Here is a 72,089-nt window from a genome sequence, read left to right as displayed (position 1 = left end):
TGTTTTCTGCTGATTTTGTGGTGGTCGGTGCACATGCACACTTGCTCATGAACTGGCACAGGAGAGGGAGACATCAAAGGGGGCCTCGGTCCAGACTGGTTAGCCAGTAGACATAAATTCAGTTTTCCCCCGGAGAATCGGATCTTTGTACGAAGCGGCGGCTCATCAAATTATTACTTGACTGTGTTGAATTCATGAGAACTTAACTAGATTTTCAACCCAGACGTGGGCCAAGCCTCTGAAGTACAGCGAGACAAGACTCTCGCTTGTTCTTCATGTACTTTAACAGCAATAGTTGATGATTTAAAGTTCATTTTTGACCTGTGAGACAGCAGTTAACGCAATTATCTCACCACCAGATCCATTCAGTGGCCGTTTTTGAACCTCAAGATCGTGTTACACAGTTCTTCCTCAGCAGGTGTAGTTTGCCAAAACGGGGGCACAAACAAAGTGCAGCAAGAAAAATAAGTTAGTTTTACAACCAAATTAGCAAACATCTGCACCAGTTAATATTATCTTTTAGGATAATTCAAAGGTTTAAGGTTCCACATGAGCCAAAATCAAAACTATGCGAGTCATATTCTCTGTATTTGCACACACTCGGCCAAATAAAATTCATTCTGAGAGTCTGCTAACTTAGAATATTTCTCGCCAAGCTTTAAAGTGGCTTTAATACAATTTATTTCACACTAAAAATGTCAGTGACAGTGAGACAATGTGCTCACTATATCACTCCAATTCATAGCTCTGCTCATTTTTTTTTTTTTTACTGAGCTTTATGATGAGTTATAGCTCACTACTATTTAGCTGCCCAGTTTCTACATTTGCTGTTTTGGTTCACTCTCACTACTCGCATTAAATCACAAATGTCAGAAACAAAAAGCTACTGGCAAGTAGTAGACAGCTAACAGTTAGCAATAGCCAGTGAACACAGTGGAGCATTTAGCAGCTAAATAGCCAGGTAGAGTTGTTGGAGAGACGACAGTGAGGAGTTTTAAGAGAGTGAATACAGGACAGAGATTTGCCATGTGACCAGAAATAACTCAGTGTCTCCAGCTTGTTGTGTAATTAACTATTCTTTAACTTAAAACGTGACGATACCTCAGTGGTCTTCACAACTTGTTTCTGCTGCCCTCAAGTGGTGAAGTTTATATCTGCTGTGTGAATCTGATCATTACTTATTTAGCTCTGGTTATTTAAATACTTCAGAACTCAAACTACATTTTCAGAGGTTTTTTAAACATTGCTTTGTGGTGTGCTCATTTTGAGATAACCCAGTTGGAAAAATAAGGACTCAACTGAACTGAACTAAAAGTTTGCAGAAGTTTGGAGGAGGAAAAAAAGAGTTTGCACTGAATGGCTGTTAGCTCACCACTTTCCAACCCACTTTTTTTGGGGGGGAACATCCTTTTAAAGAACACAAAAGGATGAACACTTCCCCCTCATCTTTTCAGCAACAGAAACTAATGATCATCATCTAAAGTGTTTTTATACTCTCTCTTGATATGTGTTGATCTGTGAACTGCAGCTGTGTGCTGCTTGAAGAGAAAAATGTTTAATCTGACATTTATTTCTGTGGGGGTAGTTTCAGGGCATCAGCATCAGTTGCATCATAAGCGCTGCCCAGTTCAGTACTTCAGCTTCAAGCCATTAAGAGTTTTGGGTGAATTTACTCTTTGAGAAGTGATGACTGAATGAACTACTTTAAAGTTGTGAATTTCCCCAGGAGATTTATCTGTGAAGAAGCAGTGCTATCTCTAAGATACTAGTCCCACATTAAGGTAAAAGGAAAGCCACATTAATCTATATAATTCAATGTGATCATGTAGATTAGAATAAAGCAGCCCAATTTATAAGACGCAGGAAAGTTTGTCTATAGCTCCTCTACATCAGTGGTTCTCAACTGGTGGGTCGGGACCCAAAAGTGGGTCGCAGATCCGTTCTGGATGGGTCGTGGACAGCTGGTCAAAAAAGTAAATAATATTTAATGCACATCTGATGTTGGACATGTCTCTTATTTTGAAAGGCACACGAGACACGTGAACACATGCAGTTGTAATGGTCCTCCTCAGTTTCTTATTATTTGCTCCATTTGCTCTGAATGCAAAGATATCAGTTTCTCATTAATGTGGCCTGACTGCAGTGAAAATACCTTGTGGGTCTTTATTTTGTGCAATTTGATATTTATTCACTTTGTGAATATGCTCGGATTAGAAGTCAAATATATCATTTTGTTGGTCTCCATTTTGTGAAGCTTGATATTTTTGTATTCACTTCCGTACATGCAGTTGTCATGGTCCTCCTCAGTTTCATTCATGTGCCCTGAAATCAAATGCACTTTGCTCAATAAAGAGCAAAATTAGTTTTTAAAGGCTTTAAAAAAATTATTGGTTTGAATTCTATAAAAGTGGGTCGCGACTTAAAGCAGATATCAGCTTCACGGCCGTTTCGGCTAATGCTGCGTTCAAGGCAGGCTTTTGAAACCGTAAGTTACAGCTTCAAGTCACAACTACGACTTGGTAGCGTTCCAGGTAACCCGTAGCTCGTGTTTTTACCATCCTGTTGTCTGTGAAAGTTCCCTATAACGGCCACTCGTAACTTCCGACCCGTGAACTCGTACCAGATCGAACTGGTATGACTTCACAGGAAGGAACAACACAAAGTACGAGTTTCTTTGAACGCACCATGAGTTAGCAGCCCCCGCCCTTGTCAGGCATCAATTGGTCCTCGTGCTACGTCACCACATTCACGCGCATCCCTTGGCTGCACACACAGCCCTTCATGCCGTTCTCTCTCCTCATTGGATAACACTTGTATCCCACAAGGAAAATTTTCTCCTCGGGTTACAGCAGAGCAGAGTGACGGAGAGACTCGTGTTTAGGCTGAAATACTTCATGTAAGTGATTGCTGACGGAAAATAGGACTATTTAGGACTTATATTAACAAAAACATTCCACTGATATCTGCTTTAATGACCATGGGAAAATGTGGGGTAAGACTAGTTGAGAACCCCTGCTCTACATAACAGAAAGATATGAGCTTTTGATGAAAAACCTTCATGAACAAAAAGACTGTTTCTGTTCTTCCATTAAAAAAAACAGTTCAGCTCAAGACAGGTTTGTTTAGTTTTTCTGGGTGTAATGTGTCGTTACAGACACCAGGGGGCAGTATGACACACGTAACGTTCTGCATCGACAGTTCATGCCACACTTTGAACCAGGAAAAATCCTAAGTAGGACAAGTCAGGTAAAAGGTCACTATCAAACCTTATGGCGGTCATATATCTACTACAGTAACAGGAAGTGACAGTCATTAAGAAAGTTGTACATTTTTTTTATGAACAGACGATTATCTCTGCCTCCTTGGCTATGTGTTGCATCAGATCAATGTTGCATCATTGTGCGAAGAAACTCTTTTCCTGTATTTTAACTGATATCAAATCTATTTCCTTTGGTCACATATTTTACTTAAATACTGTCACTCAAAAATCACCTTCTTACAACAGTTGGCAAATAAAGTTAGACTAATGTGAGATTTATCATCTTTACCTCCTTAAACTGCCGTGGATGTCAGTCAGTCCCGTGTATGTGAGTGTAGAGTAGGCCGTCGCATCACTTACTCTATCTCACGTATAGGCAAATGTCAAATATACATACTCTCTGCAGATAAAGTGTCAGACAAACTATGTGGGAACTCCACAGCGACCATTCAGTGAACGCTACAGGTTGTTATGAGGCTGATACATCATCTCGCCCTCCTGTATCTGAACATTACAGTGTTGTTGCTGGCAAATAGTGTTGTTGTTGTTGTTGTTATTGGTGTACCAGTACAGTGAGAGCAGAGTAAATGTGGCCCGGCAAACAAAAAGAGCGCTATGTCAGCTCTCTGTACTAACAAAGCCCGGCTTATCCCGGGCGGACAAAGTGCTTGCAGAGACCCTAAGACAATTACGGGGGAGGACAGACAACAAGCACTGTTCCACTGGGTGGATTTAGGTCAATTTAAACTGGAAGATGTATTTGGCTTGATTGTTTTGTGTCCTATGATGTGTCTTAATTAATGATAGATGTGCCATTTGCTGCAAAGGCTGCATAATGGATGGATTAATTAAAATTTAGTGAAGCATCAAAGACAAGAATGATTTCTTTAATCCACGAGCAGGGACGTCTCTGTGCTGCTGAGGACCGTTGGTGTCTTTCTAATCTGTTTTATTGCTGCTTACATTGGAAAAAAAAAAAAAGTATATGCAAAGTGGTTCCTTATCTCAAGACTGGCTGACACACAGGTACATGCCCTAACACACACTCGCATAAAGAGCCAAGTGGTTGCAGGCAAGCTGGCATCGAGAATTCAGAATGAAGCTACCGAGCGAGTTACTGCGACATCATCATCATGCTTCAGGGTTAAGAAGAAATGACACTGCAGCAACTCCACAGTGCTGCTTCTGCAGAGCTGCAGAGGCTCTTCACTTCTGCACAGCACTGAGGTGCAAAGTGGAAATGATAGAGCATAAACAACATGAGTAGGAAACCAGAACAAGAATGCATTTTGTGATAGTGCTGAAAACAGAAGCAGTGGTATTACAGTAAAAGAGGAGAAACTGGCAACGCTAATGAGAGAACAATAAGAGGCAGAGCAGGAGATAGAGGTGGAGGGTGTGGGAATGCTCCAGGCCGAGCAAACACCCCAGTGGATCGTGGGTAGGCAGTGAGATGTGCAATAGAGAGGAGGCATAGGCAAACACATCGACCCACCGCCCCCCTGCAGCTGGCTGCTGTCCCAGGGTGTGACCCCACTCACCTCTATTATCCGGCCAGGCTTTGGCCTATAACACCACCGTTTACACCAGTGCCCGCCCCGGTGAGCACACATGGGCGTTTTCTGTTTACCCAGCATGCCATGCCTTCACTGTAGAAACCAAGAATCTTAGAAGAAGATTAAACAAAAAAAAAAGAAAGAAAAAAAAGCCATGGTTGGGTTGACAGCAGCCTCTAATTAAACAGACGGTACACATAGTATTTAGCTTTTAATTCAAGCGCTGGAGCTGAGACACAATGTACTGTAGTTATACTGTTTCTACATCAAGGTGACCATTTACACAAGAGTAAGATGTGACTAGTGATACAACTGCAAAGTTAGTATTCATGCAAATATATTTAATTGGACTTTAATTTGCCTAATTACCAGGACTCCATTCACACATCAAAACTTGCTAATGTACTTACACTTGCGGGTTTTTGGTGGTTGATTTTATGAAACTGTTACCAAGGAAATGTTTGTAAAAGACTGATGAGCATCACACTCATGATAAGATGTTGATTGACACAATGAAAACACACTGAATTATTGTTATTTTTGCAGACGGTGTAGCTTAATCATTGTCATATGACAGGATAGAGATTGCAAACATAGATTGAAATGTACTTGTTCAATTATATTAGTTCAAACCAAGTGTGACCTAGTATTTAGCTCATAGACCTAGATTCCTGTTTCCAGAAGAAGAGGGTAATGAGACCAAACATATAAGCTGCCGACAGATGACATAGCGACAAATGACAAACCACTTAGACGATAAAGTAAGAACGCCCTCATTTGACACTGCAATCTGAATACCACAGGGTGCAGTTTTAATCTGGAAGGCCTAGTTAAATCTTTGCACTGCAGCTATGTCACCATCTGGAAGAAATAAGGGCAATTTAAACGCCCTGAGATGTTTTCTGGTGCTTTTGGGATTGGTCCATTTTGGGAGGATCCACCCACCTTATAATCACAGTCTCCAGGGAGGATTTCCACCTCTGCATTTGTAAATGTATCTGTATTTTACTCTATGTGTGTGTGTGTGTGTGTTTTAAGTGCTGGTTGAGCTTAGACTATAGCAGCCAGAGCAGACTATGCATAGATTTAGCTGTGCACAGTCCTACTCAGGGCCTCCAAGGGAGATTAAGAGAATCCAGGATGTGTAACCAATGATTTAAGGCTGACACTGTAAATACAGTTTATTAGTCAGTCTTAAGTAAACACAGAAAATATAATGTCTATTAAAAATAAACCGACACCTCTTGCAAAGGTTTCTACATCTTGTTTGTTTCTACTTCCAATATGTGAATATCTCGAGTCTAATAGTTGGCAAATGTGGTGGCAGCACAATTAAACATCCAGCTAAAGTTAGTTTAGCTAAAACTAGCCATAACGGTACTAAGCTTTTAAGTAAAGCTGAATGTTATGACCTGAGGGATGCAGTCTACTGCTTATGAATCTGGCATTTCTTCTTTCAAGATTTACATAGAGACACTTTAATGGTGTCTTACTTCTTATGCTAATGTAATATAAACACTTCATATGCATAATATGGCTTGGTCTGCTGACTCAAATTATGCTGTGTTCAACCTTTTTAGCAGACCAGCTGGAGTTCACTTTAAAACCAGGTGCAAACATTAAACTTTTTTCTTCATACTAGCGGGGCTTTCATTGAACTAATTAGCTGTGCTGCTGATACTTTACAACTATAAAAACCACACGAATACAAGTGAGTTTGCTAAAAGTTCTTGAATCCATCCCAAACCAATCAAATTTCAAATGCTAACTGAGAAACACACATTGTAGTGTTTTGTTTCCTGGATATCATCAGAAAATGTATGTATCAAGCAGATACACGGAGCAAATTTTGTATTCTGGGAAATATTTGCTTTCGGCTTGGGTGATGATAAACAAGAAGACCACTTATATTTATGCTAAATATGAACAGCTAGCAAGTGGTTACCTTAGCTAGCTTGTTGCTGCTGTTAAACCCATCCACTTCTTGAACACAATTACTTGATTTACTCGTTATCATCATTGTAGGATACTTGAGAAACATGAGTTATTGAGCTTTGAGAATTTTAGGTTATTCGCCAATTTGTGTATGGTCTATAAAATTTTAAATGGTTTGGCCCATCAGCCATTATGTGTTTTTGTCCACGCTCGCTCGTCAAATTCCATCAGATCCACTAGAATATCCTCCATACGAGATTGTACCATACCATTTCGCCGCACTGTAGTGGGGCAATCTGCTTTTTCTGTAAGAGCCACAAACCAGTGGAATACCTTACCTGACGCCGTAAGGAGCAGTAGCTCTCTCAGAGTCTTCAAATCTAACCTAAAAAATCTGTTAAAAGCTGCTCAGCTCTGCAACCACTAATTTGGTCCTTAGACTTCTTTTTGTGTGTGTGGGTGTGGGCGTGGGTGGGATGAGGGAGGTGGGGGGAGTTGCACGCAGACGTGTGTAGCCATGTTGTTGTGGTGTTTTATCCCTGTATACTGTTTAATCTGTCTTGTTACTGTGTTGTATTTTTGTGACCTGCCAAGGGACTACAGATGCAAATTAGCTTAAAGCTACAATCTGGTATAGTGCATCAAATGGCAACATTTATGTTTTAACTGTACATTGTCCCTTTTAAATAAATTAAAATTGAATGAATTGACTATTTTATGGGGTAAAATAACACCCTATTTACTTTTTCTGAAGAGAATTTTACAAAAACGTTTTATAAAAATGCATATTAATTAATGCTTTAGAGGCTAGCTGTAGCTTCTTTAACTCTTTCGCGACCACACTAATTCCTCAGCACATCCGCTCAGGACCACATGTTTTTGGCTATTTGTTTACCTTTTATCTCACGTCGAACCGAACTCTGTACGTCACCTAGAAACAAACGGTCTTCACGTGCTTGAAGAGTGACTTTACAACGTGCTCCACGAAAAAACGGCGAGTTTTTCCGCCGTTTCGTTCGTGAGGACGAAGTAGAAGAAGAGAGCTGGGTTTCTCCAAAAACGGAGCTCCCGCTCTAGTTTCAGAGAAAAACGCACTTTTGTGTCAAGTGGCAATCTGCTCATTTTACCGCTACTCTGCAGTGTGGCATGTCTCCCAAATCATTTCTACGGCTAAATAAATATATTTGTAGGTAAATCTGGGGGGTGTGGCAGCCTGGAGAGCAGCGGTGCAGCGGTGTGGGTCTCTGGCCGCAGCGCAGCAGCTCCGGGACACTGCTGTGTGACTGGCCGGCGATGAGTGCTCTGGGGCGGGGGGCGGCCGGTCACAGCCCCCGCTGCTCAGCGCCCGCTCCGCTGCGCCGTGAAAACAGCCGTGATAACGGGCTTTCAGATCCGAGTCTCCAAACCATAAACGTTTGTAACAGCACCGGTAAAAGTCGCCACATTTGTCGTCGGTCGCTTTTGTCAAAAGAGGGTTTGGAAAGTCGCCAGATTCAGCGAGAAAGTTGCAACACTGTAGCCGACAGCCGCACAGCGCTGCACGCTGTCCCCAGAGCAGCATTCAAGGAGAACGATTACTCAAACAAAACCAAGATCACACAGTTTATAAAAAATATTATGTTTTGATTTTAGTTTAAAACAGTTTTACATATCAGAGGACTACCATATTCACACACAGGGTACCTCAGAGTGTCTATTATCGTAATCTGTAAAAAAACGGTTTTGACGAGTTTGCTCGTCAATGGTCGTGAACGTTCGGCAGGCTGTGACGAGTTTACTCGTCAATGGTCGCGAAAGAGTTAAAGCATACAAAGAACTTTCATTTTGCGTTGATTTTGGTGACCCCTGTGGACAAAATCTGTAGTGTTTTGCTGGAATGAAGACCTCATTTCTCATGAGCTCTAGCGCATACTGTCGTAAAGATGCTTATCTGGCTTGTAAATTGTTTCTGACCCAACCACGGTATAGGGTTACACTATCAAGGAATAGCTGATCTTCTCACCAATGGCTTCATTTGCTGTTGTAGGTCATACAGCAGGCATCAGCAGAAACAAGATACTTTTGCATATCCAGTAAAAAGTTATTTGTAGTTGCTTTAAAGGACAACTAATGGAATAGAGTGGATCTGCTGCATTTCTATGTGTCCTCGGGTGTTTCTGATGACTAAGAAGTTTCGAGAGGCTCCCCTCTTCAAGCAGGAGCCGTTTCACAGCGTAGTTTAAGGCCTAGCTCAAGTATTCTCCAAATGCACCCCAGCCTCTCTTAAACCAGTCAGGCAGCAAATACCTTCAAAGTTTAAGAGAGCCTCACAGTTCTTTGTCTAGCACTCATATTCTGTGAGTTTTAATTGTTTGTTCTTACACTGTGTTACACCCGTGTAAGTACATCATGTATTAAGAGGATTTTCATTAAGCACTCACAGACCATTACCTTGTGGTCACTCGAAACACTCTGCTCTGTTGTGAGTCCAGTGGGAAATTTTACCTTGGGTTCCTGGTAAAAAAAAAAAAAAAAAAAGCGGACACACGATTTGCATTTTAAATGTACAGCACTTTCCGAAAAAAAGTGACTATTCGGAAAGTGCTTTGACTATTAACTGCCACTGTGCACAGTCCCACACTGGTGACAGACGCCCACCGGCTATGAACAACACAAGGCAGAATTTAGAAACACTTAAGTATGACACATTAAAAAAAAAATCCCCCTGGCTACTCTGCACAAAGTTTTGAATTCTCACCTTCATCCCACTCTGGGTTTAACATAACTCGAGGGACTCACAAATATAGGAGGTCACTTCACTGATGGCAAATGTGATACTTGTGTCACCATGACGGGGCAAGCCCCCTGAAGACTTTCCAGGTCAGAAATAACTAGTGTGTTTCATCTTATGGCAAAAGGGTAGTGTATACTAGTGTGAATTATTATTTCTTTCAAGTGACATAATGAAACTTGTAAATAGGAAATGGACAAGAGGAAGTTCAAAGTCACATCTACAGTATATCCGCATTTACTTTGAGGTTTGTGGCATGGTAGTATCAGCTTTCATTGCGCTGGTAACAGGAGTTTGACACAGCTGCAAATACATGGCATCCTGTATTGAAATCCTGTTTTCTTTCTTCAATACTACACTACGCTATGACGCACACACACTCAGTCACACACACACACACACACCGCATCATAAACCCTTGCTCTCACTTTCTCAGATGTTGATTCTGCAGTGCTGGTAAAGCTCTGCAAACAGGCCGGTGTTTGTTCTAGCTGCAGTGGTTACTCCTCCTGAGGTGACAGACGAAAAGGGGGCAAAGGACTACGAGCTGTAAACAATAACGGTGGCCAGATACCGTAAAAATGTGAATTCCTGTTTGAGGGCAAATACGACTTTCAGGCAGAGGCCGGACTTGTGAACTTGTGATCTGGCTGATCGTTTACTTTGCGGGGGCAGACACTTTTTTAGTGGGAACACCTTTATCTGAAACGAGGGGATGACTGTTTGTTGACAAAAAGCTTAAAGCCCCCTGTGGAGCTTTTATACGTGTGTGTGATGACATGAAGAGGTTATTATCATATTGATTCTTATCTATCACTACGAGGCTGTCGAATCAATACATATGGGGAGCTGAACAATTCTCCTGGTTTTTGCTCTACATTTGTAGCGTTGTGGTTGCTGAGCCATCTCTTTGTGCTGTTGCCACATCCGGTTGTTTGCGTTGAACTCGAAGAGCTGCTTTTGTTATGTCAGTCTTTTTATCAAGGAAATAAACTACAGATAGGTTTTAGATAAACTTTGTTACGTTTAAATCTTAACTGTAGTGTAATAAATTGTAATTTGATCAAAATGGGACTAATCAAAAAGTGAACTTCTAATCATATTTGCATAAATGACTCATCCAAGGTTTCATTTGGTCACAATGTTGTGACTAATCAAAATGTAAATTGTGACCATGAATCATCCACAGTCTGATGCCCCACTTTAATCTAAACTATCATCAAGTTCAAACCAATGTGTGCTGGTTAGAACATAATGCTACTAAAATTGATTTCTAAAAAAACAAGAAAATGTCCTTTAGATAGGAATCATTTGTCAAGACAAAAACCTTTCAAACATTTCTTTGCAGGAAAAAGGAAATGAGGGTTTCAGGGAAAGCTGCTGAGGTGGTAAATCTTGTTTGTGTGTGTGTGTGTGTGTCACACTATTGACCCCTTGCAGCTACGTCACAATTAGAACGTGACGCGAGAGGCGACACCATGACGGACGGCAGAAAGCGCTCAGTGATAATGTACTGTCTATGGGTGCCGTCCAACAATGTGGCTCGATCACTTCACACTACAACCTCACAGCATTATCACTTATTTAAAATAGAATATCTACTCATCCGTTGCAATATATGTTTGTTTTTTTGTTATTCGCCGTAGAATATCTCAGTTTTCTGTGCTTTTTCCACTGCTAAGGAGTTAACGTCAAGTCAGAGCCACACTCCCCATACAGCAGCTGCTGCTGTCTTTGCTGCTGCTAACTACAGTTAACGGACCTGGAAATTAAAACCTGGTCCGACCCGTGGGCGTTGAAGACCTGACGTCTGTATAATTAGTGATCATTCTCTGATTGAACCCGGCTGAAAAATAAAAGAAAACAGGAAGCCGTCTTCGTTGTAATCGCCGCGATCCGCCGGCGGCAACTACGTTGTGACGGTGCTATGTTTAATACGAGCGTTAGCTGTTGTTAGCCACAGCATGTAGCTCAGCTAGTTAGCTTCAACTGTGTTTACATCGACTATACACTGTAGATAACTTATAATGGCATCGATAACGTGTCTGTATATCTTCGCACTGGTCCTGTTGCTCCTGTAACCCCGCCGCCAGTGGCCAGCCCCCGGTTCTTAGCTCTAGACCAGCAAGGAGTTGGTGCTTCAGACCAGTTTTAAGGACCAATAACCGGTTTTTAAGCGGTGGAAAAGCAAAGAACCGGTGCTAGTCAGGCTCTGGCTCCGAACCAGCACTCGAACCAGCTCAGTGGAAAAGGAGGGGAAACCCTACAACCCCGGTATGTCACAAAACTAAAACGCGCCCATTCAATTACATTGACGTTCACTGTTCTTTTGCCGTCCATCATGGCGTCCGGAGCTATCGCGAGTGGAACGTGACGTCACGTGCAAGGGGTCAATAGCCTACTACTACAAAGGTAAGAATGAGGAAACTACACAGTAGACGTCAAAGAGACGGGAACATGGCATACCCACTGACGCCAGCTGTACAGTAGCTTTAATCCATGACTTAGACTCTGTGTATTATTGACAGGGTGCACCTTTTATATTTTGAATATCGGGGGTTATATTCTTACTCTTACTTTTATTATATTTATGTAGTTGGAATGGAGAATGGCAATATAACAATTTGTTGTAGGGTATTTCTGATTATGAAAAAAAAAGTATGAATGTCCGCTATTATGCCAAATCTAGGAGTTAGTAGCGTTTATGTCCTTTGGTGCCATTGATCTGAAGATCTGAACCCTCACTGTGACCATAGGCATGTAAAAACACACATAAAGTAATAAGTGCTGTTTGTCCTTCCTGGGTAGAGAGGTTGTAAATACCACACACACAGACCTTCAACTACACTGGAACAGGGACACTGACTGCAGGATCCAGGAAACTCCACCACTATCAACACATGGGAAAGTACAACAGGCTCATCATATTGTATTGATGTAAACTGAGGACGGAGTCACCATGTGTGTGTGTGTGTGTGTGTGTGTGTGTGTGTGAGGGGGGAGATCTGATGCAAGAACTGGTGTTTGAGTGTACACTGAAATCCCTGTTTAGTCTAGTAAAGGGTCATTCTGAAGAAAGGAGAAGAAAAAATAAGGAAGAAGAGGAGAAGGGGGAAAGAAGAGAAGAGAAGAAATTAGAAAACGGAGATGAAGATAAAAGGACATATTGTTGACTTGAAACAGAAAAATCTTAATGGGAAAATTACAATTACTAAGAAGAACCTGTGGTAATTTCACTCTACAAAAATACACGCAAAACTGTGAAACTTCAACGCCGACCCAATCACGGGCTGCGCCCCCATTGCGTCATAGCCGCCGGCAGCCAATCACGTACCACCACGATAGTAGAAAAAGGACGCAGCCGCAGCCCTTCTTGTTCAACAGTTGAGACTTGCCTGCGACCGGACAACCTACCAACCAACCGGGGTTGAAAAAAAAGGGGGTTTCTACCCACTTTTTGAACGAGGATACCCGGTTATTTCCGATTTCAACTCAAGGATATCCCAACATGGTGGTGGTAGCAGCGGCAGCAGGGACCGGGGGAGCCCACAAAGTGCTCCTGATATCCGGGAAGCAGAGCAGCTCCTCCGGCGGCTCTCCGGCAGGCTTCGGCCGGCCCATCTCGGTCGTCCTCCCGTCGTCGGCGAGCAGCAACCAGGTGTCGTCGGACTCAGACTCCAACTCGTCTGCGGGGCCGCCGGTACGGAAACGACAGAGGCTCACACACTTGAGTCCGGAAGAGAAAGCGCTTCGCAGGTTAGTTGTTTTTACACAAAATTATTATACGCCCCATTTCTAAGCCTGATTTTACGCCGTGACGCCGGCCATTGTTCCCTGAACTATCCCAGGGACACGCCCAAGAGATATTGATCTGATCAGCCGAACAACAGCAATCAGCAATCCTAATGTTTAAAAAAAAATCGATGCATAGACACAGCTGCTCCGGCCAAATGTTGCATCATCTAATCCTGCACATATGTTACATAAGAGGTGGAAGAAAAAAAGAAAAACAATATAAGGAGTGTTTACGTTGCTATAAGGTGGTAATTTATCCATGTTTGGACTTTGGACCAGCTTGTCAAGCCGCTATCTGAGTGTTTGACAGAGAGCGGCTGTTACAGAGCAGGACACTGATATCCTGGTATGCCTGCCTGCGTGGCATGAACATGGCCGGTGATTGCGCAGTACTGTGAACCCAAGTCCTGTCAGAGGGGGGAGGGATCTTAGTCAGCATCGTGGAAAGAATGTGTGTTTAAATTCCTGTTTTTTTTTTTTTTTTTTTTTTTTAACCCTTCATCTATTTACTTTTTCCTTCCAGGAAACTCAAGAACAGAGTCGCAGCTCAGACAGCCAGAGACAGGAAAAAGGCCAAAATGGGAGAGCTGGAACAGCAAGTCCTTGAGTTGGAGCTGGAGGTAAATGTTGTTATTGTTTTATATATAAATACACACATGCATATGCAGGGAATGCAAGCCCCCCCTTCACAAGACCTATGATTCATCCCCATGTTATCTATTCTCCACTCATCTCCCTCCTGACTCCTGAGTCTGTCTGATGTATAAATAAAAAATGACTAGAATATTTATTTTTTTTTAATTAAAGTTTCGGTCTCTTCATGATTAGAATTGTAGTTTCTTTTCTCGTTTTAATTTGTTTAACTCGAGCTTCTTCAAGCATCACTTCCTGACGAACGGTTTCAAGTCTTAAACATCTGGGGTTTTTTTCTCTCTTTCTTGCAGAATCAGAAACTTCACATTGAAAACAGGCTGCTTCGGGAAAAGACGAGCGGCCTGCTGACAGAAAACGAGGAACTGAGACAGAGGCTTGGGTTGGACACCCTCGACTCAAAAGAGAAGGTACGAACGAAGACGTGGTGGATTGTGGCCTGCGGTGATCTGTTGCATCTTTTTTCTTTGTTGCTGGAATAACTTAAACTCACTAAGTCTCTTTTCTTCTTTTTCCCCTCCTAGGTGCAGGTTCTGTTGTCCACAGGGAACGACGCAGGTTTGGGGATCGGGTCTTCTGAGTCCGCAGCACTCAGGCTATGTGTGCCTCCGCAGCAGGTGCAGGCCCAGCAGTCCCTAAATCTGAAGACTTCTCAATGGATACAGATGGTCCTGACAGTACAGACAATGAGGTGAGTCGGACAAAAGATTTGTGCTCTGTGAGATTTAAATCCTGTTTCCAGGAAAAGCTCCATAATAACACCAGAGTCAGGTCATGGGGTTACCAGGCTAATCTCTCTCCCTCTTCTTCTTGTTCTTCTCTAGTCTGATTTGCTCCTGGGCATTCTGGACATCCTTGACCCAGAGCTGTTCCTCAAGTCTTGTGAACAGGAGTGCCAGGAGCCGCAGGTGCTGCTGGTCGGAGGGGCCGACGCAGTACCTGCCGCCACACCTGCGCCTCTGGGGGCCCCATCAGTTAAGCTGGAGGCCCTTAATGAACTGATTCACTTTGACCACATCTACACCAAGCCCGTGGAGGAGGTGAGCGACGACGGGCAGTGCAACGACGACTCGGAGAGCGAAACAGATGAGAAGATAGACGAAGACGACGATGACGATGAAGAAGACGAGGAAGAGGCTTCCTTCCCCGTCACCGAGGTGGTGGTGGTGGAGGAGGAGACGGTCTGCATCAAAGACGAGCCGGAGGAAGTGGTCATCCCCAGCTGTGACACCCACAGTCCGGTGGACGACTTCCTCTCGGCGGACTGCTCCCCCGCCCTCAGCGGCCTGGATAAGGAAGCCTGCCTGGCGGACACCTACAGTGACTCCGGATACGAAGGCTCCCCTTCCCCTTTCAGCGACATGTGCTCCGAGACGACGTCTTGGGACGACATGTTCGCTAACGAACTCTTCCCCCAGCTGATCAGTGTCTGAATACAAACCCCTCTCAATCCAATAAGTTATAATATATATATCTCGCTAATATGTAGTGGTCAATAACTACAGTTAAGCACACAATGCTTTATAGTTCCATATAACACCACTGAACCCACTTATGTATGGGCTAAAGCTTAAGCACATAATCTCCTTTTTATTACAGCAGGTCTGTACCACTGGCAATGTTGCATTGACTTGTGGGAGATGGAGTTTGTGATGGCTTAGTTTTAGCTTCACCCTAATAAAAGCAGAGGATCTAAAAATTGAAAGATTTCACCCACTGTCCCAAGATGAAATGTGGGCGGAGTCCAGTATTTCTGTAAAATTTTTATAAAGGGGGAACGGGGGCCGATCATTTAAATATATAACGATTTATTTATTTGTGTAGCTTCGGAGTCACAGTATGTTTCGCATGTAAAAACGCTATCTTCTAATCTGTTTGCGCTCTCCTTGTAGTCTAATTACTGCATTAAAAAAACTTTTTGCATTGCATTTTGTCTCCTTGTTGCTGGTGTTTTTATATAGATTAACAAAGTGTTGATATGTTCTTTAAATATGCAGTGTCAAATGGATCATCTTCACTCAATAGGCATATGAACAAAGGATGTTTCAGGTTATGGGAACAATTGACATTAAAGGTACACAGTGCAAACTGTGTACTGCTGAATGATCTAGTTGATAATTAACAGAAAATACTACAAAATTGGAGGTTAATCTAAACAGCTTTTCAAATCCAAGAGATTTCTGCATTATCTGCGTAATTTGAATATCTTGGATTGTTCGGCAAACTCCTATTCACATCTAAGGAAAACTGATTACAGGTATTTTCCACTATTTTCAGACACAGACTAAACCAAGCCCTGATCAAGAGTGTCAGGACTTTCCACAGGATAAATCTGAGGCACCAGACGGGGGGGAAAAAATATTTATCGTGCCAGACATTCCTTTACAAGGCTGCAACGTTCAAACTTCAATGTTGAACTGTCAACAACTAATCACTAAGGCCTGAACCATTAACACGCCAAAAAAAAAGCACAATTTGAAGATGTCCCAGGGCAAAGATGTTTCCAGTGGTAATGGGTAGATTAGTTGCAGCCATAATGGAAACATGTTCACACCAGTTACTTTGTTTTGCCTACTCATACGTTCCATTAAAAACGAGGAGCTGATTAACACTGTTTTCGTGAACGCCCTCGGTGTCAATCAGCGTTTGTTATCTTGCAAGTTAAATCACATCAGCAATGGCATTTGTTTTTCGGCCCTGACATGATAGTGACACCAGGAGCTTTAATTATGCAAATGATGATTAATTAGCCTCATGCATGTTCAGTGTGCTCTTGGATCAGTACGAAGGGGGCAAAGGTTTAGGGGGGGGGGGGTGTACTTTCTAAAACAGGTTCATCGTGTTATTTTAAGAAAAGTTATTACATTTTATCTTTTTATATCCATGGTCACATTGTTTTACAGTGAAGTCGTGATAAAATGTGTTGTTTTCCACTTATATCTGGCCAACGCTCCGACCCTCACAATCTCTCACATGTGCAGACTCAGTGTTTATATTCCCTATCTGTCCTGTGCCAGCACAGCTTTGCTGTTCTGAGAAGGGGCGGAGGGGCTCCTTGTATTACATAACACTTGTTGCAATGTAACCGGGAGTTTCCTGGGAATCTAACCCGAGACTGTTATATTCTTTACTTCCCCAAAAGAAGCAGGTCACTTTAGGTATCGTTGGTGTTTTGGCCCGGTGTGAAGAGAATAGTCAGGGGAGGTGTGGATACACCTTTCCCCCCAGAGGCCTTTACTCTCATCACAATGAGGTGTCATTGTGCCTGTTAGGGGAGACTATTGCCCCTTTTAAGTTCCCAGGGCTGTGATTGCTACTACCCACCCATTGAACAAAAGCCCCCTCAGCCCTCGTCGTTGCATGAGCTGATTAGATCAGGTTTTCAGATGCAACAGTGATGTAATTGGTCTTAACTCTTCAGGGCCCGTCCGTCTGTCTCTGTTAGCTTTAGCTCCAGGACACCGATTGCAAAGCTTTATATTAGTAATGCCCTCCACTACGCTACACCACAGCTACTTTAGTTGTGGAGTGGGTGTACATGACAGCAAGTTACTCAGAACTGAAGAGGAACAATGAAAAAATGTCAACTCAGCTGTTCAATCGTAATTTGAGCACCAGTTTGTGTTCCTGTGGTGGGTTTAAAGGAAACCGCATCAGCCTTTGACGTAGCTTCATCCCTTCTACCGTGAAAAGCTGTGGTGAGAAATTCACGTTTCCTGTCTCATTGCTGCAAAACCACAGCAAAAAAGATGAAAACAGCCCTACAGCTGCTCAGCTGAAACCGAAAAGGATCTGCTGGGGCAGATCTTTCGATTTCATGCTGTAGATTCTGGTGCATTCCCTCCTGTTTCTACACGGTGACGATCATAGCTTTTTGTTTTTGTCTGCCTTTGTTCCACTTAAAGTGATTTCTGTCAATACAGAATCTGTGAAAAAATCACTGTAAAGGTGCCGAAATAGGGAAGTTTTTAAACACATAGATTTTGAAACCACCTCTCTTTACGCACCCAAAACATTTCCTCTCAGCTGTCTCGAAACTGAAGACAGGTCAGAACTGATATTCAAATCGTCAACAGTAAACTGTACACATTGGAGCTGAAACAAAATCCCGTAACTATTATACGGAAATTGATTAATGGAGTTTTTTTTAAGCAGAAAAGTCACCTTATGCACTGTTGAGCTGTGAACACGGTGGCCAACATTATTAGAATACTTGGAATATTTAAGAGGTTTCAGTTGTTTTTGTTGAATTGGCCATCAATCATCATTATGCTCTATAAACCATAGAATAGAGCCATCGTAAGAAAATTTGGATAATTTTCCTGACAACAAAACAAGCTAGACCTGTTTCACTGTCAATGTCACACAGTGATGTTCCTTTACAGAAGAAGCCAAATTACTTACAAAGTCTGAATCTCAACCCCATCGAGTTCTCAGGAATTGACACCATGCCAGAGAAATGTGCAGCTGTTACTGCTTCAAATTGTGAACGTACCAAATATTAAAGTTAAAAGTGGATAAAAAAAGTAGGACTCACTTCATCTGATTGTGCTCAGAGCAACAATCTGCATATTTCATCATCATTATGAAACTGAATCATGTTGTGGCGGCAAAAACAAAGGTCAGGTAGCTTCAGATCTGTCAGCTGTTATAATAATTTTGGCCACTACACTGTATACAATACTTGAAAGGTTTTAACACAAAATGATGTCTAAGTAAAAACTGATTTAGGTGGCAGCCACCAACATTTTTTTTTTTAGATTTTCAAGTTATCCATGGGTTGGAAAAGGTTGGGAACCAATGGCAAAGAAGGATGCTGCTTCTAGTGCTCAGGTTTGGTAGGCAAGTGGTAACCAATGGTTAAAACTTCACCAATCATCTAATTGATTGGTGACAACGGCTGCAACCTGCACTCAAGCCTTTTACAATGGTCAGACTCCAAATCTTAAGTCCTTCTGCCCTCATGGTGGACTTGGATCAGAGTTGCCTTGTTGACAATATAGGTCTCTGTACAAAGTTTGATGGCCAGGTAATTACAAAAAATCCTAAATGTCTGATAACTTCAACTGGTCTTTCATCATAATTTGATTGTAAAAACTGATTTGGAAGCCTGATTACTCTGCTAAATCAATAAAGTGTAATAGGAACCTGACCCTGGACCTGCCATAAATTATTTTACCACATATCAATTGACATCTTGTGATAGAGCTTCTGTTACAGTACCTTTTACAACCGCACATAATCCCTTGGCGGCTGTGTTTTGCAACTTCCGTGCAGTATGTTGCAAGGTATAAAAATATCCCAAACCTGTTTTGTTTACATGGGATGGGATGCACAGTGTGTTCTGTTGATAAACAGCAGCTTGGGTCTATTGTGAGCTGTGGGAAATAAGCTGTGTCCTAATTTAGGCGCCACATCCTTCAGAGGCAACATTTGAAGACCGAGCTTCACTGCGGCAATGACAGCAAAACACACCGTCATTGAAACTTGAATATTATACTAATAACTGTAAAGGACAGTTGATCAGTGACCTTAAAATCTCACGATTATACTTCATGGTTGTCAAGGTTGCTCGGTAACAGGGGCAGTGCTTTGTGATACAAAGATGAGGGTGTTGGGAACAGGTGGGGATGCAGAAGGACTGAACTGTTTCTATGACCTTTGTCCTCCAATGGATGAACCTCCTTAATGTCTATATATTGCTAACTCAGTTATGGAGGCGACACTTTTACTTCCCTCACCACCTTGGTTACATCTGACATTCATGGGCCACTTTCATGCTGTGAGATGAAAAATTTAGATTTTCCATCGATTACTGTTGCCTTGACTTGATCAGGACTGGATAACAAACAGGCTCTGGATCAGTGTGTTACTCTAAAACCAGTATGAAACCAGCCCGGTTTTGGATGTCAAGAGTTCGTGCTTAAATTAGAGCCAGATTTGTCTTGCTAATATGACACTGTCGTCACCTATGCGTGGATTTGGATAAACCTTCCCGCAGGTCTCGGGTTACTACACTCAGCAGTATTATAAAGAGGATTGCTGGACCTACACTGGCAGCTGCCCCCTCAATGTAAATCCAGGTTTTACAGTCGGACCTTTTTCGAGCTGCTCGGCCTAAGCAGTTCGTTCAAAAAGTAGGGCAACACTTATACTAAGAGCAAGGGGCTAAATCTGCTTGGACACAATTACAGACCCGTATAAGTGTTCAACTGGTATAATTTAGCTTTACGACCGGGAAGTTTTGGAGAAAAGTGAGCAGTAAAACAAAAACAAAAAAACGAAAACTGAAATGTACCAGCTGATCAAACAGGATTTAAAAGGCAGGCAGTCAGGTGAAAAGCAAACAAGAGGTCAAGGCAGCAAGAGGGGCACAACATGGCTCATGTGACAGTTTTCTCATGTGAGGGGTGGTGGTAATGGTGCTGCTGGGTGGGTGGGGGGGTGGAGCTGGGTTCCCACTGTGAAGCTGCAGAGCCGCGAGGACGGAGCGAGTGCAGCAGTCACCTGACACAAGTGAGGAATGAAAATCGCTGAAAACCCTCCTCCCTCGCTCCCCGTGAACCCTCCGGCCTTCTTCATTAAAAGTCAAATTAGTGAGTGAACACAAGCTGGGGAGGGGAGGCAGGGGGGGGGGGGGGGTATGGCCTTGGTATTTAGGCCATTTAATGGATGATTCAGCAGGGGGGGAAAAAGTGAGTCACCATCCCCAGCAATTTCCAGCAAACAACATCTGTCCGTCTCTGTTTGTGTACACGGAGGAACACGATTAACCGGCGTGTTTTAAAGGGATAGTTCAACATTTTGGCAAATTGGCCCATTGCCATAATCCCTATAATCATAGAAGTGGGTTTGTTACCTTTATTTGTCGATGCAAGCTGTTTTTAGAACGGTGGAGCAGAGCCGCGAGCTGCTCAGAGCTACGCTACATCAAATACACAATCCAACAACTCCAAAACGCTCTGGTGGACAAGTTGTGACCTGCACATTCACCACGCTATGAGATAATAACAGAACGTTACGAGACAGAGTTGCTTTAGAGGATAATTCATGCAAAACCGCTGATGCGCGTTCCTGTCGAAGGCAGTTTTTCGGCAAGCAGTCTCTGCATTTACCTCAAAAACAACTCTGTCTCGTAACGTTCTGTTATTATCTCATAGCGTGGTGAATGTGCAGGTCACAACTTGTCCACCAGAGCGTTTTGGAGTTGTTGGATTGTGTATTTGATGAGTTTGATGAGGGAAACCAAGAAATCCCATGAGCCTCCGTGGCATAGCTCTAAGCAGCTTGCGGCTCTGCTCCGCCGTTCTAAAAACAGCTTGCACCGACAATTAAAGGTAACGAACCTACTGCTAAAACTATAGGGATTATAGCAATGGGCCAATTTGCCAAAATGTTGAACTATCCTTTTAAAGACGAACCTGTGGCGCTCGGACATAGATTCATATCCGGAGTAAACGTCTGGTTAATCCTGTCTTCCCACTTCAACAGGTGTGTTTCTGCTGCTGTCGTTAGCTGTTAATGAGCAGCTTGTTTTTCCAGATTTCAGGCAGGTCCTACATTCCACACGTACATGGAACAACAGACAATAATAAATCACTTAATAGACAAAAACGAGCGATCAATCAACAGTCCTTCCACTGCGTCATCCAGGTGGAGCTATTATTATCTTTTCCAAGACAAAACAACAGAAAGAAAGACAATACAGACATGGCAACCCAAAGCCAGTACCAACACGCACGTGCACACACACAACGAGGGGCCGCGGACGCAAGCGATGGGTGACGCACACATGCCAGCCGGTGCTCCGACACAGACGCACATTTTGCAGTCAAGGTGGCCTGCTCTCCAGCTCTGAGAGAGATCATTATCCTCAGTTACCAGTGGCAACAAAGGACGGTCAGTGGAGTGTGTTAATGCGTGTCTGTCTGCCTCGTGGCACCGAGCCAGAGCCCACAGAGAGGGGGGAACAGTTGGGCTACTTTACAAGAGTCTGAAAGTCAAAAGGTATTCATTCATTAACCACAAATTGAACCAAACTTGGCTCCAAACTAGTTCGAAAGGTGGTTCAATTAACTTTCTCCATTCAGCCGATGAAGGTAAAAACTACCTCTGAGTGTCAACTAACAATAAGCTGTTTACATTTTTGAGTAGAGGGAGCTTTAAAGGTGACATTTCTACAAGATCAAATCTGTTAAAGATTTCCCAATCTCCTAGAAACAGTGACAAATCTCCACAGGATGTGAATGAATGAATTGGAGATGAGTAAGAGGTGATTAATCACATTTACTCAAGTCAATTAGGAAATTAAAACTCTCCCAAGCCCATCTTTTGTTTTAAAAATGAACAACAACAACAATAACATGTTTGTCTAGGTGGAAGCTAAGGTCAGTGATGAGGAAGAGCCGTGACGATGAGACAGCGTGTAGAGCTGAGTGGCAGCCGGCCGGACGAGCCTTCTTCCCGGAGTGATATTTAATAGGCACAAGCTTAATGCGAGCTGCGGGGAGAACTGGCGTCACACATTACACAAGGCTCCTATTGCCATGGTTTCACTTCCTGTACATGTGGCAGGTCTGCAAGAGGCAGCCTGTCTGCTGCAAGAAAACATTCATCACTTGGATTCCTCCTACACACACACACACACACAAGCGTGGCAGATTCTCCCTTTGAAGCTCCGTCAAAACCCACAGAACAAAGATTTAGAGCGGCTCAAGGAGGATTTAAAAAAAAAAAACCTGCACACATCATGGATATCATTTTGATATCATCCACATGACTCCAGCTTTGCATTTTACTCGCCCTGCAATCGGAGTCAAATTCTGAGGTCTGAACTTTCCTCGCTCTCTCTCTATCGGTGCAAAACCAGAACTTTTTTTGGCCTTTCCTTGCTGCTCGCCCCGGCCCCTGAGGTTAAAACCTCGTACGTCAGCCCTGTGTTTGCCAGGAGTTACACAGTCTGCTCCGACATGATCACAGAGCTCAGACAGACAGGCATGCACACACACACACACATAAAACCAAGTACAGTAATTCCTCTGTGACATTTCATCTTTCCTTTTTTTTTTTTTTCTTTCTTTTTTTCATCAGGACCACCTAGCGGCTTCTGAGACAATAAACATCCCGGAGCTGTCGCAGCTTGTACTGTGTCTGTTGTAACATCAAATACTCCTGCGGTGACCAGGTGGGAGAGTCACGGATCAATAGTGTCGCAACAAAATCTGGAGCAATGAATGACGAAACCCCCTTTCACTAAAAGAAATCGTTCTTTTACAGAGTAAGGACAGTGAGGTCAATAAAAACTAGATTATAGATTTTTCACTCAGGCCTGATCAATGAATCGGCTAATTTCAACCACTCTCAGACAGATTGGTGTGTAAGAATCGATTTTTGTGGCTTCAAACTTTGCAACTAGGTTAAATTTAAAATGATGTCATTGTATTGGTTGTCTACTATAGGGAAAAATAACGGTTGTGTGATGCTCACTCAGTTTCTGTCCCCGTATTTGTATCATAGTTTGCACCACACAACAGTGTAGGACAGATGGAGGCTATCCATTATTCATTTTCAACTTTTTGCCCTTTTGTCTCGTTATTTCTATTCATGTTATTCACTGCAGTGCCATTTTGGATAATGAAATTTACTGATTGTTATGCAATTATGCAATATGTATATATGTTCAAACCATATGTGAGGGATCATTGCAAAAAAAAAAAAAGTGTGTATATATCAGCTGACTGATTTGTTTTCAGAATTTTTCACTCCTTCATATCAGTATCAGCATCAACCCTATAAATCCCATATTGGTCTGGCCCTAGTTTTCACACAACTGTACAAAGTATCATCCTTGAAAAAGACATTTGCTTGAGTTACTGTGTATGAAAATCTCAATTTACATCCCGGCCTCTAACAGGAAGTTGATGCAAAACACAGGAAACCTACAAGTTCCTTCAATCCAAGACAGGTAAAGTGATCAGAAGGTATAAGACCACGGTCATGGTCATGGTCATGGTCAGTGAGAGCTGCACACTTTCACCACTGGACCAACAACAGGTGGTTTCCCCCCCCCGGCGGCCTCCGCTGTAAGTGTGGCGTGTGTGCTTTAAGCTAACGCTACACAGCTATTTTGGTCGGGCGGTTGGTCACAGAGCAGCCTTCAGCCCGGCTCCTGTGGCTGGCTGACAAGTGACTTTGAACTTGGGCTGTAATGACATTTGTCACCGTGACATAAATGTTCTTTTTTTTTTTGTCAAAGCAGATCTGCCGAAAAGGAAAAAAAAAAGTTATATCGGGAGAAGAAATTTCTCGTGTGTGCATGACTTTGAGAACAGAGTAGGTGCCCTTAGCTGTTTGAGCACTGATAAGGAGAGTGAGTACATGTGCAAAGAGCCAGCTGTGGGGAATTTATCAGCAGGACAAAGGGCTGACGGAGGGAACACACCGGAGCAGCAAGACACAAAGGAGCTGATAAAAACATGTCATGTTGCCATTACTGCCTTTACATGTGGTATTTCTGTCAGACTGCCGTCACCTCACACCTAAAACACATATTTAATGTCCTACTTTCCACCGTGCCCTTTTATTTCACAACCTCCAATGTCCCAGTTTGAGGTTTGATTTCACTACAGCTCAACTTGTTTATGTAATAATTTCAAGACTCATCTTCTGGTTGCGCAACTTTTGCAGAATTAAGCAAACACTTCCTCTCTGTTCTTTTTTCACAGGGCCTGAATAAAACACGTTCATAACTAAAAGCCAGCACGTTGGAGCCGCTGCCGGTGAACTAGAGAGCAAATATTGAATTTTCCTGTGGGCGGCCTCGGCTCCAATGCCTCTGATATGAGGTGGCACGGAGAACACGAGGTTGTAAGATCAGAGCACCTACGCTACTGAATCCTGAAGCAGAGAACTGAGCTTTTTTTCTTCTTTTTTTTTTTACCCAATTGATAAAACAGATTTGAATAGTAACAATTTCAACACATGTTCTTAGCTCTGACTGCTTGTAACGGTGTAGATCACAGTCACAGCAAGTTCCACTGTTAAACTTTCACCAAAATGATATGTAGATGTCATAAAAGGATGATTTTTACTTTTTAATCTCTTTTCATTTCATATCATCTAACATTCACTTCCTCTTTAATGTTTCTAACATCTTCTTCTGCTCCTTGAAATCACCTCTTCATTATTTGGCTGCAATAAAAAGTAGATTTGTGTTCTTCTCCTTTTCTTTCTACTTTCTTTATTTTCCATCCAAATCCACATTCACTGACCAGTTTGCAGATTTTTCTGCCTCGACAGCAAACAACACCTCAGTGTATCTGGGATGTTGACTACCAGGCTCTGCTGTGCCACCAGCAGACCGGCCTGGAAATAGCACTTGGTTTTTCCTTTTTTTTTTTTTTTTTTTTTTAAAGAAGTGGACCCACAGTTGCCTCAGTGTCCACCCAGCAGTTGCTCACGTCTTACATCACTCCCAGCGGTTTCACCACATGAAATCAGCTCAGGCTCCATGACAAAGACGAACAAGCAGAAACAAAGGGACTGTTACTTTATACTCAAAGGAAAAACTCGAGAGTTAGTTTGAGGCTCTAAGAGACAAAGACACCAAATCAAAGCTGCATAATTTTCTATCGTCGACTGTAGTGTGATTCTGTGCTATCATTTCCCACAATGCAACCTGATATTATCTTAAACCTCCTCTGTCTTTACTGACTCAACAGTCACAATGTGAAACAGACTTTCTGTCATAAATATGATAACCTTGTGACATCATGGTGACATCATCAGGGTTATTTTTCCTCACACCTCAGACCCACAGAGGAAAAATACGCTGCGCTCTGTTTTTACAGACCGTGGAGGACTGTGTATTATGGTCTGTCAGAACCAGTTTGTAAGAAGGCAATGCAAGGCAATTTTATTTATATAGCCCGTTTTTACAAACAGTTTGTGTCAAAGGGCTTTACATGGCATCATAACAACATCCTCTGTCCTTAGACCCTCACATCCACTGAGGAAAAACTCCATAGAAAACCCTTTTAACAGGGAAAAACTGGAGAAACCTCAGGGTGAGCAACAGAGGAGGGATCCCTCACCCAGGACGGGCAGACAGTGAGGTGCAAGAGATGTTGTTACAGACAAGAAAACAGTTTATAACACAGAATGTGGGAGACATGGAAATGTTAATAAGAGCTGATGATGAAGGCAGCTTCTGGTGGGAGGAAAGGCAGAAAGAAGTGACGTGCGATCACATCGGACGACAAAAATTTTGAATTTTGGGTGTAAGGTGTGATTATCCACAAAGTGGGTGAACTGATCCTCATATGGAAACTTTGTGAAGTGCTCCTTTAATGTTCAAACAGTCAGCTGCATAAGATTTGCTTTAAGATTTCCATTTCCAGGCTAAATAGATTGCAGCAAGTGACGACTATGATGTGAGTTTAAACTTTCAGCAAGTTGCTTTGTAGTTTAGTCAGGACTATTTTGTGTTTGTTAAATGTTTCCATTTTAATTAATGCATCTTTTCACATCAGCTACAAACCCGATCCTAGATCATACCTCTCTATTCACTCGTACAAGTTGAGATGCTCCACTGACTTGTAGGTTTATTTATTAGCACTCTGCTATTTGCTGTCTTCCACCTCACTCGGTCTAGACTTTGTGCCCTGAGGCCTGAGCTCTCAAAGTTCAAATGAAAGAATGATTGTTCCCCCTCATGTTTGCCCTGCACCCCACCATCCTCCTGCCCGCAGCTAAAGTGTGTGTGTGTCTGTGTATATGTGTGTGGGGGGGCGTCGGGGGAGGGAGGCAGGGAGGGAGGGAGGGGGGTTGGGTGGATGGGGGTGGGTTGAGTTCAGCTCCCAGACTGTGTGGCATTCCTGAAATGTGTGCTAGCTCAATGCCGCCCCCCCTGTTCCCGATCCCAGCCCTCCTCTTCCCGGCAAGAAACCTTTCCCCTTTCACTCTGTGCTTCTACACAACCGCTGAGCACACACACACACACACACACAAAGTTTCGCCCTGCCCCATCTCACATGGAAAAACAGACAGTACATCTTATCATAGACGGAGAAGAAGCACTGGGAGTTAAAACAACACCAAACAACTGTTTCTTATGAATCTTGTTGTGTATTATATATTTATAAAACATGATTTTAGAAACAACCGCCGTCTCATCTCGACCACGTTGGGTTCGTACATTCACAGTCACAAGACACATTTGCTTTCAGTTCTTCCACAATGCTGATGGTGGCAATAAAAAGTGAACTGGAGTTCATTATTCTTATCCAGCGGGCGGAGAGTCAGAGGTCAGGCGCTTTATTCACCACGCCGTTGGAAGGCGGAGCGCGGTTAAAGGTCAATACTAGTGTTTAGTGTGGTTCAACAACACAACTGAGTGTTGGTACATTGGCTACTTTATCCATCGCCCCATTGTTTATATCATGTGTGCAAGTTGAAGGGCCGTGCTTCTGCAAGAAATTATTATAAATAGTGAATAAAAGTACTTTAACACAGTGAAATGTGTATTATGCAGCCATGTTTCATAGTGATTCCACCTCCCCAGTTTTAAAAAAAAGCTTTTACTGCACATTCACTGGTCTGAACACTGAGGTCAAGCAGGTCTTTCCTTGCAAAGAGGAAGAGGTGGGTCGACATCTACAGTGTTGCTTGTTTTTTTTTTTTGCTCAAATAAAAGAAGAACTGAGTAGTCAGCATGATTTGCAAAGAACGTAACAGAAAAAAACAAAAAAATAAAAGATACCGTACGCAACATTAGATAATTTACCACACAGGATTGAGGAACCTGACACATTATCTGTGAGTAAACTTCGAGTCTTGGAAGGAAATGGGGAAATATGTAAAACAAAAAAACATGAGGCTGAGAAACCAGGAAGAGATGTTTGTAATAAATAACCGTTTGCAGATTATCTTGATAAAAGGAAGAAGTGAGCAGCAGTTTTACTTCCTATTTCCCCCTGATTGTCCATCTGTGTCTCTGTGTTTACCTGTATGAATGAAAGCTTACAATGTGATGTATGGAGTTTGCATTGCCTCTGTTACTGGCTTCAAATTGCAAATTACAATCATTTTTTTTACTTCCAGCGCTATTTCAGCTTGAAACAAATATAAAACTTTTTGTCTTTGTGCGTTTTGTTCTCTTCTATCTATTGGCCCCGGCCTGTGACCTTCCCCTCAGCTCTTCCTGAGTGTGGTTCACCTGGTGTATGGGCGGGTGGGGGGGCACAGTGGCACCACCGTGGGGGGAGAGTGACCCTTGGAGCCAAATGTTGTACTCCTCTCTGGGCATCTGGACCACACGCTGCAGGGCAATCTGACCGGAGAGGGAGAGAGGGAGAGAGAGGGGGAGGTTATTTAAACAGAGAGACAGATAATAAATGTGCACTGATACTGAAAAGAATCAAAAGTATAAAACACGAGCCACTGAATAAATCAGAAAACTAGAGCTCCTCTATGTTGGCTTTATGAGAAACCAAGCTAAAGAATCCTTTGGAGCCACACCCCAGCCACAACTTTCATGTAAACACATTCATACACCAGCAATCATAGACTACACCACCCCCACCCCCCTCCCACTCCGGCCCACCCTGGTGTCCTCAAGCAGATCCAGAAATGGAAACCAAACCAGTCATCTGTGGTGGGTTTGATTCAGCCCCGAGCTTCACTCACCAAAGGAGCACAGAGAGGAGAAACTGCCCCCTTTAAATCAGTCGGCCATCTTTACTGCCCTCCAGTGTGATTTATCAGCCGGCTCCCTGTCATTACACCTTCACTTATCTCCTTCCCAGTGGAGCAGGAATGTACAGCCCCTCATTTCTGACCGGTAGAGGCGTGTTCAAACGGTCTGGGGGTCTGTTCAGTTTAAAGCGAGGGTCCTCTCTAATTGAGGGTTTGGTGCGAGTGACCAGGAGTTTATTGTCAGGCTTAAGTTTGGGGGAAGAACGGGGGGGAGTGAAATACCTGAACCTGGTCCCTGTGGGAATGCATCATTAGAAAGTATTCCTGATGGGAACAAAGACAACTTTTTTAGTTGTTGCCCAACTGCATCAGAATTTGTCTTCACAATCTAGAGCCTGTGAGCTCCTGGAAATCCACCTTCATATTCAATTTGCTAAACTCAGATTGCATTTCTGCATAATGCAGTGTGGTCTTGTCTGGTCCCAGCATTCATTGGCAGTGGAGTAAATTGACAAATAAGCAGAAAGTGGAATGCTAAAGTGTGCCCAAGCAAATTTCAGTCAGTACGATAAATAGTAATGTTGTAACAGTTTGTATACTGTACAGCCTACCCATGAAACGATACATAAATTTAGTGATGGGGCCGTTCAATATTACAAAAATTGAATGAAACGGTTCACACACTGCAGGACTTCAATAGAATGTATTAATGAAGTGACGTTTTGAGCGTAGCCGTTCAATATTACACCAGTTTTCTTTTCTTTTTAAAAAAAAAACCTCTTTATTCTTAGATAATTTTCATCTTTTAGTCCAAAAAGGTAAAACAAAAGACTAATACAAAAGATTGAACAATGACACATATTCAATGTCCGGGGGTGATCAGTATATCCAAAAGACAAAATGTCATACACAGTACGTGTATACAGTCTCACTCACTGGCCAAATAAGCATTAAGCCATTTCTGCCATCGTTCACCTAGATCTTTTTGGAATCGGATTGAATAGTACACCAGTTTTCAAAGAAATATTATGTAGTCTTCTATGTTAAATACATTATGAAATTCTACCGACGGAAATTTGCTTGGACACACTTTATCACTAATGTTTTATTACCAAATTACAAGATTCATTTTGTGATTCCAGACTGTATTTTTATATTTTCTTTGGCTTTGACATCAATACAACTTTCCATTTCTATAAAAGCAACATATTTTTAATCTTATCTTAAATACTGTTATTTTATCAGACTAAACTGTGGGAGAGGATGTTGCTGTGTTTTGTAGCAGATCCTTGCTTATCATTGAAACGCGCGTCTGTTCCCAGTGTGATTTTAATGTGCTGTGACATGAGGCCGAGCTGTGTGTGTGTGCTGTACCTGGATGGCCACACACAGCTCGGGCAGACGGAGCTCCCACGGCTCCAGACCCCCCAGCACCCTCAGGAAGACGTGGGGTCGAACCCTGATCGCCTGCTGCCGCTCTGCGAAACCCCTCAGCTTCTGCAGCACCCGGCTCACCGCTCGCTCCCTGCACACCTCAGCGGGCAGGCGGCTCAGCAGCGTGGACAGCCTGACGGGGGAAAGAGCAGAGAGCGGCACAGGTGTGTCACATATGTGCGCCACGTGTACATCTGGATGCACAGATGTATGAAAAAAACATAAACCTGACCCCTCCAACCCCACCCTTCCCCCCCTCCACCCCAATAAACCCTGTCATCCCCACGCGGCTCCACATTCCACACCAGATAACGTCTTCACCAGGCTGCATACCACATATTGTTGTTGTTTGGAGCCTCTGTCTCTCGGGACTCGCAGGTCACATGACGAGGAGCGTGGTGGGATTCGGTCATGTGACACAGAGCTCGATACCTCCGGAGACCGCTGGTTAACCTCTCTCTGGTAGGAGGGGGCGGGGAGGGGTGGAGGTGAAGAAAACTGAATGAAAAGAAGGAACTGAGATGCAGCACATGGTTTTACTACAGTGTCACGCTGCCTGTATTTGACTTGTATTTAAATGTGCATTAAGCACACGGACTGATAACAGAGCAAACATGGGCGTCGTTACATAACCAGCAGAAGCAGTTGGGAGGTCGCTGAGGACGTTCACCCTCAAGAGTCAAAGTGAAGCAAAGTGAAGAAGTGAGTTCAACTCCACAGCAGTCAGCCGGTCAATACTACGGAAGTGTATTGCATCCACTTGAAATAAAGTAATTCATTAAACACTTGTATGTTATATGTTATTAAATATACACTCTTAATGTAGTTGTTACAAGCTTGACTGTATGTTTCAAAGCTTGTGGAGCATATATAGATCTAATAGATCTATGATGAAGTGGAGGCTGACTTGACCACAGCGGTTAAATGTTACTTGCAGGTGGAGCTTCTCATGGGATTTTGAAATCTCGTTAAGTCAGTATAATATTACTCAGAAAAACAGAAAAATAAATTAATTACTCAGAAAAACAGAAAAAAAATTACTCTGAAAAACAGAGCTTTGTTTTTTCAAGTGAATGCAATACGCTGTCATACAATACAACACATATTAGTTCATGTAGTTAAAAGTTCATCATATAAATGATGATTCTGAGAAGAACAGCCCTGTGATCACGATGCTGATGTGTGATTGGTCCTCTTGGGACTGGACGGTTGCCAGACCTGGCTTTGAGCTCCAGGACTTCGATGTATTTCTGAGCCGTCTCCTCGGCTCTCTGGTCGAAGGCGGCTCTCAGCTCCTGCAGCATGGAGGCCTTCCTGCTGGTCACATGACCGATGGGTGAAGGGGGCTGAGCAGGGCAGCTGCATGTGACACAAATGAGAAAGACAAGTCATAGATTTATTAGTCGCGAGATCTTTTTCCCCCAGCTTGAAAATGTCAAATTGAAAAGACCATTCAATAGCAGATGTGTTGAAAGAATGAAGACTGTATTTGTTTGTTACTCTGGACTCATTTACGAGTGTGAGTCCTCAGGAACTGTAATTTATTGACACATTATTTCCTGACTTTGGTGACCTAAAATGTATTGGGCAGCCATCATATTTAACATTTTGAGTTACATCTACTGCAGTAAATGACAAATACACCTTAGAGGATAGTTGATATCAGATCTGTGATGCAGCAATGTTCAACTTTTGATCATTTTTAAGACTTTTTGCCTTCAGTCTGGTCTTCAACAGGTGACTGGATCAGTCAATAATATTCCGCAGTTTGGCCTGCACACTGTATATCCTTCATTGCTCTGCCTATATATATAATAACATGCAGCAAGACTACAGTAGGTTTTGATAATAAAAACACCAATGACCTCAACCAGCAGAGTCACTGAAGTGAAGATATAATGCCACACTAATGCTTTTGAACCTAGGTCATTTAAGTCTGAATTCCCAGTTTTGAATCCTACATATAAAAACTACCATATAACACATATTTCTGTCTTTTTGGTCTCAAACTCTTTGTCTTGGACTTGGAGCCACTTTTGTTGTCTTGTATCCTGTCAGGTGAAGGATGGGTTGTGGACACAGGTGCCGTCAAACTGGAACAGCAGACGGTTATAACAAGTAAGACTTGTTTAAAGAACAGACTGTTAATAGGGATGGGTCATATGGATGAGAAATGTCATGAGACTGGATGTTGCATTATGTCACCTCAGATACAGAATAAACCCTTTGTCCTGTTTCCCTAACAACTAATCCTGGTCCTCCCAGTCCATGTTTATGGGCTACAACCACATCAGCGTTCAGAGTCCTCTGTGAAACTGGGTCATGTATGTTGTTATTGGTGAATCTGGTTCTAATGGTGCTGTGTGTTACTGGTTTTCTATTTGACAAATGCAACTCACATGATCTTTTGACATGTTTTATGTGAATTTGAACCTCTGTATATCTGTAGATGAATATGTGAAGCATGTGTTGTGTTGTTTGTTACAACTAATATGAGCTAATATATGTTTGCTGTTAATTTGATTATGTGTTTTACTGCACGATTCTGCATCAACTACTTACAGTTAATTTTTAAGTCAAGTGTTGATGCAGACCTTTTCTACACAGACTCATAATTACTGAGAGAGCCATCAGGCTAAGAGAAAATAGTCACCCGACCCCGTGTAATCAGTAACTGAATGGTGGCAATCATGTGATCACACCTTTAACAGCAGAGGTAAATATCAGGTAGTAGAAAACGTCAGTGGCAGCATTTTTTACGACGTGCCCTTTTGTCCCTCAGCCACTAAACAATGCCACTAATACCCAACAAGAAAAAAAACAAACAAAAAACTCCTTTGAAATCACAGACGTTGAAGCTGTGAACGGGCCAGAGGAGGGATGAAAATGGGAGTGGGCTAAAAATAGAAACTCAAATTGAAAGGTTGTCGCCACAGAGCGACAGGGAGAATACAGGCTGAGCTGCTGCTGCTGCTGCTGCTGCTGCTGCTGCTGCTGCTGCTGCTGCTGCTGCTGCTTTCTCTGCCTTTGCTCTTCAAGCACAATCATTCCCGGGTCACAGATTATTGTCCTGACCGTGACAGTTTAGACCTTTGTCCTCTTTATGATTAGCTGCAGTTTGATCCGGGCAATCAAGCCTCTGCTACTGTTTCAATATTGCAACAGCCTGACGGGTCAATAGGAGGAGCGACGGTAATCAGAGGAGATTTATAGCAGCAGATGTGTGATGATACCGGGCTATAATCTTTATGTTTATCTGCATTTACTGTATCACCACTGAGGTTCAGGCTGCCAACCTTTAAAGGGATAGTTCAACATTTTGGCAAATTGGCCCATTGCCATAATCCCTTTAGTCTTAGAAGTAGGTTCATTACCTTTAATTGTCGGTGCAAGCTGTTTTTAGAACGGCGGAGCAGAGCCGCAAGCTGCTCAGAGCTACACTACGGAGGCTAATGGGATTTCTTGGTTTCCCTCATCAAACTCATCAAATACACAATCCAACAACTCCAAAACGCTCTGGTGGACAAGTTGTGACCTGCACATTCACCACACTATGAGATAATAACAGAACGTTACCAGACAGAGTTGTCTCTGCTATGCTATGACTATAGGGATTATGGCAATGGGCCAATTTGCCAAAATGTTGAACTATCCCTTTAGGGGATTGTAAGGAAGGTAGCAGAAACCATACCTGGCTGCCACACTGCTGGTTCGGAGGCTTTGGCGCTCTTTCTTGTGTCTCTGGCGTGCATGTGTAGGTGTGTGAAAACCTGGAGATGAAGAAAGGGAAAAAAAACATTTAATTCCTTTCATCTGCTCTGTGCACCCTCCTCTCCTGCAGTGCTGCTTTTATTCATCTAGACAGATCTTTCTCTGACTCTAAGATTTTAAATTTGTTTTTCACAAGTGTGGTTTGCACGAGCTAAAAACGTGTTATTTTCATATTGGTGCATGACATTAACTTGACCTCAACCTTGTTCTTCCTGCAGGACAAGTCACCCTAACCCTCCATATACAAATAAACACAATGTGCTTGTCGATGTCTAAGTTAGTTCCCCGACAATTTTAGGTTTCAAATTCTTAAACACCTCAGTGTTGAGTGTTGCGTCTTTTGTCACTGAATAATTCATATGTCTTCCTGTTTGCATGCTCTGCTGCTGTTATTTTCTAGTCACCATCTTCTTCTTTTATATTTTCCTCTAAAGCACAATTAACTTCTGCTTTCAATTTTGAAGGCCACAGGGGAAAGAAGACAAAGTGAGACATCGAGGAAGTACTGAAAAATGACAACAACAACAAAATTTTAAAAATCCTCTAAATTAAAAATCTCCTGAGATGTTAAGTTTTAAAAGCCTAAAGGGCAGAATAAAAATGCAAAAACCATCATGCTTGAGCATAAATCATTTTGAAATGAGAAGATAATTAACTTTTCCCCCTTATTTTTTTAGATATGTAAAATACAGAGCTACAAATTAAGGCAAACAAAGTAAAATAAAGTTGCAACATGAGGTCAAATTGTCTGTTGTGTTTCTATGCATTGTGTCATGGTTCCCCCTGGTGTTCACATTGTGTCACTACACCATTGCAACTATGAGAAAAGTTACGCACTCTCCCTCTGAGCAGGAGCCACTAGTTCCTACATAGATGTTACACATGGCGGTGACACAATAACTCCTCATGAAGCTTCCCCCCGAGAGCACAAAGCATTCATTAAAATGTTAAATACCAGCCTAAACGATTCAACGTCTCTATGAACTGTGACAAAATTAATCACAGTGTGGCAAATCACAGGGAAGATGAGGCGCTTATTAAAATGTACAGCACGATTCCTCACGAGGAGCAGCTATAAAAACCTGCAGCCAAAACTGTAATAGCCAATAACTTTTGCAAATTGGCTGGCTTTAGATTGAATAAATAGACTTCTTATTTTAATTATCCCAAATGAATGATTCGGATTAACTATCTTCTAAAAAAAAAACTACTTGAATACTGGCGGCAGACATTGAAATGCAAAGATAAATCTGCTAATTATTCAAAGTTTTACAATTCCTCTTTTCATCAAAGAGTTGGAAAAACTACTTATGTTTCTTTTCTCCTTTTTTTCTCCTCTTCTCAAAGTAAAGAAGTCCTTTTTCAACTTCATTTACCAGGAAAAACAATGTAGTGTGGGCAGAGCTGCACATCTCCAGTGGCCAATTTCTGGATTTGAGACATAACTCTGAGGATTAGCTGCAAGAGCAGTTAATTGCTTTAAACCAATGACGCTGAATTAATCCTTTGATTTTTGGACTCCTTTTATGATTAGAGCAAGTACGCAGGGAGACAAGAGGGAGAGAGGGAGGGAGGAGAGAAATGAAAATGTGAGAGAGAGGGAGGGAGGGAGAGAGAAAGAGTAATGGAGAGGAAAAAGAAGAAACAACAACCTGACAAAGACTGAGGCAGCGACGGCGAGCTCGACGGTCTTTCATCGGGGAGGTAATGATATGAAACCTGTAATCTACAGGAGGCGGGGGTCGGCGGGGAGATCAGATGACTAATTATTACTGTGTTCTGAAGCCTGAAGCAGTGCACTCTGGGAAAGTGGTGCGCGGGGCACGGGGGGGGGGGGGGGGGGGGGGGGGCTGAGTCCTGGCAGAGAGACTCTGATCACCCAGCTGAGTGTATCAAACAGACCCAACTCTTATTTTGGTTTCCATTTCTGGCTCAGCAGGTGGCGGGTGAGTGTGTGTGTGTGTGTGTGTGTGTGTGTGTGTGTGTGTGTGTGTGTGTGTGTGTGTGTGTGTGTGTGTGTGTGTGTGTGTGTGTGTGTGTGTGTGTGTGTGTGTGTGTGTGTGTGTGTGTGTGGACGTCTGTGTGTGTGCAGAAAGGCTGAACAGGGAATTCGTTTTTTTTTTTTGGTTTCTTTTTCTATAAAGCCATCTCGAGCTCGAGCCACAAGAGTAAAGTGACTTTTTAAGGCTTTTTTTATCATTAGTTCGTGTCAAAGAGCCGTTTCTATGACAACAGAGATGAGTTTTTCTCTGAAACGATTTCGAGAGATTGCACCTTCAACAGTGAGCGTTTCAGCTGAGTCTGTTTTAATCTTCTACACTGTTGCTCAGAGACTGATAATAAAGTTGTTATTTTTTTTGTATTTCACTGTCAAGGGTAAACAACAATTAGTTATATAAGACATGAAGAGGATCAATGCTGAGTGAGGCCGTGTGCTTAAAAAGTTAACCTCTTAAGAGATGCTTTTTTTTTGTGCAACATAATGAACCGATAATAAAAAGCTTCTTTCCTTTCAACCCTTTTGATTACAGTCATAACTGTGGTCTCCTTTCAAAGGCGCCTCTTTATGTCTTACAATAAAAAAAGTCAAGACTGAATTTAAGAGATATTGAACCAAAGTTACAAATGGTAAAATACACATTTGCCTTGCCTTTGGTTTCAGTATTAAGAAGTGAATGTCAGGCCTGAAGTAGTGGCTTTTACACACGATCAGCCATAACATGAAACAGGTGACAGTTTTTATTGTATGAATGATCGTTGTGTGTGTGAATATATCGGAGTAATCCTGAGTTTGCTTTGAATTTTTAAAACTAGTCTTAAAACCCATTTTTACTCTCTGGCTTTCAACACCGCATGAGACTCTGCTTTTGTTTTAGTGTTTTATGGTTTGCTTTTATTTATTGTTTTATTGTTTCTAATTGCTTTTAAAAACAATGAAACAACTATTCTACTGTCTGTTTTATTTATTTTATTCCCTTTAATTGTTTCATGTCTCTATGTACAGCACTTTGTTTTCAACTACGGTTGTTTTAAAGTGGTATATAAATAAAGTTGAGTTGAGTTGAATCATTCAAGGTTTCATTTGAAATTTAGTTTGTAGATTTAACTTTTTCTGTAAACATTATGGCATGTGTTAAGCAATGTAGCACCACATCTGCAAGTGTGAACTGCACCAGCTGCTGTTGTTGGATGGATAATTTGTCAGGATTGTGTGAAGATTGATACCGCCGCAGACCAAAAACATGACTACCGGAGTTTCAAAAGGTTAAAAACATCAACACAATGTCACAACTGGTGGATTCATAACTAAAACTTTCAACAATAGCTGAAAATCCCACATCCTAATATGACCTGCCTTGACGACCCCCTATGGAAGTGTTAGGATCAGGATCAGGATCAGGATCAGGATCAGGATTAGGATTAGGATTAGTTTAGCGCTGAAGATGAAAGCAACAGAGGCTTCATGTCGACATGCACTACGAACACAGACACTCACACTGTGATGTTTAAGATGCAGTGACAGCACATAGTGTCACTGGGAGAGAAGTTTAGGGCGTAGGTTTGGGTTTGAGTTTAAAGAACCAATGTAGTGGATGGAAAAATCCATATTTGCATGCATGTGTGTGTGTGTGTGTGCAGTCACGTCTCAGTAAATTAACAGTACTGACCCCCTATTTGCACAATCTCCTCCTGTTGCTTGTATCAAAGCATGATCCAGTCCAATGTCACGTTCTGTTCCACCTGCTTCTTTAACATGTTATCCATTAAAAACAATGACAAAATCACATTCATAACCACCACAGCTTCTAAAACCACACCAAACCTAACAGAGCTGTACAACAGGACATCACTCACCCACTAAACACCCACCTCACCCCACGTCCCTCAGGACGCACTTATGGCGCATTTCCACTAGCACGGTTCGGCTCGGTACGGCACGGCTCGGCGCGCTATTGCGTGTTTCCACTAGCACGCAGTACCTGCAACCGGGTACATTTTTGGTATCACCTCAGCCCTGGTTCCAAGCGAGCCGAAGCGTTACTAAAACGTGACGTCAGCCGACTGCCTTCCACTGATTGGCCGATGAGTGTCGTCACTGGAAGCGACGACCGACAACAGAAATGTTCCTGCTGAAGCCTGAAGCCTGTTATTACCAGATAATTTCTAATGTTGAGACTGGCTCTGTTATTACGTGACTTTATTCAGTTTTAATATTTTTTCATGCGAGAAAGTAACTGTTTAGATCCCCATGTGCGGTTAGTTTATCCAAACGACGGCTGTTTAGAAGTTTGCCCCGATGTTTTTCGGAGAAGTGAAGCTCCAGGTCCGAGCAGCGACCGCGACATCACAGAGGCAGCAGCCCGGCTCCTGACGTGCTCCGCCGGCCAGCCTACCACCGTCACCCCGAGGAGAACAGACCGCTAATTAACTTCCCCGATGGCTTTTAGAGGTTTACCACCGGCTGGTTAAACTCTTAAATGTTGGTCTCATTGATGAAATCTAACAATTGTGGCTGTAGCAGAAGTTTGTTTGTGGTTAGAAAGAAGAGCAGCACTGCCTTGGGGTCTGTACGCACAGAAAACACCACATTTACATCAATAAATAAATGTTTTACAATGAACCAGGCTGGCAAGACTCTCCGGTAAGGCATATTGAACGGTTAAATGCCGTTAACGGGACGAGAGCAGTCAAAACGGCGGTTTAAAGCTAGCTACAGCGAGGGTAGGTTCACTTCCTGTTTTCAAAGTAAAAGCACCAATTCTATCGTAATGGCTTTCCTTATGATAAAAGGCAACGGGTATTTTATTTTGTGAAAATAACCGGAAGTGCGTTGCTCACTACGGCTAGCTTTAGTAACGCCGACTTCGTCGAAACAAAATTGTAAACAGCTGGTATTTAGTCAGATTTTCAACACGTTGGGGATCTAAACGACTACTTTCTCGCCTGAAAATGATTCAAATGTTGCTAAAGTTATATATTTACAGAGTTTAGAGCGTTGCTCGGCGACGTGTAAATGACGTCACGGCGGCACTAGTGATACTCAGTTGTAATGGAAACACAACCAAACCGAGCCGAGCCGTGCCGTGCCGAGCCGTATCGAGCCGAGCCGTGCTAGTGGAAATGCGCCAATAGAGGGCGATGATGAGGTGCAGAAGGTGCTTTGGTAAACGCCTCATCCCGGCTGTCACAGCGACCCTGAACCAAAGGCCTCGATGAACAGACCAGAGTGTGGACTTTTTGGGGGGATTGGTTAATGTGTTGTATAATATGTGTTGCCCCAGTGTTACCGTCCTGCTCTGCTCTCGTGGTGGAGTTTGAAATGAAGAGGTATTGTGAGAAAGAATTTCCCTAAAGCAGTGGTAGTGGGGTCCAAGGACCTCCAGGGGTCCCTGAGAGAGTTCAAGGGGGTCCACTACTTTTTCTCGAAATTTTACCACTTTTTTTTTCTAGAATTATAAAAACATTTTCCTAGAATTTTACCACTTTTTTTCTATATATTTCTCTAAAAACTGTTTCCAAACGTTTATGCCATCGGCCCTGATTTGAACGTAGATTGACTAACTGTGCGTTCACACCAAAAGCTTTCAAAGCTTCAAAAACGCCAGAAGTCATTCATTTTCAATGAGAGCGACCTGAGCAACCAAAGCGTCGACTGCCGTCAGCCGCGCTTCCAAAGCGTCACCAGACAAGAAGTTGAGTCTCGGTTAACTTTATGGTAATTAGCTATGACGCGGTTCGGCGGCAACCAGTCAGAATAGAGGTGTCCTTCGGCTTCTTTAAATGACCAGCACCATCGAACTTTGATGTGAAGCGACCAAAAGTGGCTAAAAATATTTTGGAAGCTGTCTTGTCTGAAGCACAACCTCGGGCGACTCTGTCTCTTTGGAAGCTTTTGGTGTGAACTCACAGTAAGAAAATAATGTGATTCAGTGTCAGAACAAATATTAGTGTACTTCTTTGTGTTTGTCCATGGTCTAATTTGTGTCAATTTAGAGGTCCTTGATGTAAAAAAGTTTCAGAACCACTGCCCTAAAGGGACAATAAAGTCTAAAGTGTTGTTCATGTACAGGGACATGTCTCATTGTAAACTTTAAAGTGTCCACTTTTGGCGACTCACACTCTGAAGGAGGCCGGTCCGTCCTCTCTGCTGCTCCTGGATCCTCCTCTGGGTGTGGGACCAGAGAGGACCGGCCGCTGCTGCCCACGGTGGTGAAGGTGAGGGTTGAGACGGAGGACGTGTGGTGGGCGTGGAGACGAGCTGAGGAGCTGCGAGGACGTCTTGTGTGGACTCTACCAGGCTTTAAATGGGATTTTAAAAAAAGAAGAAGAATTTCAGTTTGAGCTGTGGTGAATCCTGCAGATGTGTGACTCAATTAAACAGAGTTTTTTATAAAGGTGAGGCATGTGTTTAATAACCAGCACACCGAGGTGTACAAAACACACACACACAAACACACAGGAGTGACAAATCAGTGCAACAGACTTTCAGCCCATAGAGGTCAGTGCAACAAAGCTTTTCTGCCATTGAAGATTTAGTATGGAGCTGCTGCTGTTGCGGAGTTACTGCTCTGATCCTCATGATTTACACATGTAATTGTGTATTTACACGGCCATTACTAGAAAGCTGCCTTCATATGTTACGTCCATGTTAGTCTGGAGCAACATTACACCAGGACTAATGACTTGGTTTCTGCTCCATGTCCCTGCAGCTGCAAGATAAATCCTTAATCCCCAACCTTTTAACTTTGTTTATATCTGCTTTAATTGATTTTATTGTCATGCTGTCTATGTGTTTGTGTCGAGTGATTGTTCCTACGCTTGATGTCATTGTAAATGACGGCTTTGCCCTCAATGACTAGTGAGTTCAAATAAAGACGCAACAATAATAATCTTAATTTCATGCTTTTGATTGGACTTTAAAGGGAAATCCATCCTTCAATCACTCTCATTATGTTACACAGCTCTATGATGCTACCATCAGTTTGTGGTGGCAAAAATGTTCTTTGACTTATTTCAGTTTCTCGTTTTACTCCAAAACACATCATCTACTTCAGGTTATCATTTCCTACATTTCCCAGGTTGCACTTTTTATTTATTACAATAATAAGTGGAAACATCCAAGGATAAAAAATGGAGATACCAAAAAAAGTGCAGTTCCTCTACTGACCACTAGAGGCTGCAACAAGAAGTCAATCCCCATAGACTCCAATGTTAAAATGCCCAAATTTATAGACATGTCTACAGCCTGATTCATTTTTATGTAACTCAGCTGTATATATTTAATTAAGGCTTAAAGTTATGCACAGTTGAGCCCATTCACTTATTTACAGTCTATTGTCAATAATTGCATCCAAGCTGCCTCTGATAGCTGTTAAATGGTTCTGTACATTGGGGGCTGTACTTGTTGTCACTGTTGTCCGTGTCAGTTCTGCAGGACTGACTAAAATCACTGGCACCCAACAGTGCTGCTGATATAGACATTTTTGTTGTTTTTTTGCATCAAGATCCATTTTCACCACGCGACAAGTGTCTCAGTGCGACGTCGCGCCATCTGTGTTCGGCCAGCTATTTATTACAGAAGAAAAAAAAAGAAAAGAAACAAAACAACCTCGAGCCCAGAAATGGTGAAATGTTCCATGATAACAGTTTTTAAATAAGAATCTATTTTCGCAGAGTCTTATAATTCACGTCAGCTCCTCGTGGGGACATCTGATCCTCATATGCAAACGCACACATCGGCACGTACTGTACGGACGAGCTGACACTCACACACCCATAGGTATGACCCGTCTCTCAACCGAGGATCACATACGAGCAACAGAGAGAGGAGCCAGACACGTCTCTCCCTCCCTCCCTCCCTCCCTCCCCGATGCCCTTCCCTCTCTCCCGCCTGTCTGTCAGAAAAGACCCGAGCCTTAAGTGTGTGTGATGCTCCCATCAGCCTAATTATCAGGGTGGAGGGAAGCACAACACTTCAGCAACAGCTCTCCAAATGTCCTCTACTGCCACACACTGCCATCCCCACAGGAATAAATGTCTGTGTGTGTGTGTGTGTGTGTGTGTGTTAATGTGTGTGTAAGACGATGCTTTTTGCTTATTGACCTAGTCTGTGGGTGTGAGCTGGCATGTTTGACTGTTTAAGTGAGTGTAAATGTGCATCAAGATTTAGAGTTTATTAAGTGCAGAGCTCAAGCATGAGTAAATACGCCACACCTTTCTTTTTTTCTTTCCTTCTGTGTGTGTTTGTGTGTGTGTGTGTGTCTCAGAGCTCAGGATTTCTCTCTTTCTGCAGAGCGAGGCATGTAGAGGACTTTGAAAGATAACTTCTGGGCCAACTCTGACCTCCTGCTGAGATCAGAGTTTGTCGACGACTCAGGAGACTCAGGGGGAACAGACAGAGACGATGAGGAAGTGTGTGTGGACGCCTGAACGTTACACCTGCAATATTATATCAATTTAATGGACAACAATTTGATGTTTGCCGGCATCGCAAAATCTGCCATGATATGATTTTGATTTGATCCAGTTCAGGGACCAGTGATGAATATGAGACGATATTACATGCCGATTTAACACAGTCACTTCCAATCATATAAAATTACAAAAAGCTACAAAAAATATTACTGACATTTCTGCTTCTGAGCTCAGGGAGACGTTTAAATGAAAAATAAGTGGACACAGATTTGGTGTGATCTGATATTCTGAATAAGAAACATCAGGCTTCAGACAGTCTGACAAATTCATGACTGGTTTTGAATTTCTTATGCAATTAGGGAAATAAAGAGAGAGAGAGTAGCCAGAGACACTATCTGGACTGGAATAGCTCAAACCGTGAAAAGAGCTACACTACGGAGGCTAATGGGATTTCTTGGTTTCCCTCATCAAACTCATCAAATACACAATCCAACAACTCCAAAACGCTCTGGTGGACAAGTTGTGACCTGCACATTCACCACGCTATGAGATAATAACGGAACGTTACGAGACGGAGTTGTTTTAGATGTAAATTCATGCAAAACCACATTCCCGTGGGGGCAGTTTTATGGCAAGCAGTCTCTTTTGCCTCGAAAACAACTCTGTCTCGTAATGCTCTGTTGTATAGGGATTATAACTATAGGGATTATGGCAATGGGCCAATTTGCCAAAATGTTGAACTATCCCTTTAAATAGTAAATAAGAGTAATGAATACCTTGGTTGACACAAACTGCTCCCATTTGTTCTCAACGGCTCTCTCTTTCCTCAGCGTCTTCATCGTGGCGCTGCCTCCGCCCGGGTCCCTGTGAATGTGAATGGGGAAAACGACAGTTGTGAATCGCCGATCACCCCTGCGACCTTCTGCGACTTCGCCGCTCGTCCAGAATGGACCTACGAGGCAGAGGCAGCTCGAGAGTCGCTCAAGCCATTATCGAAAACATAATTCACCTTATCATAAAAAAAAAAAAAGATTAAAAAAAACCTTACAGTGTCTTAGATTGATGCCCAACATCAGAGCGGCTCGCCTGGTGGAGGGCCCGGCGGTGGCGTAACCTTGCGATAATGTTTCATTTCATCCTCTCCTTGTCTTCCTGTACAGTAATACCTCAGCTGGATCATTTGGCCCATAAAGCTTAAGACTTTCTGGGAAATTGGATTTGAAGCTGACTGAAGGCCCTGGAGGCTGTAACATGATGACGTCTGGGTACAAAAAAAAAAATCTTTTTGTATCTCTTTTCCTTCCCGTCTTTCCTTTCTTTCCTTTTCTTTTTCATGTTTCTATCAATTATTCAAGGCAATAATATTTCCGTAGCGCGCTCTTCGAGGAACCATTTTGACTCAATGTGGCGCAGTCGCCTTTAAACTTTATGAACCCATCTATTCTCCCGGTCCAGGTCTCCTCTGACATGTGAGGGAGCCGCAGCATTAAAATCATTATGCTCCTTGCCGCTCTAAGTACCATTAAAAGCAACAGAAAAAGGGACACGACAGAAGGTGTGTAGGAGGGAAACCTTAAAGATCAGCGTAGAGCTCTATCACGGCCAGATAAAGTGTGAGCGATGTAAAGGAAAGACGGCGGAACCTTGGAAACAGCTGCCTTTGAGGAACTTAAGTAGTCTTCAGCTGCAGCTCTGTGGGTTAATCATATGAGTAGAAGCACCACGCAGAGGCTACTTCTGCACTTTTTCTCCATTTTCTCAACTCTCGACTCCCCGCGGTGGGTCAATATCCCGGGAGCTGGCAACCTGAGGGTGGTGAAGGAGGGAAGATGGAAGAATGCAATCTCCCTGCTAAGCCTGGACTCCCTCCAGAGCTTTGGACTTTATATTTCATCCAGCTCTGTCAGCCGGTGCCTGCAGCTCCTGATCACCGCGGCCACCCTTCATCACCGCCACCACCACCCCCTCCATCCTCCTCTACAGAGCAGATATGACGTCTCTTCAGGTGGCCCCACCCCTCCAACCCGCCTGCCCGCCGCTTCAAAACAGTGAGGATTTGACAGAAGTTAGTCATCGGTCAGCGTGCGGAGGTCAGCGCCGTAATGAGCCGCTGGCTGATGGAGATGTCACTCACGCCGCAGTGTTTTTTACCCTCTGGACTGGAGCCTCCAGGCAGCGGAATCGCTCTTAAATGGTAAATGACACTTCATGTATTATGTATGGAGAGTTTGAAACAGGTCGCCGGCGTCATCTTAACGCTCTGTGTGCGTGCGTCGTCCTCTGACTGCTCACCGTGAATGTGTTATTATCCTGTCAAGACACACACGGCGTCTAAAATCACTGAAGGATTACTAATTCATAAACATCTACTGTTGCAGGGGTCAAGTTTTAACTAGAGTTAAAACTGTGTGCCTCTGGAGCAGGAAATGTGGTGGGAAAACTCTCCTCCCTGAGTTACAAACAATGAATAAAGACCAGAGGTGTTTTAACAGAACATTATGACGTCACAGTGGAGTTTTAAACTGTGTCATTGTCAGTTTATGAATTTGAGGTGAAACGTATTTTGTTCATCTTCAAGTCCAAGTGAATGCCAAATGCCAAATCTGTAGGAATTGCCTCTAGGCGGTCTTGACATATCACATTCAAAGAGGTCAGAGATGTGCTTTGTGAGGCCAGCGACTCGACCTTTGACCACCGAAATCGACATTTGTGCCAGATTCGAAGGGATTGCCTTGAGGAGTTACTGCGATAACGCATTCACAGAGCAGAAACAGTGTTTTGGGAGGTTAAGGTGACCTTGACCATTGATCACCAAATTCTAATCTTTGACCTGTAGTGAATATTTGTACCAAAATCTGAAGAAACTCTCTCAAGGCATTACTGTCACACTCACAAATACTGGATGGACTCACCAACCCTGAGGCATAAAAACTCCACTGAGACCTAGATTTTCTACTTTTCTACTTTTCAAGAACAGCACTTTTTTTTTTTTTTTTTTTTGGCCAAACCTTCCATGAGTTTTAAAGATGTGGAGTGATTTGGTATATTCTCATACAGCCATCTTAGCTTCAAAAGCAAATGATGATAACCTTAGACTTTAGACTCACTTGAGGTCCCAGCAGGCAGTGAGGGGGCCGACTCTGCCGGAGCCGTCCAGGGTCAACGCCTCGAGCAGCCAGTTCAGACAGCAGAGCTGGCGATAGATGACCTCCCTGCAACAGCACACAAAGACACGAGCTTCAGCATCTATCTGGCGATTTGTTCGCCTGCACGAATCCATCGCTGTGCTTTATAATGGTAATTCTAAATTCAGAAGTTGAAGTAAAAGAAAAGCAAAAAAGACTCTACAACAAAAAAAATGACACATTTTTATCGACCCAGTCAGATCCAGGCCTCTGGAAACAAAAACCCTTAATATTAATATTAATTATGAACAGACCAGTACACAACATTTTCTTTTTCAGAATAAATAGCAGTTGTATAACATCATTTTCCTTTATCGGCTTAACCTCAGCCCTTGACCGGGGGGGGGGGGGTCAACACAGAGGATCTGAATTATTTACATCTTGAGAATAGCACAAACATGAAAGACCCGAACAAACAGGAAAGCTAATTTTGCTCCAACGGAAACAGGACCATTGATCTGTTGATTGGTAGGGTTGGCTTTCATTTTAATTGTAGCGAATCTGATTCCCTGTTTTGATTTCGGCCCCTAATTTTCTCAATTTCAATTCTTGTAAGAGAAGGGGTCAGAAAAGTTTGCATGGTGTAAATTAGGAGGCTAACCTGAGTTCTTTGGGTGTGCTCTTTCTGTATGGGTGGTCTGTGAGTGCAGAAAATACTTCGCCAGCTTTTTCTTGTTCTACTGCTGGTCGGCGGACTGCCAACCGAAGACGAAGCACAAATTGAAACTGTTTAGGAACCGTTTAGGGCAATCGAAATGAAAACTTCTTAACGATTGCAAAGGAATTAAAAAGTTTGAACCAGTTCATTCAATTCTCAATGCTCAACCCTCTTTATACCATACCATACCATACGAATTACTTGACTAATATTAAACAGAAGGTGAAAATACAGGACATGTGGGAAAAACATGCAGTAACAGTTCATCAATGACAAAGACAAGTGACTGTCAGAACCACTGCTGTTGAAGCATCAGCTCAGAGAGGTGACACACTCACATCTATTGTACAACACTATTCTCTGACGGACAGAGCGCTGGCTCATTACTCATGCTAGATTTTGAAAAGAGTTTTTTATTATTTTTTTTTTTTTGGATGAGTGAAAGTGCACTGAGCAGAATAATGTCAGACTTTGTAGTACTTTGGTTGTTCTGTGCATCATTGCTGCTGCAGTGTCTGAACAGCTCACTCAGGTTACTATGGAGGCGTCACAGTTTCTATCTGGAGCTTTAAAGGCAGGGACAAAAAGGGGAAAAGAAGTCATTTTATAATATGAAGTTAAAATGTCAGAAATGTTTTTCTATATGAAGCCAATATTTTCCCTTGAACACCAACACGTTGTTCAAATTATTGACTACAGTGACACTTGATTCATTTTTTGACTTGTGGTTTTTCTCAGTTATGTTTGTTTTTCTATTGTTGGGTGTCTGACTGACTGATATATCGACTGTGGTCATTTTGTTCTGTGGTGAGTGTGTGGTTGTGGTTGTGTGTTAGGGCTTGAATGTCAAAGATTTTACTTGTCCGTATAGGTATCTCTGGAATAAAACAACAATTGGTAACTTCTGCTGCTAAACAACACAATACTACAAGATGGTGTTTGATGAAATGTAAAACACAGACTAAAACAGCTTCACAGTTACAGTCAGTGTTTTGCTGGAGCTGTGGCGCAGACATCAGAACGGAAACTGCTGCGAGCCTTTGTTTCTCTGATAATTTATGAACAAAACAACTGAATCACAATTGAGCTTGTAAGAGCCAGAATTTATGAATATCTTTTTTTTTGTATATCTAGAGTGCTAGAATTGAATTGTTTTGGGATTATGTCACTGACAGCTCCAGTTGGACATGAGAGCTGTGAAAGGGAGTGATGGAAATTTTTTTGATTTTTCTTTTAGTAAATTTTTGTTTTTGAAGACAGATATATCTCGTTTTTCATTCCTACCTTTCTGCCTCTCATGTGGCTTTGACACCATGAAGGAAAGCCACAACAGAGCTCATAGGACTTGATATTACAATCCCAAGATTAATCAGCACCTTTTTGATATCAAGTTGATGGGGTAAAGACTTTATTGGGATCATCAGGTAGGCACCCTCCTTCGTTGGTGTTTTGTTGATAGACCCACAACACCTCCAGAAAGCTCAACGGTGACACCTGGCATCCCAGGTGTGCTCCCCTCCACCATTACCCCTCTTCTTCGTCATTTTGCAGCCCAGTTGTGATCCTTCCTCTTCAGCCAAATCCAGTTGCTGCTTCGCTCTGCAGGTTCTGATAGCAACCTGACGGCCTGTCCTCGACTTCCCATTCGCTTCTGAAGCCTGGTTGTTGATGTGGCTACAAACCCTCTGCAGCCTAACTCTACCAGGAGCACAGAAATGTCCTCTCCATAACAGCAGAGAATAAAACCAGTAGAAACACTGAAAAAGGTAGTTTAACTTAGTATAGTGGACACAGGACACCTCAGAGCTGAGCTGTCTAACGTTTGTTTAGGTTGTTTCTCTGCTAACTTATAACTCTTCATCTGGTTCAAACACATGGTTGATATCCAGACTGAAAAATGTTTCTCAAAGGGGAATTATGCAACTCCGGTTGCTTTTTTCTCTACAGAGCTCCCCCTACAGTTTTCCCCTAGAAATGTGCATTTGTTTTCAACAAAGCTGATGAGAAGGCAATCCGTAGTGGAGTGATCTCTACCGCGGTAGATAACCTTAACAAGAGATTACAGATTCCCGGACGTGTTTGTGTCGTGGTGCCATCAAGCAGTCCATGTTTCTCTCGAGGTGAGATCTGGGACACTGGGTCGGAGGCGCTGATCTGGTAAGGTTGTTTTTGAGCCAACAAGTCATTTAACCATCACAATTACTTCGAAGCTGTTTAATTAAAGTAAATATCTTGCATAGTTCCTCTTTAATGTGGCTCGGGTGTCACCAGTCGAGGCCGGCAATTACAACGACGACGCACGCAGAGGGAGATCAAAGAAACTGTACCCATGAATAAAATTACACATTTCTCTAGGTTTGAGTATTGCTGAAAACATTTGCATAATGTGAACACACCACTCAACAGACTATGCAACACAGGCGTAGCTGTTAGATATTCCCACTCTCAACGAAGATAGATAGACTATCTGAAGTACTGCATCAGTGCCAACATGATAAATCCCCACTGTAGTTATTGTGCTTTATGAAAAGTCTCTAACTCTGGTCAGTTAAACAGCATTACAGTCAATGGTGAGGTGCCCCCCTCCCATTGCCAAAACCAACAACTGCATGGGAAAGCCAATCATACCCAACAATTCCAGTCAAAGAGTCCACTGAGGGTGAAATAAGTGGATGAAAACAATGACACAAGGGACCGGCTCTTAGAAAGAAGAGACGCAGTGGAGGCGACGGATGCTAAACATCTCTCTAAAAGCTTGGTTACACTGTCACCTGCAGTCAAGCGGTGCCGTCTGTCACCCCGACACTCTCACGCTTCCAGGCTTTATGACCACATCCATTCCCCCGTGATCTCTCCTAACCCATCAAACCTGATATGAATTCTGCCCGCCCCACCTCCTGTGCACAAAAATGTCGCTGCCCCGGGTCGCTGAGAGCTCTTTTCATTATCGACGAGGCCGTTTTGTCCGCCAGGTGGATGGTCTGCTAGATTAGGATCTGTCAGATGTCAGGTAACAGCCTTTGAACAGGGGTTGTTATTTTCCACAGGCCTTGCCAGAAAACAAGGCTGTGTTCTGGTAGCGGCAATAAAGCAGCGTCAGAGGGAATGCATGTTGAGTTGGAGATGATGTATAATAAACAACAGGCTGTAGAGTGAAAATCTGTCCCCGTGGAGCCGAGCGCAGACAAATGTAAATGACGGAGGATTCCTACATCTGTGAGGATGAGGGAGCGCCTGAGTCCCTACTCTCCTATTTAGCATTCATTATTAGTATATGCATGATTAATACATGCTTTACAACACACTACGGTACAATATAATCTGTAATGTCCAACGGCAAACTGCTAGAGAGTAATTCACAGAGACTTGAGCCCTGTAAAAAAAATAAACGTTTGAATTGGGACTGATAATTCCAAGACTTTATGACATATACAGTATACAGTATTGGTACAAATTCTCTTCGCCTAGACATTGCGTGTTTTTTTTCTTTAATATCTCTTTGTTGTGTTTTTTTTAATGAATGGGCCTCTATTTTGTTTGCATATCATGTTGGGGACACACACTCAGCGCTCACGTCATACCATATATAATACACCTGAAAAACTTTTACAAAGATAACAATGTTCAGTTCTGATAAGTGAAATGAAATAAACAAGATTACAAAATGCCATTGTAGGTTTTGTCTGCATTCAGAAAACTAGACACGCACATGACAAATTGCATGCAGATGGTAATTTTATTAAAATTTAAGATTTTAAAAAAGCAGCTGTGACTCATTATGAGTTGGGAATAATTCAAAATGCCAATGCATCATTTACCCATTCTCATTTGTGGTGATGAAAGATGTTTATACAGTTTATATATTGTATATGTAGCTGTTGCAAACTTCAGTATTTACTTACTATTGATGCACAAGTACAAATCACCACAGGCCAGTTTAAAGCTGTAAATGAATGGGATAGAAACTTCTAACATATATATTGTGAGTGTACTAATCCATATTATACATACACAGCTTCATGGGCAGTATTGACAGAGACTGATCTGATCACATTTTCATTATAATGTGTTTCTAAACCATTCAATATTTATATCTTACTTATAAATGCTGTCCTTGTTCCAAACCTCTATGGTCTCTAAGGCTGATATTTCTTTCAGTGATTCAAAGGGAATACAGTACAATGAATATTTATAATAAAGTGTCAGTTCCATTATTGCACTGGTCTGTAATGTTGACAGTTCGAGCAACTTCGGTGCAAACACACCTCTGCTCTTTAGCAGGTGTGGGAGCTGAAATACCCCTGCTTTGCTATTTAATCACTCTCAACCACATTACACTTGTGATGACATAACGTGCGATATGGACTTTGTGTACTGTATTTGTTCAAAAGCTATAGTCCTTGTGGATTGTAGGCCGTGCTGCCATCAAATCCTCAGTCTGCAGCATGAGATCAAAGCGATTCATAACAATCGCTGAGCAAGAAAAAAAAACAAACCCTCGATTCTTTTTTTTTTTGCTTTTGTGAAGCTCGGTTTTTGAGCGTGCGCTTATTGTCAGACAACGCCCGAGTTTCTAACAAGGCAGATTTGTCAGGAAAAACTTTTTCTGACACGTTTTTTCAGAGAGGTTAGCTCCGGTTCACACGGCATCAAAGGAGCCTGGCGTATGAAAGAAATACAAAATGAAAGCATCAGGCGTATCTGTCATTGTCAGATGTTTTTGCTTTAAATATTCAGCAATCTGCCTGTTTGTTTTTCTTTGTTTGATGTTTGCTGAGGTGTAGTAACACATCTCTTTGACATGAACCGAACATCTGAACACTGACTGTCAGCCAAGGTTGGAATAAGAGCATTGATTCCTTAAAATCAGATGCTTTTCAGACACCTCACCTCTTTCTTTACTGTGAAAATACATTGCAATCTGTGTCCTCATCTACACATGAGCCAGAATTGATTGTGAGACATTTTGACACTCCTGATGCATTTTGAAGGTCACAGCCTTGACATGTCCTACTATGTAATCACCTTAAGTCCTTCCTGCATGAAGGAAAACACAGCCTGCAGCTCAGCTTTACCTCGACACTACATCAGCTCTACCAGCAAGCTGCATGTGGTGAAGTACAGCCCAACATTGTATGAGCACTGGATGTTTGAAGGTTATATACCGAGCCTGTCAGGCGGAAGGACGAAGCAAAGCAGCTGCATTTCTTATGTGTCTCTCACTGAAATGAACAAACGCACCAGTGCTTTTTGAAGCTGCTCAGGAGTGAGTTTCTGCATGACTCCATCTCCACCTGCTCTGTCCATGAGAGAAATTGGAAGCAAAACTTTACTTAGGCCGCCTCCACAAGACAAAAAACAGAGGTATGAGGTGGTATGTGAATGCATCATACACCGACCAGGAGAGAGCTCAGGCTCTGTGGTGGAGCCTATAACAGCAACAAAGAACATTTACCTGAGAACGGTCATTTGAGTGTGGAAAATCCTCACCTCCTTCCACTTCACATCAGTGCAGGACGGAGCCCAAAAAGTCTACTTACTGTGCGTTCACACCAAAAGCTTTAAAAATGCCGGCAGTCAAAGCGTCCAAAGCTTCACCAGACAAGAGGTTGAGTCTTGGTTACCTTTATGGTAATTAGCGATGACGCGGTTCGGCTGCAACCCGTCAGAAGAGAGGTGTCCTTCCATGTGTCCTGCTCCTTCAAATGACCAGCGCAATCGAACTCTGACGTCAGTGAGGTGAAGAGCGACCAAAGCGGCTAAAAATATTTTGCCGTCTTGTCTGAGCGCATCGATCGGGCGATTTTGCCTCTTTGGCAGCTTTTGGTGTGAATGTACAGTTAGGCAGCCAGCTCACCTGCATGACTCTGTATTCACACCAAAATCGAGAGCGCAGGCGTCAAAGGGCGTCTGTCGTGGTGGCGGTGGCGAGCGTCGCAATTGAGAGCATCCAGAGCATCGATTTGAAGTTGAAAGAAACTCAACTTTATTAGTTATATTTTTCTTGTGTTCAGACAATTGAAATCAAGAGTGATGTTACCTGCTTGAGAGTTTCGACTGTGACTCCAGTCTTCCTCAGAAGCGTCATCCGACGTGTTACTGACGTGTCATTTATCAGCTGGTCGGTACGGTAATGACACGTCAGTAACACGTCGGATGACGCTTCTGAGGAAGACTGGAGTCACAGTCGAAACTCTCAAGCAGGTAACATCACTCTTGATTTCAATTGTCTGAACACAAGAAAAATATAACTAATATATTTGAGAAGACAAAATGAACATAATTAAAGCAGAAGTGAGTGATCCGGTCGTTTTCGCTAATGCTGCGTTCCAGGCAGGCTTTTGAAATCGTAAATTACAGCTTCAAGTCACAACTTACGACTTTGTAGCGTTCCAGGCAACCCACTCGTGTTTTTCCGACCTGTTTTACCTGTGAAAGTCACTATAACGGCCACTCGTAACTTCTGACCGGTGAACTCGTACCAGATCGAACTGGTACCACTTCACGGTCGGAAAAATACGAGTTTCCTTGAACGCACCATAACAGTCCTCGTCGCTACGTCACCACATTCACGGCGTTCCTTGGCTGCACACACAGCCCTGCATGCCGTTCTCTCTCCTCATTGGATAAAAACTGTAGGATACGATAAATGTTTTCTCTTCGGCTCAGAGCAGAGCAGAGGGACTGAGAGACCCGTGTTTCAGTCCAAACACTCTATGTAAGTGATTGCTGTCGGAAGATATAACTATTTAAGACTTATATTAACACAAATATATCACTCACTTCTGCTTTAATCTAACTCAACTTTATGCAAATGAGCAGACCGGGATTCCCAAAGCAGAAGGAAATGAAAGAGAAAAGAAGATAGAGGGAAAGAGAGGACGAAGAGGGAAGGAAAGCTCATAATGGTGGTCTTTGGTTTCCTGGAGCTGTATGATGCCTCTTTATTCATATACAGAGTATAATACTACTGTGTGACACTGTCTTCAGTATATATGACAATAAAGATTTGAATAATGAATAACACACATGAATGATAGTAGGCTATATGGTTATTCTTGCAAAGTGCATGGCTGGTTAGCCAACAAATAACCCATTGCGTTGATCCACCATCACCAAGAACCAGTTACCGTACTTTACTCCAATATTTTACATGAAGTATCTGTACTTTACTGTAGTTTTACTTGGAGGCAGAGCTGTGTTAGATAAAGATGAGGCACAGAATTCCTCTCCTGAGACCACAGTGTTATCTTAAAGTCCATGTCTGATACTTTAGAAATAAACAAAGATGCCCTTTTTCGATATGTTTGCTGTTTTTTTATCACAACCAAACTTCATTACAGCCAGAAAAAAGAAATATGAAAACATCGATGGCTCCTTTTGTTGAATCAATTGTATTTTTATGTCCATGTCTGCAGTCTTTGTTTCATATTCTACAAGCTTTTTATTCTCCAGGTTCTCCAGTCGTACAGGTTGTTTCTGTCATTATTACTTCTGTAAATCTGGAACAGCGCATTAACTGAATGTCGACTACTTTTGTATTTAATGTAAAAACTCAGTTCATACACTTTTCACTTGTACTGGAGCGAGGTCTGACCAGGAGGATCTATACTAAGATTCAGGTAATGGAGCTGTGGACTTTGCTCACCTCTGCTGTGTGTAATGTGTAATTGAGCCTTAAAGCATTCTGTTAACAGTGCAGTTAATCAAAGGCAGGAGGCAGCTCTTCCACAGCCTCTCACCTTAACACTTGAACACGAGGGTTCAAAGGCTGCCCAGTCTTAAATAATGTTACAGCAGAGGGTCTATATAATGTATTGTAACCTCACCTCGGTGCCTCACTCAGCAGTGGGGAGGCCAGGGAGTGATGGATGGGGGTGAAAGGTCGTGCTGACTGTCTCTTCTTCCTGCGTGGTCTCACTTCGTTCCCGCCTGAGCAGCTGGCTCCCGCTGGCACAGTCCACCTGAGAGATAAGGACAGAGTGACTATGGGATCAGCAGTGATCTGCAGGCATGAAGGGGAACAATATATCTACACTGCATGTCTGAGTGGGGCTCTAAACGTTCATACAGGGCCTATACATTACTGTGCCTATTTTAATAGCTAGTCCTCAGCATACTTTCTAATTTATTGTAAAGGCCTCGAAATTAAAATGGAGACAAAAGTGTATATATAGATGTGTGAAAACAAACTACAAAATTAAATTAAAAAGTATATTATATATACAGTATCATAGAGGAAGAATCCATCTTTTGCCACAGACAAGTAAAATCCCTTCAAAGTGGACAAGCAGCATGTTTGCATTCCAACACATTGTCCACTCTAAGTTTATTGACATCCGATCCTTGATGTAGGTCTATTGCTAAAAATAATATTTCAGTGTTTGTGGGGAGTCTAATACAGCTTTTAGTATAAAAGAGACAGGAAATGAGGAAATGCAAGCCAGGTAGTTTGTAAAATATGTTAAATGCTGACAACCAGAAGATGTATTTGATAGTTTGGATGTTTAGGTCTAGGTGCGAGTGGTGACTGCTTTGTTGTGACATCACACAGTTATAAAAGTCCTGACAGTTTGTTTTCAGGCTGATTTTTCTGAATACAGGCTGTGCTGATTTCTCTGTGGACTGAGGATTTGATACTTTCACAGTATTAATATAGAACTTAAACCTGCTTTATAACCAGAAAAGACAAGGTTAATCTTACTTTATACCTGTAGACCTTTAACTGCGGGGCTGTTGCTTTTTCTTTGCTGTCAGAGAAATGTAACGTTTCTTTTGCAACATTAAGAAAAACTTACTGACAAAAAAGCACATCAGTAAAATATCAGGAAGTCTGAAAAGTTGTGCAATACAGTTTGAGGTGCAGACCATACATAATGTAGAAATATAACTTATGGTTTAGTAAAGCAGTGTGTGTAATACAAACTGTACACTCTTCTGTACTAAGAAGGAACCAGAGGGAGTCACACCAAGATGAAATGAAACTTGCTGCCTCACCCCTCTGAATCGCTGCCTGAGTCAGAGGAGAAACGTGGAGGTCGCGGCTCCGCTCTTCGCTGCTCCTCCCTCCTCGTCCGCAGCTTCTCCTCCCTCTCCCGCTCCTCCCGTTCCTCTTTCTGCAGGAGGTGGAAGTAACTCTGGCCGCGTTTCATCGCCGATGCCAAACGCCTGCAAAGCAGCCACATACAAAAGTCAGAGTCATAAATACCCGGAGTCACCAAAGTGCTTTAATGATGATCTATGTTCACACTCCGACAACTCAAATGACAGAAATGAAAAAAAAAAAAAAACACAATGCACATAAACCACAACTGTCAACTCGACACATTAATCTCCCGTCTTTGTCAGGGACATAAAAATATCATCAAAGCCGGTGAGTAATGGTCAAAAGTACTCACATGTCATTTCAATAATCCCTCACAGCTACACACACACACACACACACACACGGCGAGCGAGCACACTGTAAATCATCCAAATCAGAGCAGCAAAGCAGCAGGCGGGCACAAATTACACCTAACTAGAGCATTATGGGAGAAACGTGTTACGTCTGCCCAGATTAATGACTTAATTATGGCGGTTTAGTTTCCAACCATAACCTTTCCTCAGATACTGTTTGCTTGTTTTTCTCACAGTGTACGCGTAATTACCTTTGCATCAATGCAGCACTGGAAAAATTAAAGGACACACACGTAGCAGTACAGAGGCAGGTGACTTTGCCAGGGGACCTGCGGAGGTAACGCATGCACCACTGTGTTTCTTAATCATTTCCTTCGAGTGGCTTTTCGTTTCTTGTGAGTGGAGGAGGCAGAGAGAAGCGAGGAGTCAAAGTGCAGGCTGCTGTGAAGCTCGTTACGGCGAGCTGGAGTGGGAGAGTCAAGGTGGCGGAGAACAGGCCGCCTGTAACGTCCTTTGCTGCTGAAATCAAGTGGGGGATTTACAAAAAATAAAAATAAAAAGAATATTAAAAGGTGCGGTATGTGCTTTAAAAATGAAATGAAGGCTGCGGCTCTGCTCGTGTGGATGTTGATGGGGGAGGAATTTTAATAAGACGGCGACTCTAAAATAAGCGAATCACAGGCAACATCGAGGGAATATGACGCAGAGATGGGCAATAATTCAATATCAGTACTTTCAGTGAATCTGTATGGAAACAATATGAAAACTGTTATTTTTATTACTATGTCTAAATATAAAAAACAATAAAAGTTTGAGTCAGAGCTTGCAGTCGATTGCAATACAACAAGTATCACTTTAAAGGGATAGTTCAACATTTTGGCAAATTGGCCCATTGCCATCCTTATAGTTTTAGGAGTAGGTTCGTTACCTTTAATTGTCGGTGCAAGCTATATTTAGAACAGCAGAGCAAAGCCGTGAGCTGTTCAGAGCTACGCTACGGAGGCTAATGGGATTTCTTGGTTTCCCATTTCTCATCAAATACACAATCCAACAACTCCAAAACGCTCTGGTGGACAAGTTGTGACCTGCACATTCACCACGCTATGAGATAATAACAGAAGACGGAGAAAATCTGAGTTGTTTTCGAGGTAAATTCATGCAAAACCACTGATGGGTGTTCCCGTGGGGGGCAGTTTTTCGGCAAGCAGTCTCTGAATTTACCTCGAAAACAACTCTGTTGCTCCGCCGTTCTAAAAATAACTTGCACTAATAACTGAAGTAAGCAATAACGGAAGTTTGCAGCGCAGGTGTTTGTTGCTTTGTTTCTAATCAACTGTCCTCCCCATTTACAGGCGTGCATGAGTGGAGCAGAGCAATACAGGAACATTTCAGCTCAGCGCAGTCCAACACAAACACCACCACCGACTGCAGCCTCAGTAATAAACAGCTGAAGTAACCTCTCTGAGAAATCCACTGTAAGCTTTGTAAACAGAGTATGTGGCAGGACTGCTGTCCTAGATTGCACAGATAAACCTAATTAAGAGACCAAATAAGTGTGTTGCTTGTGAGATTGCACACATATTCCTGTCGGCAATTTAAATGCTATCCCACTGGTCAAGACTAGGTGGCAGTAATGAGCAGAGCATCACAGTCACAGCAGAACAAGACAGAAAAAAACTACAATTAGCATCTAGCAGTTGGTGCCCCTGTTTGTCCAGACTTCTTGAGGTCTTGAGTGTATTTTATGAAAATTGGCGTAACAAAACTCCCTCCAGATATCAAGATGTGAGGGCACACTGACCTTGACCTTTGACCTTTGACCACCACATAACCAAACTCCAATTAATTCATCCTCCTCAAGGCCAAGTGAATGTTTATGCTAAGTTTGAGGTAATTCCTCTCCAGGGGGTTACTGAGATTTCACACTAATGAGAATGTGACAGACAGACAGACGGAGAGACGAGCAGACGGGTGAACAGACAGATGGATAAATGTGGAAACACAATGTTTGTTGTGACCGCGGCTGTCGTTGTGGCAGCAAAGATATGACAGCGAGCTAGCAAAGACAGGGCAGCGAAGCCGCGGGACAGAGAAGAGGGGCTTGTGTTTTAATATCACAAATCACAATTCTGCCTCAAGGTGTACAACATACAACACCCTTTATTCTTAGATCTGTGCTGAAAAACTGCCCCCGACGGGAACGCGCATCAGCGGTTTTGCATGAATTTACAAAAAACAACTCCGCCTCGTAACGTTCCGTTATTATCTCATAGTGTGGTGAATGTGCAGGTCACAACTTGCCCACGAAAGCATTTTCCAAAATGTTTAACTATCCCTTTAAGGACAAACTAGAAAAATAAAACTTGAACAATGAAAAAATAATGAAAATGTAGTTGTTCCTGTTGCATCATAAACCCAGATTCAGACACAAACAGTAGGAAAACTGAAGCATAATGACAAATTAATCCTTTCAGTATCAAAAACACCACACATTACCCACAATGCTATTAGTATTTCAGCCATCCAGGCAAATAAAATCAGTTCAAACCCTTTAAGTAACATGGTGCTAGTATGTTATTTTCATTGAAGCCCCATTCATGTGGGCAGGGAGCTAAACAGGAAGTCCAGCGGAGTGAAATGCGATCATTAGGAGTCATTAAACCTCTCCTTGGTTACCCCGGTTGGCCCGGTGCGACCTGTGAATGTGACCGCAACAAGGAGGAGGCTTCGTTTCCGTGATTATAAACATTACAAGACACAAACAAGAGGCGCGGCGAGGGGAAGTGGGGGGTGTCAGAGCGGCGGTGACCTTACAATATTCCCATGACCTTTCCTTTCCGGGCCGCACCAGACTTTCTTGCCAGGGCGAGACCAGACAAGCAAAGGCACAAACGCCTGCATATGTTCCAGCCCTCTGCTGCTCCAGTTCTTATTTGTTATCTAGCGAGCAGCTGGCTGGTAATATTTCGCCCACAAGTGGAGCCAAGCACTTCAGCCTAGGAGGGGAGGGAGGGTTGGGTGTGTGTGTATGTGCTTGTATGTGTGTGTGTGTGTGTGTGTGTGTGTGTGTGTGTGTGTGTGTGTGTGTGTGTGTGTGTGTGTGTGTGTGTGTGTGTGTGTGTGTGTGTGTGTGTGTGTGTGTGTGTGTGTGTGTGTGTGTGTGTGTGTGTGTGTGTGTGTGGTACCATGCATTTGTGTTCCAGCATGCTAATTTGGCTCTGTTTTTTGGTGAAACACCGAGTGCACACAGTTGTAGCTCGGAGGCATGGCTGTTCTATTTGCATATCACCACACCCCTGATATTACTTATTAATCTTCAGATGTGACATCTAAGTCCAAAATACAACCGTCTTAATTAAAGTGTGTTCCTATCAGCATTGCTAATGACTTGTAGCTTCAAATGTGCAAAAAACTTTTCTTTTCTTTTTTTTTCTTTTTCCCTGGAGTAGCTGCCAGCTGCCAAGAGTGTGGGAGGTGGCTCAGTGACCTTGGCTCAGACGTGACTAATTTTGATAGCTCTTTGCGCTAAAGTGACTCTTTCACTTTAGTTCAGCTAATGTTTTTCCTTTTTTTTTTTCGTTTTAAGTGGTTAATATCTTCGAACTGGCAGGCGAGCGGGGTGTCTCGCCGCTCGCGCTTGATGCACCACACACACACGCACGCACAAATGTTTAAATGCTTGTGACAAAAGCAGCGGCTGTGTCTGAGTGTAACATGAAAGCTGAACAATAATACGGCGAAGGGAAAGTTTGGAGAGTGGGATGGAGGGAGGGGTGATGGTGGGAGGGTGGGAGGGGGGGGAGGACAGAAGAAAAGCTGCCGAGTCAGACAGGCTGCAGCATTTGGTGTGACAAGAAAATAAAAGGCATTGAGAAGAAGCAATGTATCATCAATACATAAACACACAATGAAAACTTTTGTGTTGGGAAGCCAAGAAGCTCTGAAGTGAAACCCCATTATGCCTCGTCTCATCGCCGCCGCCTGTCCCTCCAGTCAATAACAAGTTATTCCTCTTTGTGGGAGTGAATCATGACCACAAATTAGAGGCTTGGCTTGAAAAGCTCATTAAAGATGACAATGCTTGGAAGGAGGATTTGATGGGTGGTTAAAAATTGATGGCAATGTAAAACATTTACACATTTATGCATAAGGGGAATGTGCTGCTGATGGAGAGGGACAGCTTCTTTTTTTTTTTTTAACAGATCAGATCCTGGGAGCCCTTTGGGTGGCAGCCTGTTGCCAGGCAACAAAAGAGACAGGGTTCGCTGTAGGTGAGAAATCTTTACAGCGATTAGACCAACTAAGATATTGTGGCTCTACTCATTGCTTCCACTTTCACATGATCATAAACTGTGTGGATTTTTTTTTTAAAGCCAGACTTGTGATGAAAGATGAAAGATGAAATGTTTCACAGAAGACACTCAAAAAGATTTCATGATCAAGTTCCTAATTATAAATCAAAAGGAAGAACTCAACTTGGGGAAGTATTATCTGTCAGCTGCAATGTGACTAGAAACAGGACTCGCAGCGGTTTTGACAAGACAGCGTGGGATGCTTCGTGTCAACATCGCCAGAGAAAAATGGCAGACCCCGAACAACACAAGCTGGTGCAGTCATAAAATGACAGAGTACCACAGGCAGAGAGGGTAAGAGCCAAAACACCCTCATTAGGCTTTGCAGTATCTACTGAGACAAAAAAAATGGAAAGGAAACAGCAGGAAATACTAAACCAAACCGGATTCTCGTGACGGCCACACACCGGATCGTTTTATGGAGAATCACAGTTGGCCTCCATATTGTGCCAGTGTGAGAAGACAGTGGCCACATGCTCAAGGCATGAATGCATCAGTAAAAAAAAACCCATAACAAAACAAAAGCCCCAAGATGTGAAGAAAGTTCAACAAAAAATATTTCACATGCACGATGTGAATGAATTATAATGACGACGACTGTGGAGCAAGAACTAATAAGTGAATACCATTGAAATTGTGTCCTAATTTCCATCTCATCTTTAAATAGAAGGGAAAAAGAGCCAATTACTACAGCTGTGTCTTGGTTTTGGGATTTTCTTAAATTATGCGACAAATCCCTGTCCTACTGAGGAGGATTAGGGATGTCTGAAATACATTATTTGACATTATGTAATATTATTATCCCATTCTTCTGATATTTCTGCATTTTTATCTATTTTATTCCATGAATCCTGAGTTCAAAATATATTTTTCTCTGGTGCTAGTCTTCCTATGAAGGTTGTGAGACGTGACATCCCCTCTATGTGCTGAGAATGAGTTGATGCATTTATGTATATAAATGTATGTTTATGTATATCTTGGCCACATAGAAAAAAAGCTCTCATTATAGCCAGTTTAACACCTAACATCATTGATCTGGTTTCCAGGCATTAAATATAACCTGGAAGCTTTATAGCTATTTGAGGCAAATGCAGAGACTGCTTGCCAAAAAACTGCCCCCGACGGGAATTTGCATGAATTTACCTCTAAAACAACTCCGTCTCGTAACGTTCTGTTATTATCTCATAGCGTGGTGAATGTGCAGGTCACAACTTGTCCACCAGAGCGTTTTGGAGTTGTTGGATTGTGTATTTGATGAGTTTAATTTAATGAGGGAAACCAAGAAATCCCATTAGCCTCCGTAGCGTAGCTCTGAGCAGCTTGCGGCTCTGCTCTGCCGTTCTAAAAATAGCTTGCACCGACAATTAAAGGTAACGAACCTACTGCTATGACTATAGGGATTATGCAATTTTAAAGTCAATTCTGATCCATGTAAATATTGAAAAATAACTCCAGAGATTCTTCTTGATGAGGTACAAAGAGAGTGTGGACCAGGGCAAAGCAGCAAATGAGCAACAGTCTTACTGTAACAGTGTGGTTAGATATCCAAGTCATTTATTTTCACTCTTGAGTTCAGGCTTAAACCAAGGATACTGTAGAAGCTGAAGCAGCAGGAGACGGTCAGGAGGGGATAGCAGCTAATGGAGGGAGAGATGAGAAGAGGAGGAGGAGGAGGAGGAGGAGGAAGACAGACAGCTATAAACATGCTGATGTGGGAGCGGCAGCGAGGGCAGACGCAAGTGAGACTGAGAGCACAAGTTCTCTGTTGAAAACTGAGCTGGAAGCCTGACGTACTTAGCCTAGCTTAGCATTAAGACTGGAGGGAAACCACCGGCTCTTTCTCTCTCCAAAGTTCAAAAATACACCTTCTAGCATGTTCATGTCCAGATCCCTTACTCCCAAGACTATTTTCAAAATGACTTTTTGGTTAGATGACTGAAATAATGTATGTGGTTAACAAAGCTCAAGATTTTCTTATTTTTCTTCCATAAAATACATCAGTGAAGAGCCCAGTTATGAGTTTCATTAGCGTTTAGGCCAAGTGGTTAAAAGAGAGTATGTTTATATTCACTTTTGGATATTATTTCTGACTTTGTATGGCTTTTGTATAGGTAAGTGTTAGAAGTTCAGCTGTGAGGACATTGAAGCCATCACAGTTTAGTCCTGCTGATTGAATTCAGGCTTCAAAATTCAAAAAGGGGGTGTTTATTTGTAAAGATAAGATGATAATGCTGAACATAAGGTGGAAGCATCATGAATCTATGTTTATTTTCTGCAGTAATCAAAAAGTTCATGTAAATATCCTCCTGGCTTTTTGTTGAGAGCAACAAGATGATGCCAACGTCCAAGGCAAGGCAAGGCAAGGCAATTTTATTTGTATAGCCCCCCAAGTCGTCTTTCCTATTGTACTCTATACGAAGATAAATGCTGTGGTCTTATAGGGAGTTATACATTTCTGCTCTTTATTAGCTTTTTCCTGCCTTTATGCAAAGCCAGTCTAACTTCCTACACAGTAACAGACAAAAATGTATTTTTTTGTGATTTTGGAGAACCGAGTCTTTCTTCGGTGTGATTGCTGTGTTGAGAGGAGATAATGGTGATAACCTGCTGGTGCATATTCCAATTTAGACCTCCTTTATGAAAAATCAGGATTGCTGAAAAACAGACCACTACATGTCAAACGTTTCCCCGTAACTGCCCAAGCAGAAAAAAAACAAAACAGATGAAAAAAAGCAAAGTGCTGATTGAGTTCAAGAGGTTCGCTCCGGCCAAAGAAGCAGTTAGATGTATGAGCTTTCAACATGTGAACTGACAGAGGATGGGCTGCCATTTGGCCCTGAAAGCCATCCCAGTCCCAAATCATTACTCCTGTATTCACTTGCAGGGATAAACAGCCACAATTCATCTGGGGGTTAGTTTCTCCTGTGAAAATGGCAACCTTTCTCCATAACACCTGTATGAATAATTCAGCACTCTGGGCTCTATCAGAGGCTGTCAGAAATGTCAGCCGGGTTGGAAGTACCCTTGGCTGCCCCCGGAGGATGTTGTCTCTACACCCTGAGGTGGGGTTAGGGGGTTGCACACACACACACACACACATACACACACTGGACCAAATGCCACAGCTTTTTCACTGCCAGGGCTCCTCTGCCTGCAGGACACAGAAGCAGTGAAAAGCAGAGCATACCTGCAGTGAGCGAACCGTTGCAGCTTTTTTTTTTTTTACTGAGCTGTTATTGTTAAATGTGACTTTTTCCATGAAAAGGTGCCACGATAGTCGTTATCTGTTTCACGGGAAATAGCACGGACACACCACATATTTATATCATCACTGTCTCCTACAAAAAGTAAACAGAAGGGATTCATTTTTTTTTTTTTTCCATATTTGTTAAACACCCACAGATGTAACTCTCACCTGGCATGGCCCAGATGCTTCCTCAAGGAAATGATATCTTCTCTTTTTCCATTCTGGCTACGAAAAACTGGTGAACTCTGAAAAACAAAGTGCATAAAAAATAAAGACGTGAAAAACAAACCAAAAAAAAAAAAAAAGGAAAAAAGCGCAGCAGCAGCTATTATCCTTTTTGTCTGCTGAGTTGCACTGGGGCACCTCTTCACCCATGAAAGACTCTGCCGCATCCCCATGTGACCTCTGCAGAGGCAAATTGGGCAGCGGGCCAAGGGTAAAAACTGTCTCTAATATGACACTGCTTATGGAAATGACAGATAATCAGGCAATTAATCTCTACATAATTAACTGCAATGCAAGATAAACTGATGTTTTCTACAGTGTAAATTGGATAACAGGGTGTGAGAGGAGTGTAAACGTGGGCTTAATGATCAACAGTTGCACCTTACTAACTCCTGAGGAATCTGGAAGATCGCTGTAAAGGGACCGGTGGCCTGGTGTCTGCGGTGGGTCATCGGCCAGCAGCGCCTATGAATAGATCACCAGGGAGAAAGCAAAGATGTAGAGCTGATTTCTATCATCAGGCTTCTCATTTCGTTTCTTTCTGCATTTACAATCCAATAATATTAAAAAACAGAACAATAATTATGAATCTCAAGCTGTTAAAAAAGGGGAGGCAATTGAATACTTAAAACTTAAAGTGCAATAAATATACGTATATATCAAAATGCTACAAAATGTACCATCAAATGATATTCTGCATTTAGAGGAGTTTGTACTTTTTGGTCACGGGTCATTCTACTTTTGATGTAAAGTAGACTCTTCAGAAACTAAAGCTAAATGTCACTGGGCTACATAATGTCAGGCAGTAATTAGCATAATTGTTACATCACTGTGTGATATTTTCACTCGGCTGAACTCCCTTTACAGCGGTCTTTATTTACAGATTTATTCCTGTTGTCAAACAACAAGCAGATGTATGAAATACCGTCTGACAAACCGCTGGTGAGTTGCTAGATCTAGCTATTTGTTTGCTCAATTAGAAAGACTATGGCTACAACTATGCAGCTTTAGCTTGATTATTTAACAACATTATTATGTATGTAGCCATTTGTGTAACTTCTAACTCTCTAACTTATGTTACTAGTTAAAACTAAATGACTAGGTCCATTTTATTTTTAGAACAGCATCTCCTCTGGAAAATGCACCTTCACTTGCTAAAAAAAAAAAAAAATTGCATAGCAGCTTGCCTAGTGTATTTAAGTATTGGCAGGTTAAATAAAATACTTCCACCCTGGCAGCATTTCCTGCACTATCAACAAGACCACCATTTCATTTCGAATCTTTCTTCCCTCACGACAACAACAACATTTAAATCGAGTCAGGGCTCCAACTCCGACCATGGATCAATGACTTAAAAAAGTGAGCCAAAGCTCATCTCTTGCTCCAAACTTCAACAGATTTCACTTTCAACTGCAGAAATGTTCGGGCCCAGCACCAAGCAGTCAGAGTTCTGATTTAGTTCAGTAATAACAAAAATGTCAAGCTGAATTTTTGGAGGATAATGTGTATGAATTCAAAAAACATCAAAAATGTTTCAACTTACTGAGCTTTGCAGCTGTAAAAACTTTTTATGGGGAGTTTGAAATTTTTAGTCTGTAGAATAAAACCTTGAAGATGGAACAAAGTGACGCACACCTTAAATGTTACAAGGTTTTTACCCTATAACAGGAGAAGCATTTCCAGAGAGTAAATGCTGAGTCGTTGGTGGTTAATATAGTTACAAAATCTTTAAATGTCATAGGTTCTTAGATGAACTGGACAAGGCCCGAGCAGAGTTTTAGCGTTCAAACAGCAACATCCAAAGGACAAGAGATGGTGTCGAAGAGCGTGGAAATGCCACGGCCGTCACATTTCACTGTGAGGCCCTTGCTCCACCCCGCCGTCTCTCTTCATCTTCCTCCACTCCCTCCTTCTCCTCATCATCCCCTTGTCCCCACACGCTTCTGCTGATGGATGAGCTCATTTGCCGCAAATCTCTTTCGAGTCAAACCGGGACACTGTTGTTGCCTTTCTGCTACTTCAGTCAGTGGACACAGAGAAACAGCATATGAATACTGTATGTGCCCCTATGAATGCATGTTCCCTTTTATGTAACGGAGAAATGTATTATCTTAGAAACGGTCTGTGTATTTCCATGCAGCGCCCGCAGGAGTAACACACACACAAGCCCCAAACAACTGTTAGTATTACATTTGTCTTAAGAGCACCACAGAGAGCTGAATCAAAAGCATTGTAAATGTAATAACACAGAGCAGGAAACTGCAGGAGACAAGATTGCCTTGTTTTCCCTCCTTGGTGATTTACAGTGTATATGGGGATATTCTTGTCCACTGTAGGCATAGAGAGACAATGGATTGGCAACAGGCATGGCTAAACCAATTCAGCGGAGGAATTTCTGCAAGCAATAGCATCATTTTGTGTTCGATCGAAGTTCAGCCGTCGCTCCGTATTACATCTGACTCACTGCTGGCTGCAATAACTTGTAAAATGGCTTTCCAAAAATATATTTCCATAGATAAGCCGGTCCATTTTGATGTGTCAGTTTTGATACGGACCACGTCTCTCTATTCGCCGGGCCGGCCGAGCCAGCCAGGCCTGCCTCAGCTACGGAGCCAGCCTCACAATAACTATGATGAATGCAGTGTCCACAGGAACAAACCAGCCATTTGACACTTCATCCCCTTTGATGCATTAGCTGCTAATATCCCGTGGATCCATGGCGGGCTGTTTGAAGCCTTGTGATTTTCTGCAACTGGCTTCTGCAGAGCCGGCCCTCCCCTGAGCGCAGGTGACTGTAATCATCTTACAAATGGCAATGTCTTACTTCAAATACATTTGTTTGCAGGCTTTTGGGGTGGGGGGGGGGTCAGACACAGCATCTGAGATACTGATTAGGAAAAACGGACTCTGCGACCCAACTCCTCTCTGCAACTTGAATCACACTGAGGCCTATTAAAGCAAACTGGGTCACGGGTGCGTTTCCAGATCCATTGAATGCGAGTCCGAAATGTGTTTTCATCTGGGCTAGAAAATTTGATTTGCGGCACACTTGATGCGCTCGAGAGCAGAGAAGGATCAGTGTCCATTAAAAGTAGATGAAGTGACTGGTCTTGGAAGGGACTACTCTCGCCTGAGGGGGGGTGGTGAGGGGTGACTGACTGATGAATGAGAGATAGAAAAATCCTGCCATGAAATGAAAGGGATCACACACTTGTACACAGAAAGAGATGAAAATATCGCTTGAGAAGGGGCATTAGCAGTTCAAGGGAGGAAAAGCAGGAGGGACCGTGAAAACTTTCTGATCTTTAGCAGCTGCCAGATGGGATGGGATGAATCAGAAAGAAAATAGCAAAGAGAGAGAGAGAGAGAGAGAGAAAGACAGTTCGGCTTCTTTCAGATGAGGATTTTTATTATTATTATTTTGGTGGGTGAATGAATAAACTGCCAGTGATCTTTGAAGTTAATCCCAATTCAAGACATCAAAATGATTTGGTGATGTGTTTACAGGGGGTAGGAAAACTCACTAGAGAGAGTATCTTCACACAAACACACACACACACACACACACACACACACACACACAAAAATCAGCAACTGAAATACCTCTAAGACACGTTGTTGCCCCATATTCAGGATCGCTGCTGCTTTGTTCTCCAGATGTGAGGGCTGTCTGGGCGCTTCTCTTGTTCCACCGGGTGTTTGGCGGCCGCTCAGCCGGAGCAGGTGCAGCTCTCCTCGGTCATGACTCTCCCAGGAGTCCGGCGGCTCCTCCGACTCCTCCTCCTCCCCTCGCCGCCGACGCCACTGGTTTCTGGTCACAAACCGAGGCAGGATTCAGCGACTTATTTCGATTAATCATGATAAAAATCTCTCTCACAAAGCGCACTGAAGTTGTAGATCGACGGTTGACACACTCGTTCAGTGAATACACGGTGGTAATGTGTTTAATCTGATATTTACGTTACAACAACAACAAACTAGCCAAACGGTCAGACTTTTTTTTTTCTCCTTGCCCTGCTGTGAACTGCGTTCCCATGGCAACGGTAAATGAATGAGGCTCAGCCCACAAGGAAGTAAAACAAATATGTCGCCAAAATAATGTGCACACTTCTGACTTCTCATATTAGTATGATAATAGATGGTGCAACATGAGTATAAAGACTGTTAAAAATAATAATAATATATATTTTTTTTTAATCGACGAAGCCACATTACGTTTGTAAAGGGCGTTGTTTATGCTAGTGGGCCACGACGCCGCCATCTTGTTATTACCTGATGCAGCCAAAAAGACGGTTTAGGTAGAGTATCTTTGATGCAGCAAACCAAACTGTATCTTTGGCTGAGCTGTTAATGGACAAACAGAAAGGCAAAAGTCAGAGATACATATTGGGTAGCCTCCCGTCAGTGCCCTGGTTTCTGTTTACTTCTGGTTTCGGTCTTCTAGCGGATCCGGAAATCACCAAATTCACCAAAGTAAAAGTGTTCACCAACATAAAACTTATAAAACAGACAATAACTTGTAATACAATAAAAGAAAAGGGTTAACTTAATGGCTCAGGGATTTTCTTGTAAATTATACTCCTTAAATTAAAAAGTTTCACCGCATTTTATTAGCTTGGTGCTTTTATTTTGACGGAAAGGCTCTTAGCCCTCCTCACTCACCTCCACATTTTGCACCAGCCATGCAATTATCCTTGTTGAGGCTTTTGCATTGACAATTTTGATACCCAAATTTGTGAAAACCGACCTATAATGCCTGTCAGATGAAGAATGTGACATATTAATCAGTTCCAGTGGGAATAAATTATGTTTAAGTTTCTTAAAATGTAGACTCTTTGCTTCATTGGAAAAGCTCAAGTGCAATTAATAACGTTTAAGATGGCTTTGTTTCATTAAGCCTAACCAATAAAAGACCACAGGCAAGACCCTAAATGTGCCAGAGCTACTATGTGGAGTATTTATCATAATCAACACTATTAATGACACCTGTGTTTTCCCATTATGACTAGGTCAAAATGATTTGTGGGAAAAGCTTTGATAACACAACTATTGTTAATTGTCCATTAAGCCATGACTTTGATGGTGAAATGGCATGCACAATATCAGGACCCTGAAACAATTGAGTTCACCCCACGACCAAAAGTCAAAATGTCTATAGACAAGGCTTGTTGTCCTCTAACTGTTGTCTCACTCTTATTACTGTATGAATCTTACAACCTGGAAATATAGCCTACCATAGGCTACTTGACTACAGAGTGACATAGACAGTGAATGTTTCTGCATGGCAACATTATTAATCACTTATCTCTGAGATAGTGAAACTCACACTCGTGGCCAAAATATGGGAAATATACTGTTTTACTATACTGGCTGAAGTAAACCAAATGCTTAGGCTATGTAATATTTGGTTTTGTCAGACCACCACATGCATTCAATCCAAATTAATAAATCAAGATAATGTTGCAGAATCAATAGCAATTTTCCCTTAGTCCATTAATCTGCCTTTTCATGCTTCGTCTCTTCAGCCGGTGCAGCTGAGAGATCAACCTGGAAAGCTTTCAACCTGCTAATTGTGAAAATTACGCCATAATCACCTTGTGGCCAATTACCTTTTTTTATGATACAGACAAAGAAAAGTCTGGGGAAGTCAGGAAAGACAAATATCAGTACTCTGTTGAGCTTTGCCACTAATTAACAACCAGACAAGAGGAACTAATCAGTCAAATCAGTTGCTGGTGTTTGGGCACACCGGCTTGAAACCTGCACACTCACTCACTCACTCACTCACTCACTCACTGTACACACATTTCATCAGGAAATTTCACCTCACTGAGCACAAAGCAAAGCTGAGATTCAAGACAATTAGAAATCCGATTCAAAATGAATGCTATTTGCTTATTAATTGTGATAATTTACTTTAGAGGATAGTGCAGGTTTTCCCATTAACTTCTCTTCATGTTTGTGGATACTAACTACAGTTCACTGTCCAGTATAACATTATCTTTCAATACCTCCAGTATGTATGGAAATTTTGTTTAAACTGATAAAGGTCAAGTCTTTGGTGAAAATCGTGGGCAAATTATTAATTCAAGATGGGGACACTCACATCAGAATAACTGACGTAATACCAAAATAAGTTGTTTATATAGCCTAGTAGCCTAATCATTTCTAAAATGACATAGGCCTATATTTGACCTCCTCATTATGTATTTGATCATCTTTTCTCCCAACTAATTCAAAATTTTAGCCTCTTAAACTAGTTTTAAACAGCAACATAAACACCTTGTTGCACCATGGAAGTGTAATGGCTGAAAGAGGGAAAGCCACATTTTCAGGCGACCTCAACAGCAGCTTCACAGAAGAACCCCAGTTCAACCTCTCACTGCTGCTGTATCCTATACAGACAGGATCTGTGGCTGAGGCATCACACAAAGTGTCAGAAACATCTGTTCAATCTGTTTTGTGCTCCAATGGACGGTATGCCAAAATCTCAGGGCACACAGCTCTAAAAATGAAACACTGACAAGTCTGTCACACTTGATAAAAGAAGGAACAATAATAATCCTGTTGAAACTGCCGAGCGAAAGAAAAATGGAGTGGAACGGAGCTTTGTGCACCCAAATACACACACATGCCACAGATAACACACACACAAATACACACAAAGAAAAAAAAGGAGCATTTTGAGTCCTCTCATGCTCCATACAAACCGTTGCCACTCTGTGTCCTTTGAGGGGTGAAACACAGGTGGAGGAGACACTGTCACTGAGTCATGACAAGACTGAGGAGCCCAGTCACCGCTGAAGGAATAGAGTTCACTGGGATGTGAGAAGAACAGTCTTCAGGCAACAGATGCAACAGTTCAAACACAAACTCAGCCTCGGCCAACTGCCTGCTATTTGCCATCGTGCCCTTAAAAGTTATAAATACAACTAATTAGTCTGCCGCCTTCTGCAGGCCGGCGAGAAGGTAGCGGCCTTCCCTCCACACACCCATCACCCCATGCCCACACACCCTTCTCATGGGATCGGCATGAGTGCTTAATAAGCGCGAAAAACAGACAGGAGTGTTATATAAAGCCCCTCGGAGATTTCTTCTGTCTCACCACACTTAGCTTTGGCGAATCCTTCTTGAATCATTCCCTCAGTCATTAAGTCAATTTTAATTGCTGAGATTTCGGCGAGTCAGCCCCGACAGTCCAGAAGTTACTAGCCGACTGTCATCAAGCGACGGCTGCTATTTTTCATCTTTATCCACCCTCAACCCCCCACTGTGTGATTGTGTTCTGTGTGATTTTTTTTTATTTCTTGAAACATGAGTGAACAGGCCAAAACAGAGATGTCATGCAGCGGCCCCTCGTACCCCCTGAGAAAATGGTGGCAGTCCAGCCGGCTTTTCAATCAGGATGTTGGCCTGCCGCCTTTCCTGGAGCCAGGGGACCCTTGGTGGATGAATGTGGACAGGCTCCAGAGGAGTTTGGCAGCCTGTGCTTGGCCGGGGTACATACCCGCTCCGCTGTTTGTGCCCTACATCTCTGGATCGATGCATCGCCCCGGCCAGGAGATTAGTAAGGAGCAGTACAAGTGGAGGGTCAGCCTGGACGTGGCTCACTTCTCCCCCTCAGAGATTTGTCTCAGCATCACAGATGGATTCCTGGAGGTCGCAGGTACAGAGCACACTGGCTCACACATCACAGCTATGTTAATTAAACAGCTGTAAAAGTTCACTTTATTAACATTGCTAATTACATTAACACACAGGACAGTTTCTTCTTCTTTAATGCAGCGTTTAATAATCTTATCTGATATTATTATCTCCAAGAGTAACAGAGTTTATTGGGGAGAGATAGAGTTCTCTCACAGTTCACAGAATAAACCCCTGAAAACTTACCAGTGATGGAAAAGGAAGCTGAATGTAACAAAATTAGAAAGCTGCTTAAATAATGTGCCCGGGGAAATTAAAATCACAGCTCTGTGGCAGAAATTAATTTCTGTGTTGAGTGGTTTCTCTGTGTCGCTTTATTCCTCTGTGTGTCCTCACATTCTTCCTCATAAATGGTAATCCATCCGCAGGGAAACACGAGGAGAGGCCAGACGAACATGGATTTATTGCCAGATGTTTTACAAGGAAATACAGGTATGCAAAGTAAACATTGACATTTACCTGCATGACGGTGAGGTATCCTCGGTTTAAACTACTTTTAATGACAGTCGGTGGCACAGAGCGCAGCACCGAGGGTGTGTTTTCAACAGTATATCTGATCTCTAAAACGCTCACTGAGCTGAAAAATTAGATATTACCGACATCAGCTTTGGTATATTTTGCAGCCCTGGCACATTGTTTGTTGTGGTATTGTAAACATGACCCTGTCACTTTCAGGCTCCCAGTTGAAATTGAGGCAACCAAAATTACATCCTCACTCTCTGTTGATGGCATCCTGACTGTGGAGGCTCCCGTCCCCGAGACCTCAGTCCCTGCTGCAGTTATCATCCCAATAAAGGTGAGGGCGAGGCTGGAAAAGTTGCATAGCACTACACTATAGTATAGCATAGCATGGGCTTGCACAGTATTGCATATTGCCTATCTTAGTATAATATTATAGCATATCATATCAAAGTATAGCATAGTATAGAATGGTATAGTAGCATGGACTTGCACAGTAAAACATAGTAGGGGAGAGTGGGGTAAAGTGAGACACTTTTTACATTTGCTCCCCTCTAAGCAAGCTAAAATGATTTATCAG

General features: G+C 42.5%; 2 protein-coding genes across 2 annotated transcripts; one reads left to right on the top strand and one right to left on the bottom strand.

Annotated features, from left to right (window-relative positions):
- Positions 1–12,883: 12,883 nt before the first annotated feature.
- On the top strand, positions 12,884–15,894 carry xbp1 (X-box binding protein 1). Its single transcript, XM_083980013.1, is given in 6 exon segments — positions 12,884–13,276; positions 13,839–13,935; positions 14,260–14,376; positions 14,491–14,657; positions 14,791–14,932; positions 14,935–15,894. Coding segments are annotated over 6 exon segments (1,236 nt in total). The 5' UTR covers positions 12,884–13,028; the 3' UTR covers positions 15,400–15,894.
- An 11,148-nt stretch (positions 15,895–27,042) lies between these two features.
- LOC310991931 (coiled-coil domain-containing protein 60-like) lies at positions 27,043–68,016 on the bottom strand (the record flags this gene model as incomplete). Its single annotated transcript, XM_083979859.1, has 12 exons — positions 27,043–28,295; positions 30,035–30,227; positions 30,428–30,553; positions 31,313–31,453; positions 33,786–33,864; positions 39,984–40,164; positions 43,057–43,144; positions 45,388–45,492; positions 53,953–54,087; positions 55,121–55,291; positions 66,969–67,157; positions 68,009–68,016. The coding sequence occupies 12 exons, from the start codon at positions 68,014–68,016 to the stop codon at positions 28,125–28,127; spliced, it is 1,587 nt and encodes a 528-aa protein (XP_083835985.1). The 3' UTR covers positions 27,043–28,124.
- Positions 68,017–72,089: the final 4,073 nt, after the last annotated feature.

Source organism: Trachurus trachurus (assembly GCF_905171665.1).
Source record: "Trachurus trachurus genome assembly, chromosome: 9".
In the NCBI taxonomy this organism is placed as follows: Eukaryota; Metazoa; Chordata; class Actinopteri; order Carangiformes; family Carangidae; genus Trachurus; species Trachurus trachurus.
This window is presented reverse-complemented; position numbering and strand designations above follow the sequence as displayed.